Source organism: Triticum urartu, chromosome 5A (assembly GCF_056163025.1).
Source record: "Triticum urartu cultivar PI428250 chromosome 5A, HENAU_Tu73, whole genome shotgun sequence".
Taxonomy (NCBI): domain Eukaryota; kingdom Viridiplantae; phylum Streptophyta; class Magnoliopsida; order Poales; family Poaceae; genus Triticum; species Triticum urartu.
The window spans coordinates 649,232,708-649,304,796 of record NC_141877.1 but is presented as its reverse complement, the minus strand read 5'-3'; the positions used below and the strand labels follow the sequence as shown (position 1 = coordinate 649,304,796).

Sequence of the window (72,089 nt, the reverse complement as noted above, 5' to 3'; positions counted from 1 at the left end):
TTACATCCTCAGATGAATGAGTCAATTGAATCTGCCTGGCAGCACAATCAAGCTTGGCCTTGTGCTTAGAAAGCCAATCCATCCCGTGAATAAGATCAATATCCGAGTTACCAAGAACCATTGGGGAAGCCAGAAACTTGAAATCACCCAACATGATAGAAATATCCGGAATCTCGTGATTAGCAAGCAAACATTTACCCGGAGAGACGACTGCTAACGGTTTATGCATAACTTGGGAAGTCAACTCATGCTTAGATGCAAAAGGTTTCGAGATGAAGCAATGCGATGCACCAGTGTCAAAAAGAACTTTTGCAGGAACATCGTTAACAGGAAGGTTACCCATGATCACATCTGACGAGTCCTCTGCCTGAGCTGCATTCATCAAATTGACCTTGGCATGCTTGGGGTTATGCTTGACCACAGCTGTACTTGCCGATCTGATAGGAGGAGGAGGAGGAAGACGCCTCTGGTTGAAACACTTGTTGGCATAGTGACCGTTCTGTTGGCACTTGTTGCACGTGACCTCTGAAAGCGGACGGTGATACGGAGCACTCGATCTTGGAGGTTGAGACGAAGTCTTGTTCTGAAAGCCTGGGTTGGGTGGGTGGGAAGAACCACTGCCACCTTTGCTCTTCTGCTGAAACGGCTGACGGAACGGAGGAGGAGGAAGCCAAAACTTCTGCTGCTTGGCCACTTGAGTAGAGGAAGAAGAAGTAACATCTCTGACTCGCTTCCTGGAAGCATCACACCTCAACTGAGCAGCCTCTTGCTTCAGTGCCATGTTGTAGAACTCATCGTATCTCAAGGCTCAAAGAGAACAAGAGCGAGCTGAATATCTTCTCTGAGACCACCCCTGAACTGATATATCATGCTCTTCTCATCAGGCACGTCCTGCTTGGCAAAGCGGGCAAGCTTCTGGAACAATTTGTTATAGTCATAGACAGACAAAGAGCCTTGCTTCAGATTGCGGGATTCCTCACGCTTGCTTTCAACCACGCTCTGCGGAATGTGATGAGCTCGGAAATCTCGACGGAAATCATCCCAAGTGATAACACGTCCACCTATGGAATCCTTGTACTGCTGGAACCATTCTGCAGCTTGATCTTTGAGTTGGAAGGAAGCGAACTTCACAAAGTCCTCAGGCCTGACGTTACTGCACTCGAATATGCCCTAGAGGCAATAATAAAAGCATTATTATTATATTTCCTTATTCATGATAATTGTCTTTATTCATGCTATAATTGTGTTATCCGGAAATCGTAATACATGTGTGAATAACAGACACCAACATGTCCCTAGTAAGCCTCTAGTTGACTAGCTCGTTGATCAACAGATAGTCATGGTTTCCTGACTATGGACATTGGATGTCATTGATAACGAGATCACATCATTAGGAGAATGATGTGATGGACAAGACCCAATCCTAAACATAGCACAAGATCGTATAGTTCATTTGCTAGAGTTTTTCCAATGTCAAGTATCTTTTCCTTAGACCATGAGATCGTGTAACTCCCGGATACCGTAGGAGTGCTTTGGGTATACCAAACTTCACAACGTAACTGGGTGACTATAAAGGTAGACTACGGGTATCTCCGAAAGTGTCTGTTGGGTTGACATGGATCAAGACTGGGATTTGTCACTCCGTATGACGGAGAGGTATCACTGGGCCCACTCGGTAATGCATCATCATAATGAGCTCAAAGTGACCAAGTGTCTGGTCACGGGATCATGCATTACGGTACGAGTAAAGTGACTTGCCGGTAACGAGATTGAACGAGGTATTGGGATACCGGCGATCGAATCTCGGGCAAGTAACATATCGATTGACAAAGGGAATTGCATACGGGGTTGATTGAATCCTCGACATCGTGGTTCATCCGATGAGATCATCGTGGAGCATGTGGGAGCCAACATGGGTATCCAGATCCCGCTGTTGGTTATTGACCGGAGAGTCGTCTCGGTCATGTCTGCTTGTCTCCCGAACCCGTAGGGTCTACACACTTAAGGTTCGGTGACGCTAGGGTTGTGAAGATATGTATATGCAGTAACCCGAATGTTGTTCGGAGTCCCGGATGAGATCCCGGACGTCACGAGGAGTTCCGGAATGGTCCGGAGGTAAAGAATTATATATAGGAAGTGCTGTTTCGGCCATCGGGACAAGTTTCGGGGTTATCGGTATTGTACCGGGACCACCGGAGGGGTCCCGGGGGCCCACCGGGTGGGGCCACCTGTCCCGGGGGGCCACATGGGCTGTAGGGGGTGCGCCTTGGCCTAGATGGTCCAAGGGCACCAGCCCCAAAAGCCCATGCGCCTAGGGTTCCACTTAAGGGAAGAGTCCCAATGGTGGAAGGCACCTCTAGGTGCCTTGGGGGGGAGGGAAACCTCCCCTTGGCTGCCGCACCTAGGAGATTGGATCTCCTAGGCTGGCGCACGACCCCCCTTGGCCCTCCTATATATAGTGGGGGAGAGGAGGGACTTGACATACCAGCCCCTGGCGCCTCCCTCTCTCCCCGTTACGTCTCTCTCTCGTAGTATAGGCGAAGCCCTGCTACTGTGACACCCTGCATCCACCACCACGCCGTCGTGCTGCTGGATCCTCATCAACCTCTCCTTCCCCCTTGCTGGATCAAGAAGGAGGAGACGTCTCCCGTCCCGTACGTGTGTTGAACGCGGAGGTGCCGTCCGTTCGGCGCTTGGTCATCGGTGATTTGGATCACGTCGTGTTCGACTACATCATCACCGTTCTTTGAACGCTTCCGCACGCGATCTACAAAGGTATGTAGATGCATCCGATGACTCGTTGCTAGATGAACTCCTAGATGGATCTTGGTGAAACGAGTAGGAAAATTTTTGTTTTCTGCAACGTTCTCCAACAGTGGCATCATGAGCTAGGTCTATGCGTAGTTCTTCTTGCGCGAGTAGAACACAATTTGTTGTGGGCGTAGATTTGTCAACTTTCTTGCCGCTACTAGTCTTTTATTGCTTCAGCGGCATTGTGGGATGAAGCGGCCCGGACCAACCTTACACGTACGCTTACGTGAGACCGGTTCCACCGACTAACATGCACTAGTTGCATAAGGTGGCTGGCGGGTGTCTGTCTCTCCCACTTTAGTTGGAGCGGATTCGATGAACAGGGTCCTTATGAAGGGTAAATAGAAGTTGACAAATCACGTTGTGGCTTTAACGTAGGTAAGAAGACGTTCTTGCTAGAACCCTAATTCAGCCACGTAAAACTTGCAACAACAATTAGAGGACGTCTAACTTGTTTTTGCAGCAAGTGGTTTGTGATATGATATGGCCAAAGTTGTGATGAATGATGAATGATCTATATGTGATGTATGAGATGTTCATGCTATTGTAATAGGAATCACGACTTGCATGTCGATGAGTATGACAACCGGCAGGAGCCATAGGAGTTGTCTTTATTTTTTGTATGACCTGCGTGTCATTGAGAAACGCCATGTAAATTACTTTACTTTATTGCTAAACGCGTTAGCCATAGTAGTTGAAGTAATAGTTGGCGAGCAACTTCATGGAGACACGATGATGGAGATCATGATGATGGAGATCATGGTGTCAAGCCGGTGACAAGATGATCATGGAGCCCCAAGATGGAGATCAAAGGAGCTATGTGATATTGGCCATATCATGTCACGTTTATTATTTGATTGCATGTGATGTTTATCATGTTTTGCATCTTGTTTACTTAGAACGACGGTAGTAAATAAGATGATACCTCATACTAATTTCAAGAAGTGTTCCCCCTAACTGTGCACCGTTGCGACAGTTCGCTGTTTCAAAACACCACGTAATGATCGGGTGTTTTATTCAGACGTTCACATACAACGGGTGTAAGACAGATTTACACATGCAAACACTTAGGTTGACTTGACGAGCCTAGCATGTACAGACATGGCCTCGGAACATAGAAGACCGAAAGGTCGAGCATGAGTCGTATAGAAGATACGATCAACATGAAGATGTTCACCGATGTTGACTAGTCCGTCTCACGTGATGATCGGACACGGCCTAGTTGACTCGGATCATGTTATGCTTAGATGACTAAAAGAGGGATGTCTATCTAAGTGGGAGTTCATTAATAATTTGATTAGATGAACTTAATTATCATGAACTTAGTCTAAAATATTTTACAATATGTCTTGTAGATCAAATGGCCCACGTAGTCCTCAACTTCAACGCGTTCCTAGAGAAAACCAAGCTGAAATACGATGGCAGCAACTATACGGACTGGGTCCGGAACCTGAGGATCATCCTCATAGCTGCCAAGAAAGATTATGTCCTACAAGCACCGCTAGGTGAAGCTCCCGTCCCACAGAACCAAGACGTTATGAACGCTTGGCAGACACGTGTTGACGACTACTCCCTCGTTCAGTGCGGCATGCTTTACAGCTTAGAGCCGGGGCTCCAAAAGCGTTTTGAGAGACATGGAGCATATGAGATGTTCGAAGAGCTAAAAATGGTTTTTCAAGCTCATGCCCGGGTCGAGAGATATGAAGTCTCCGACAAATTCTTTAGCTGTAAGATGGAGGAAAATAGTTCTGTCAGTGAGCACATACTCACTATGTCTGGGTTACATAACCGCTTGACTCAGCTGGGAGTTAATCTCCCGAATGATGCGGTCATTGACAGAATCCTCCAGTCGCTTCCACCAAGCTACAAGAGCTTTGTGATGAACTTCAACATGCAGGGGATGCAAAAGACCATTCCTGAGTTGTTCTCAATGCTGAAATCAGCGGAGGTAGAAGTCAAGAAGGAACACCAAGTGTTGATGGTCAATAAAGCCACTAAGTTCAAGAAAGGCAAGGGTAAAAAGAACTTCAAGAAGGACGGCAAGGAGGTTGCCGCGCCCGGCAAGCAAGCTGCCGGGAAGAAGCCAAAGAATGGACCCAAGCCCGAGACTGAGTGCTTTTATTGCAAGGGAAGCGGTCACTGGAAGCGGAACTGCCCTAAATACTTAGCAGACAAGAAGGCCGGCAAAACAAAAGGTATATGTGATATACATGTAATTGATGTGTACCTTACTAGTGTCCGTAGTAGCTCCTGGGTATTTGATACCGGTGCAGTTGCTCACATTTGTAACTCAAAGCAGGGGCTGCGGAATAAGCGGAAACTGGCAAAGGACGAGGTGACGATGCGCGTCGGGAATGGTTCCAAGGTCAATGTGATCGTCGTCGGCACGCTACCTCTATATCTACCTTCGGGATTAGTTTTAAACCTTAATAATTGTTATTTAGTGCCAGCTTTGAGCATGAACATTGTATCGGGATCTCGTTTAATTCGAGATGGCTACTCATTTAAATCCGAGAATAATGGTTGTTCTATTTATATGAGAGATATGTTTTATGGTCATGCTCCTATGGTGAATGGTTTATTCTTTATGAATCTCGAACGTAATACTACACATGTTCATAATGTGAGTACCAAAAGATGTAAGGTTGATAATGATAGTCCCACATACTTGTGGCACTGCCGCCTTGGTCACATAGGTGTCAAATGCATGAAGAAGCTCCATGCAGATGGACTTTTAGAGTCTCTTGATTATGAATCATTTGACACGTGCGAACCATGCCTCATGGGTAAGATGACCAAGACTCCGTTCTCAGGAACAATGGAGCGAGCAACCAACTTATTGGAAATCATACATACTGATGTGTGCGGTCCAATGAGTGTTGAGGCTCGCGGTGGCTATCGTTATGTTCTCACGCTCACTGATGATTTAAGTAGATATGGGTATATCTACTTAATGAAACACAAGTCTGAAACCTTTGAAAAGTTCAAGGAATTTCAGAGTGAGGTTGAGAATCAACGTGACAGGAAGATCAAGTTTCTACGATCAGATCGTGGAGGAGAATACTTGAGTCACGAATTTGGCACACACTTAAGAAAATGTGGAATAGTTTCACAACTCATGCCGCCTGGAACACCTCAGCGTAACAGTGTGTCCGAATGTCGTAATCGCACTCTATTAGATATGGTGCGATCTATGATGTCTCTTACCGATTTACCGCTATCTTTTTGGGGCTATGCTTTAGAGACTGCCGCATTCACTTTAAATAGGGCTCCGTCGAAATCCGTTGAGACGACACCGTATGAATTATGGTTTGGGAAGAAACCTAAGCTATCGTTTCTAAAAGTTTGGGGATGCGATGCTTATGTCAAGAAACTTCAACCTGAAAAGCTCGAACCCAAGTCGGAAAAATGCGTCTTCATAGGATACCCAAAAGAAGCTATTGGGTACACCTTCTACCTCAGATCCGAAGGCAAGATCTTTGTTGCCAAGAATGGGTCCTTTCTAGAGAAAGAGTTTCTCTCGAAAGAAGTAAGTGGGAGGAAAGTAGAGCTTGATGAAGTATTACCTCTTGAACCGGAAAATGGCGCAACTCAAGAAAATGTTCCTGAGGTGCCTGCACCGACTAGAGAGGAAGTTAATGATAATGATCAAGATACTTATGATCAAGCTCCTACTGAAATTCGAAGGTCCACAAGGACACGTTCCGCACCAGAGTGGTACGGCAACCCTGTCTTGGAAATCATGTTGTTAGACAACGGTGAACCTTCGAACTATGAAGAAGCGATGGCGGGCCCGGATTCCGACAAATGGCTAGAAGCCATGAAATCCGAGATAGGATCCATGTATGAAAATGAAGTATGGACTTTGACTGACTTGCCCGTTGAACGGCGAGCCATAGAAAATAAATGGATCTTTAAGAAGAAGACAGACGCGGATGGTAATGTGACCATCTATAAAGCTTGACTTGTCGCTAAGGGTTATCGACAAGTTCAAGGGGTTGACTACGATGAGACTTTCTCACCGGTAGCGAAGCTGAAGTCCGTCCGAATCATGTTAGCAATTGCCGCATTTTATGATTATGAAATTTGGCAAATGGACGTCAAAACGGCATTCCTTAATGGTTTCCTTAAGGAAGAATTGTATATGATGCAGCCGGAAGGTTTTGTCGATCCTAAGAATGCTGACAAGGTGGGCAAGCTCCAACGCTCGATTTATGGGCTGGTGCAAGCATCTCGGAGTTGGAACATTCGCTTTGATGAGATGATCAAAGCGTTTGGGTTTACGCAGACTTATGGAGAAGCCTGCGTTTACAAGAAAGTGAGTGGGAGCTCTGTAGCATTTCTCATATTATATGTAGATGACATACTATTGATGGGAAATGATATAGAACTCTTGGACAGCATCAAGGCCTACTTGAATAAGAGTTTTTCAATGAAGGACCTTGGAGAAGCTGCTTATATATTAGGCATCAAAATCTATAGAGATAGATCGAGACGCCTCATAGGTCTTTCACAAAGCACATACCTTGATAAGATATTGAAGAAGTTCAATATGGATCAATCTAAGAAGGGGTTCTTGCCTGTGTTACAAGGTATGAAATTGAGCTCAGCTCAATGTCCGACCACGGCAGAAGATATAGAAGAGATGAGCGTCATCCCCTATGCATCAGCCATAGGTTCTATTATGTATGCCATGCTGTGTACCAGACCTGATGTAAACCTTGCCGTAAGTTTGATAGGAAGGTACCAAAGTAATCCCGGCAAGGAACACTGGACAGCGGTCAAGAATATCCTGAAGTACCTGAAAAGGACTAAGGAAATGTTTCTCGTTTATGGAGGTGACGAAGAGCTCGTCGTAAAGGGTTACGTCGACGCTAGCTTCGACACAGATCTGGATGACTCTAAGTCACAAACCGGATACGTGTATATTTTGAATGGTGGGGCAGTAAGCTGGTGCAGTTGCAAGCAAAGCGTCGTGGCGGGATCTACATGTGAAGCGGAGTACATGGCAGCCTCGGAGGCAGCACATGAAGCAATATGGGTGAAGGAGTTCATCACCGACCTAGGAGTCATACCCAATGCGTCAGGGCCAATCAAACTTTTCTATGACAACACTGGAGCTATTGCACTTGCCAAGGAGCCCAGGTTTCACAAGAAAACAAGGCACATCAAGCGTCGCTTCAACTCCATTCGTGAAAATGTTCAAGATGGAGACATAGATATTTGTAAAGTACATACGGACCTGAATGTAGCAGATCCGTTGACTAAACCTCTCCCTAGAGCAAAACATGATCAACACCAGAATTCCATGGGTGTTCGATTCATCACAATGTAACTAGATTATTGACTCTAGTGCAAGTGGGAGACTGTTGGAAATATGCCCTAGAGGCAATAATAAAAGCATTATTATTATATTTCCTTATTCATGATAATTGTCTTTATTCATGCTATAATTGTGTTATCCGGAAATCGTAATACATGTGTGAATAACAGACACCAACATGTCCCTAGTAAGCCTCTAGTTGACTAGCTCGTTGATCAATAGATAGTCATGGTTTCCTGACTATGGACATTGGATGTCATTGATAACGAGATCACATCATTAGGATAATGATGTGATGGACAAGACCCAATCCTAAACATAGCACAAGATCGTATAGTTCGTTTGCTAGAGTTTTTCCAATGTCAAGTATCTTTTCCTTAGACCATGAGATCGTGTAACTCCCGGATACCGTAGGAGTGCTTTGGGTATACCAAACGTCACAACGTAACTGGGTGACTATAAAGGTAGACTACGGGTATCTCCGAAAGTGTCTGTTGGGTTGACATGGATCAAGACTGGGATTTGTCACTCCGTATGACGGAGAGGTATCACTGGGCCCACTCGGTAATGCATCATCATAATGAGCTCAAAGTGACCAAGTGTCTGGTCACGGGATCATGCATTATGGTACGAGTAAAGTGACTTGCCGGTAACGAGATTGAACGAGGTATTGGGATACCGACGATAGAATCTCGGGCAAGTAACATATCGATTGACAAAGGGAATTGCATACGGGGTTGATTGAATCCTCGACATCGTGGTTCATCCGATGAGATCATCGTGGAGCATGTGGGAGCCAACATGGGTATCCAGATCCCGCTGTTGGTTATTGACCGGAGAGTCGTCTCGGTCATGTCTGCTTGTCTCCCGAACCCGTAGGGTCTACACACTTAAGGTTCGGTGATGCTAGGGTTGTGAAGATATGTATATGCAGTAACCCGAATGTTGTTCGGAGTCCCGGATGAGATCCCAGACATCACGAGGAGTTCCGGAATGGTCCGGAGGTAAAGAATTATATATAGGAAGTGTTGTTTCGGCCATCGGGACAAGTTTCGGGGTTATCGGTATTGTACCGGGACCACCGGAGGGGTCCCGGGGGCCCACCGGGTGGGGCCACCTGTCCTAGGGGGCCACATGGGCTGTAGGGGGTGCGCCTTGGCCTAGATGGGCCAAGGGCACCAGCCCCAAAAGCCCATGCGCCTAGGGTTCCACTTAAGGGAAGAGTCCCAATGGTGGAAGGCACCTCTAGGTGCCTTGGGGGGGAGGGAAACCTCCCCTTGGCTGCCGCACCTAGGAGATTGGATCTCCTAGGCTGGCGCACGACCCCCCTTGGCCCTCCTATATATAGTGGGGGAGAGGAGGGACTTCATACACCAGCCCCTGGCGCCTCCCTCTCTCCCCGTTACGTCTCTCTCGTAGTATAGGCGAAGCCCTGCTACTGTGACGCCCTGCATCCACCACCACGCCGTCGTGCTGCTGGATCTTCATCAACCTCTCCTTCCCCCTTGCTAGATCAAGAAGGAGGAGACGTCTCCCGTCCCGTACATGTGTTGAACGCGGAGGTGCCGTCCGTTCGGTGCTTGGTCATCGGTGATTTGGATCACGTCGTGTTCGACTACATCATCACCGTTCTTTGAACGCTTCCGCACGCGATCTACAAAGGTATGTAGATGCATCCGATGACTCGTTGCTAGATGAACTCCTAGATGGATCTTGGTGAAACGAGTAGGAAAATTTTTGTTTTCTGCAACGTTCCCCAACAATTCCTCCTCAAGCCATCAGAAGAATGGGTGTTGGTTTTATCCTACCCATTGAGGAACCCCTTGTGGCCGAAGGAGAAGGACAATGCTCCACTCAAGTGGAGCCATCACCAACCCAAGACCCACACGCTTCCGAAGAACAAAGTGAAGACCCTCAACCTCATGAGCAAGACCAAGGGCAAGATCATGCTCAAGAAGGTGTTGACACACCAAGTGATGCCCAAGGTCAAGCTCTCTTACCCGAGCAAGTACAAGATCAAGAACAAGCTCAAGACGACGCTCAAGATGATCAAGTGACCGCTCCTCACCTCACCACCGAGGAGGAATTAGAGCGTCGTGCCGCCAAGATTGCTTCCAAGCTCTCCACCAAGGGTCATCTCATGAAGAATGTACTTGGAAGCATTCAAAAGGGGGTAAGCACTCGTAGACAATTGGCAAACTATTGTGAACATCACGCGTTTGTCTCTTGTGTTGAGCCCCAAAAGGTATATGAAGCACTCGAAGATCCGGATTGGCTTAATGCCATGCATGAAGAACTCAACAACTTCGAGTACAATAAGGTGTGGAGGTTGGTGCCAAGGCCAACGGGGAACCATAATGTCATTGGGACCAAGTGGATTTTCAAGAACAAGCAAGATGCTCATGGGACCATCATTCGCAACAAGGCAAGATTGGTGGTACAAGGCTACTCCCAAGTCGAGGGTATCGACTACAGTGAAACCTTTGCTCCCGTTGCTCGTCTTGAATCCATTCGTTTGTTGATTGCTTATGCTTCTCATCACAACTTTAAGTTGCAACAAATGGATGTGAAGAGTGCTTTTCTTAATGGTCCCACTAATGAGTTGGTTTACGTCAAACAACCCCCCGGGTTCGAGGATCCCTACTTTCCTGATCATGTGTATCAACTCGATAAGGCACTCTATGGCCTTAAACAAGCCCCACATGCGTGGTATGACCACCTTACCGAGTTGCTACAAGATCGCGGGTTTGAAGTTGGGCTAATCGACCCCACTCTTTTTACTAAGAAGGTCAAAGGGGAGTTGTTTGTGTGCCAACTATATGTTGATGACATTATCTTTGGTTCCCCTAACAAAGCTTTCAATGATGAATTTGCCGCGCTAATGACCTCAAAGTTTAAGATGTCTTCCATGGGAGAGTTGAAGTTCTTTCTAGGTTTCGAATTGAAGCAAAGAAAAGAAGGTACCTTCATCAACCAAGCCAAATACACTCAAGACATGCTCAAGAGATTCAAGCTAAGCGATGTCAAGCTGGCTTCCACTCCAATGCCTACCAAGTGCCAACTTGACATTGATCCCAATGGTAAAGCGGTGGATCAAAAGGTATATCGCTCCATGATTGGATCCTTGCTTTACCTTTGTGCATCTAGACCGGATATCATGTTGAGTGTGGGAATTTGTGCACGGTTTCAAGCCGCACCTAAGGAAAGCCACTTTGTGGCGGTCAAGCGAATCTTTCGATATTTTTCTCATACCCCAAACTTTGGCTTATGGTACCCAAGAGGAGCAAACTTCAAGCTTGTAGGTTTTTTGGATTCCGATTGGGCGGGAGACAAAGTGGATAGGAAGTCCACTTCCGGAGGGTGCCAATTCCTTGGTTTCTCTTTCGTAAGTTGGTCTTCCAGAAATCAAAGTTGTGTGTCTCTCTCGTCCACCGAAGCGGAGTATGTAGCGGCCGGTAGTTGTTGTGCACAACTCTTATGGATGAGGCAAACTTTAAAGGATTACGGTGTCATTTGTGACAAAGTTCCTCTTTGGTGTGACAATGAAAGTGCCATCAATATTTCCCTCAACCCGGTGCAACACTTCAAGACGAAGCATATTGAGATTCGATATCACTTCATCCGGGATCACATTAGGCGAGGGGAGATCGAGCTCAACTACGTCAACACTCATGATAACCTTGCATATATCTTCACGAAGCCCTTGGATGAAGCAAGATTTCACGAGTTAAGGCATGAGCTAAATATCATTGATTCGAGCAATGTTGCTTGAACCCTTGCACACCCCACCATACTCAACTTGTTGTCTTGTTTAGGTGTAGGCATGGACATAGGGGGGTGTTGTTCTCTCAATGAACTCTCCCTCCCCCCATTATGCATAAATTGATCAAGTCTTTCACATTAGCCATTGTTGATGGTACTTGTGCTTCAAAGACGAGTTTTGGTCATGGGCCCAAGGATAATTCTTCGCGGTGCCATATCAATTGACTCAAACATAGGTGGCCTCAGCCACCGCCCTCTCTTAGAGAGGTGTGTTTGTCTTGTTCTCTTTGTTGTCTTTTGGGTGTGTGTTTTGGTCTCGTTTCCTTTTTTGCCTTCTTCTTGAGCTTAGTCGTGTCGTTTAGTTGCCTTGGCATGCTGGGCGGTACTACCGCTGGTGGTATGCGGTACTACCGCTTAAGCGGTACTACCGCCCCCAGCGCGGTACTACCGCTGCAGGGCGGGACCAGGGGGTTATATCGGGTCAGGGGGAGGTTTGTTCTCCCCCATACCCATTCGCTTCGCCCCCTCGTTCCTCTTCCTCTCTCCAGCAACGCATCACCGCGGGAGGGCTCCGGCGGATCTTCTTCTCCAGGGCGTCCCTCTCCATTTCCTTCGGTGGAGTCGATCCCCACCTCGTTCTCTTGCCATGGATGCCGGTATTGCCCCCGTTCCTTCTCTCCTTTTGTCTCTTTTTCAAATCTTGTGTTTTAGGGGCAATAGTAGTTGCATCCCTAGATTTTTGGCTAAATATAGGCTTGAGTAGGTTGGAGAAGGCAACTAGACTTTCTAGATTAGAGTTTGGTAGGAATATTTTTGAATTTGACAGGCCGGTAGTGTCGGATCTGACCACCGGAGTAGGGAACTGTTGTTTCCCCGCCTCGAGCGGTACTACCGCTCCCTTTGGAGCAGTACTACCGCTTGGGCGGTACTACCGCTTACAGGTCGCGGTACTACCAAGGCCTGCCAAGTTCCATCATATCCCTACCATACCTTGATCCCTTTGTTGTGTTTGTTGGCTTATGCTCGTTCTTTCTGGTTGTTCTATGTGTTCTTGTGTTTGGTTCCAGGTGATGAACATCCTGAGCCTCAAGCTCGCCGTATCAACCCCAATCGTGCAACGTCGAAGCGCTATCGCACTTCTGAGTCAGCAATTGGTTCCTCTAGTGCTCCACCACCGCTTGTGGGTGCTTCCTCAAGTGCGGCTCCTCCGCCTCAACTCCAGAAGAGGCCCGCCAACAGGCAGAAGCCAAAGGGCAAGACTGTGACTGAGATGACTGCCAAGGAGTTTTGGGCTAAGCGTCGCCATAACCCCTATGAGGATGCCCAAGAACTCAATTTGGTCAACCGCCCTTTCTGGAACTGCTTTCAGTTTGCCATCTTCCTTGATGTGATCAAGGCCAAGAAGAACCTCTTTGTTAATGTTCGCTCCATCAACATCGATGCCATGGAAAAGGATCCAGGGTACTTTGGTGAAGCGCTTCAGATGTGTACCCAGATGAACATCCTCAGGATCATGCAGTTCAACAAGGATTTTGATGCTGATTTGGTGGCTCAATTTTATGCCACTGTCCATCTTGGGACTGATGCAGAGAGGACTCTGACATGGATGACCTATGGCAAGCTGCTTTCTGTCAAGTGGAAGGCCTTTATGGAGTTACTTCATGTGGAAGATTAAGGGCTTGATACTCCAGTTGGTTTCTGTCCTCACCGCAAAGACAACTCGACTCACAAGCAAGCTCTGTGGCCCTACTGCACTGTGAAGGTCAACCCTGTGACTGAGAAGGAAACCTATGAGCTGCCTCCCTATCTTGACATCCTTCATCGTGTCTTTCGAGAGACTCTTTTCCCTCACATCGGGAATCTGGATATGGTCCACTCCTATCTTGTGGATATGCTACTCTTCTGCCAGCGTGAGAAGGAAGCAAACACTGGCGAGTCCCTAGACATCTCTCATGTTATGTGGTCTGAGCTTCTTTCTGTCATTTCTGAGCGCAAGTGCCCGATCTATGGCCTGTTCATCATGCTGCTCATTGAGAAGGCTTGGGCACATGTCTATCCCAAGGTTGGTTTGGAAACTGGAGATTTGGTGTCTCACGAGATCAGAGTCTGAGGAAGAAGGACGCTTGGGGCGCCCCCGCTCCCAAAGCTGGGGGTCCATCCACTGCAGCTGCCACGGAGACCGAGGGCGAGGCCGAGGCTGATGATGACGATGAGGACTATGAGCCGTCTGGGACAGAGCCCTCTTGGGCAAAGAAGCTCAAGCTCAAGATGAAGAAGCTTTTTTGCATGGAGTCACATGGCCAGTACATGACTCATGTGGCGGAGAAGAAGGCCAGGAAGCGTCACAAGGAACTCATGCGTCAGTTGGGTGCGACCGTGGTCAGTGGTTCAGAGGATCAGATCTCTGAGGAAGAAGAGTGGATCCAGCAGCATTGCCCGTGGACAGATTCAGACGCCGAGCAGTTCCCGACCGATGACGGAGGTGCAGACGATACCGCAGGGATGTGATGCTCGTGATCCTCAGCTTGTTTTCACCTAGAGCCGTCGCCTCGCTCTTTGCCCTTTTGGTGTCTCGATGCCAAAGGGGGAGAGAGGTTTAGGGATTTGTGGAGTTGTCGTTGCCGTGCTTTGTGTGTGGCGTGTTTTGTGTGTTCGTGTTCGCCGTTTGCTTTGCTTTGTTTGGTGTATGCCTGTGAGATCTAAGTCCTAGTCATATGGTGTGAGACATATGCTACCTTATTACCTTATCTATGTCTATCTAGCACTCTGGTATCTTATGAGTTGCATGTCTACCCTGTTATACTTTCCTTGCTCTCATATATCCTTTCCTTAGGTTGTTGGACTATAACATATAGGGGGAGTGTTGATCCTAATGTCTGCGTCTTGCTTTCCTTGCCTCTCCTTTCTAGGTGCACACATTCAGGGGGAGCCCGTCTATATGTTGTAGTCCTAAGTATCTCTTCTTTCCTGTTTTCTTTTCCTTCATGCAAATCCCTGGTTGTCATCAATCCACCAAAAAGGGGGAGATTGTTGAGGCATGTCTCTCTCGATGTGGTTTTGGTGATTGATGACAACGTGCTTGCGGACTAATCGTGTGCTTTGAGCTTTGTAGAGATTCATCCCTGGCACGAGACGATTTCTTCCCCTCGGAGTGTCATTCAAGACGATGTAGCTCGTCGTTTCTTTTTCGGTGGACTAGTTGCATATAGGGCACCGTACTATCAAGAGGGGGTCCGCTTTGGTATTGCTTGGGTGGAATCAACACGTACACATCCGCTTTTCACCCTCCGAGCCCTTCCGCTTCTTTGGAGAGTTTTTTCTCCCTCCCTGTGGGCTCTATATGGTACCCAGCGGCAGTACTGCGGTACCCAGCGGTAGTACCGCTTGGGGGTCACAAGTGGTAGTACCGCTCCGCAGCGGTAGTACCGCCGGTGGCCCCTCAACAGTACTACCACTGGCTTGCCAAGACCCTGCCGTGTCGATTCGAGGAGCTTTCTCTCGTGTCGGGTTTTGCGGTACTTGCTGCGGAAGTAGTGGCGGTAGTACCGCTTCCCAGCGGTAGTACCGCCCTTCTTCCACGGTAGTACCGGTCTGGGTCCTTGCCCTTGGCTCATCTCCCTTGCGCGGTAGTACCGCTAGCGTGGAACAGCAGTACCGCTAGCTCAGCGGTAGTACCGCTCTCTGCAGGGCTGAGTGGGGGGTAACGGTTGGATTGTTCCCCCCACTATATAAAGGTGTCTTATTCCCCTTTGTTGACTACCTCTTCCCCCAAAAAACTCCATTGTTTCTCCAAGCTCCATTTTCGCCCGATCTCTTTCCCTAGCCAATCAAACATGTTGATTTGCTCGGGATTGGTTGAGAAGGCCCCTATCTACACTTCCACCAAGAGAAATTTGATTCCCCCACTAATCCCTAACGGATCTTGTTACTCTGGGGTGTTTGAGCACCCTAGACGGTTGAGGTCACCGTGGAGCCATATTCCATTGTGGTGAAGCTCCGTGGTGTCATTGGGAGCCTCCAATTAAGTTGTGGAGATTGCCCCAACCTTGTTTGTAAAGCTCCGGTTGCCGCCTCCAAGGGAACCAATAGTGGATTCACGGCATCTCGCATTGTGTGAGGGCGTGAGGAGAATACGGTGGCCCTAGTGGCTTCTTGGGGAGCATTGTGCCTCCACACCGCTCCAACGGAGACGTACTTCCCCTCAAAGGGAAGGAACTTCGGTAACACATCCTCGTCTCCACCGGCTCCACTCTTGGTTATCTCGCTCCTTTACTTGTGCAAGCTTATTTGTGTTGTTCCCCTTGCTTGCTTGTGTTCTTATTGTTGTTGCATCATATAGGTTGCTCACCTAGTTGCATATCTAGACAACCTATTTTGATGCAAAGTTTAAATTGTTAAAGAAAAGCTAAAAAACTTTAGTTGCCTATTCACCCCCCCCCTAGTCAACCATATCGATCCTTTCAATTGTAGACATGGAAGTTTGCAAAATACATACGGATCTGAATTTGGCAGACCCATTGACTAAACTTCTCTCACATGCAAAACATGATCACACCTTAGTACTCTTTGGGTGTTAATCACATAGCGATGTGAACTAGATTATTGACTCTAGTAAACCCTTTGGGTGTTGGTCACATGACGATGTGAACTATGGGTGTTAATCACATGGTGATATGAACTATTGGTGTTGAATCACATGACGATGTGAACTATATTATTGACTCCAGTGCAAGTGGGAGACTGAAGGAAATATGCCCTAGAGGCAATAATAAAGTTACTCCCTCCGTTCCTTGATATAAGGTGTATAGATTTTTAAGAAGATGTCCAAAATATAAGGTGTATCGCATTGCACCACTCGTTTGGATAATTTTTGAAGGGATTTGATTACATTTCCTTATATTAGGTAATCTCCTCTATTTTCTCATGTCAAATAGTCAGGAGTAATATCGCCCAAAACTTGTGAAATTTTCCCTCCACTTGCGTTCTTTAATTTTCGTGCCAAAAACTATACACCCTATATTTAGAAACGGAGGGAGTATTATTTATTTCCTTACTTCATGATAAATGTTTATTATTCATGCTAGAATTGTATTAACCGGAAACTTGATACATGTGTGAATACATAGATAAACAGAGTGTCACTAGTATGCCTCTACTTGACTAGCTCGTTGAATCAAAGATGGTTAAGTTTCCTAGCCATAGACATGAGTTGTCATTTGATTAACGGGATCACATCATTAAAGAATGATGTGATTGACTTGACCCATTCCGTTAGCTTAGCACTTGATCATTTAGTATGTTGCTATTGCTTTCTTCATGACTTATACATGTTCCTATGACTATGAGATTATGCAACTCCTGAATACCGGAGGAACACTTTGTGTGCTACCAAACATCACAACGTAACTGGCTGATTATAAAGGTGCTCTACAGGTGTCTCCGATGGTACTTGTTGAGTTGGCATAGATCGAGATTAGGATTTGTCACTCCGATTGTCAGAGAGGTATCTCTGGGCCCTCTCGGTAATGCACATCACTATAAGCCTTGCAAGCATTGTAACTAATGAGTTAGTTGCGAGATGATGTATTACGGAATGAGTAAAGAGACTTGCCAGTAACGAGATTGAACTAGGTATTGAGATACCGACGATCGAATCTCGGGCAAGTAATATACCGATGACAAAGGGAACAACGTATGTTGTTATGCAGTTTGATCGATAAAGATCTTCGTAGAATATGTGGGATCCAATATGAGCATCCAGGTTCCGCTATTGGTTATTGACCGGAGATGTGTCTCGGTCATGTCTACATAGTTCTCGAACCCGTAGGGTCCGCGTGCTTAAAGTTCGGTGACGATTGGTATTATGAGTTTATGTGTTTTGATGTACTGAAGGTAGTTCGGAGTCCCGGATGAAATCGGGGACATGACGAGGAGTCTCGAAATGGTCAAGAAGTAAAGATCGATATATTGGACGACTGTATTCGTACATCGGAAAGGTTCCGAGTGATTCGGGTATTTTTGGGAGTACCGGGGAGTTATGGGAATACGGGGAAGAAGTATTGGGCCTCATGAGCCAAGTGGTGGAAGAGAGGAGGCAGGACAAGGCAAGGCGCGCGGCCCCCCTAGCCCAAACCGAATTGGACTAGGGGGCGGCCCCCCTTTCCTCCTTTCCTCCCTCTCCTTCCTTCTCCCTCCCTTCCTCTTGGTGGACTCCTACTAGGACATGGAGTCCTAGTAGGACTCCACACTTGGGCGCGCCTCTAGGGCCGGCCGGCCTCCCCTCCTCTCCTCCTTTATATACTGAGGCAAGGGGCACCCCATAGACACAAGTTGATCAGTTGATCTTTTAGCCGTGTGCGGTGCCCCTCTCCACCATAATCCACCTCGGTCATATCGTAGTGGTGCTTAGGCGAAGCCCTGCGTCGGTAGCATCATCATCACCGTCATTACGCCGTCATGCTGATGGAACTCTCCCTCGAAGCTCTGCTGGATCGGAGTTCGTGGGACGTCACCGAGCTGAACGTGTGCTGAACTCGGAGGTGTCGTGCGTTCGGTACTTGGATCGGTCGGATCGTGAAGATGTATGACTACATCAACCGCGTTCTCATAACGCTTCCGCTTACAGTCTACGAGGGTATGTGGACAACACTCTCCCCTCTCGTTGCTATGCATCACCATGATCTTGCGTGTGCGTAGGAATTTTTTGAAATTACTACGTTCCCCAACACCACGGCCTTGTAACATTACCCTTGTACCCCTGGGGGGTTGACCTATAAAACCCCCCAGGAGCCCTCATGCACAGGCGATCAGATCATCAGTAGCACACACACGCCACAAGGAGGAGCAGCCCAAGCCCCGGCCTGTCTTCCTCCTTCCTCCATACAGCTCAAGGAGCAACTCTATACTGATACATATCAACTACGCTCGGCAGGACTAGGGATGTTATCTCTTCGGAGAGCCCCGAACCTGGGAATGTCTGGCGTCCCGCGCTCGCTCATGCCGACCTCGCCTCTAGAGCCCACCAGTGCCCTCGAGCCTCCTCCTATCTTTAGCCATCCCTTGGCATCTGCTGTGCACCCACCACGACAAAGCTTGCTACCACATCACCACCACCATCATCATCTTCCCCACCAAAGGAGACTTGAGTACACAGGTATGGGCACTCACCTTGGCTTGTGCCAAGCTTGGGGGAGGTGCCCCTGTATCGTATCACCATCACCTTTATTTACCTTTACCTATCTTAGTTCGATCATTAGTTACTTCGTGATTTAGTTGAATAAAAGTTTAGTATGATCTATTTTCGAGTGTTAGTTATCTGTCTATGTAATCAAGTGAGAGTTATATAATAAAGTTCAGTTTGAGTTTTTTGCTTCTTTACTTTTATGTTTCAATGAAAATAAGAAGGAAATAATGAAAACCATCTCATATGCTAATCTTATGGTAAGTAATGACATCACATAAGGAAAAGTATAAGTGATAAAACTTATTGAAGGATGATAAACATATCATTGATCAATGATGCAATTCATGAAAGAATTAACAAGGGAAGAGAAGATTCACATGAAAATACACTATCTTGGACATCTTTTATGATTGTAAGCCCCCATTAAATATTATATGCCAAAACTGTTGATGCTGGACAAGGAGGACAACGTAATGATTTATGTTCGCTCATATTCACACAGAAGTTATATTGTCATAGACCCTTCAACATGTGTTGCTTTCCCAATATCTTTGCTAGCCAAAAATCCACACTAAGTAGAGATACTACTTGTGCATCCAAAAATCCTTAAACCCAAATCTATATTTGAGAGCCACCATACCTACTTATGGATTGAGTAAGATCCTTCAAGTAAGTTATCATCGGTGTAATAAGGCAATAAAAATTGCTTCTAAATGTGTTTGATCATTTAGTGTAAGAGAAATTAAGCATTGTACAAACTTGTGATGGCAAAGTAATAAAAGCGACGAACTGCATAATAAATGTTGCTATCATAAGGGGCAATATAACATGACGTTCTTTTACATTAAGAGATTGTGCATACAAACCAAAAAGCGCATGACAACCTCTGCTTCCCTCTGGGAATGGCCTATCTTTTACTTTTATGTATTTACTTTTTATGAAAGAGTCAAAGTATTTTTCGCTCTATTCCCTTTATTTTTCTCTTTGGCAAGCATCATGTGGTGGGGAAAGAGCTAGGCACATATGCCCAGTTGGATGTGAGTGAGCATGAGTTATTATTATTGACATCACCCTTGAGGTGAATAAGTTGGGAGGCGAAACTATAAGCCCCTATCTTTCTATGTGCCCGGTTGAGAATTTTAGCTCATATGTATGCTATGAGTGTTAGCAATTGTAGAAGATTAAATGATGGTTGAGTATGTGGACTTGCCAAAAGGGTCCTATACGAGACCCTTCCTGAAAATATGATGAATTATAGTTGCAAAGTTGACTGTGAACATAGTTTGTTGCTTTTCAATAAGGTTTATGCTTTTTTACTTCGATGTTGTGATGAATTATTACTTGTTCATGAGAAGCTATATGATGAAGTTTTATGATAAGTTTGTTGCTGTTATATGAATATGCATGATCCTACTTGATACGTCTCCATCGTATCTACTTTTCCTAACGCTTTTCCTCTTATTTTGAACTTTAATGTGCATGATTTGAATGAAACTAACCCAGACTGACACTGCTTTCAGCAGAACTACCATGGTGTTGTCTTTGTAGAAATAAAAATTCTCGGAATGAAACGTAACTTTTTGGAGATTTATTTCAGAATAAAAGAAAAATACTGGAGCCAAGAACCACCGGAGGGGGGGCCTGGGTGAGCACAACCCACCAGGGCGCCCCCCTCCAGGCGCGCCCAGGTGGGTTGTGCCCACCTGGTGGCCCAGCAGACCCTGACGCCAACTCCTTAAATACCTAAATTTGGAGAAAAATCAAGGAGGAAGAATTATCGCGTTTCACGATATGGAGCCGCCGCCACCTCCTGTTCTTCATCGGGAGGCTAGATCTGGAGTCCGTTTGGGGCTCTGGAGAGGGGGATCTTTGATCTTCGTCATCACCAACCCTCCTTCATCACCAATTCCATGATGCTCCCCGCCAAGAGTGAGTAATTCCTTCGTAGGCTCGTTGGTCGGTGAGGAGTTGGATGAGATTCATCATGTAATCGAGTTAGTTTTGTTAGGGCTTTATCCCTAGTATCCATTATGTTCTGAGATTGATGTTGTTATGACTTTACCATGCTTAATGCTTGTCACTTTGGGTTCGGGCCATGAACTTAGATCTGAACCGTTTATGTTTTCGCCATTATATATATGTTCTAGATCCGATCTTGCAAGTCATATTCACCCATTACATGTTATGATCCGTAAACCGCGGGGTGACAATAGTCGGTATACTTTCCGGTGATGACCGTAGTTTGAGGAGTCCATGTATTCACTATCTGTTAATGCTTTGTTCCGGTTCTCTATTAGAAGGAGGCCTTAATATCCCTTAGTTTCCTTATGGACCCCGCTGTCACGGGAGGGTAGGACAAAAGATGTCATGCAAGTTCTTTCCATAAGCACTATGACTATTTACGGAATACATGCCTACATTATATTTATCAATTGGAGCTAGTTTTGTATCGCCCTAGGTTATGACTGTTATACGATGAATATCATCCAACGAATCTACCGATCCAACGCCTACGAATTTCCTGCATATTGTTCTTGCTAAGTTACTACTGTTGATGCTACTGTTACAACTGCTACAAAATTATTGCTATCATTGTTACCGTTACTACTGCTGTTACCACTACTATCAAAACTATCCTATTATTGTGCTACTGATCACTTTGCTACAGATATTTAATCTCCAGCTGTGGCTGAATTGACAACTCAGTTGCTAATACTTGTAAATATTTTTGGCTCCTCTTGTGTCGAATCTATAAATTTTGGCTGAATACTCATTGTTATTGAGCTGAATGAAAATTTGGCGCTTCATGCGCCTTAAGTTGTTCAAAAAAATACAAGTAGGTTTAGCTTTAGGCTGCGCGCGCACCCGGTCCTGAGTTCTATATCGTGGAGAAAACAGAAAATAAATAAAGAGGAGAAGAATAAGGCACGTGCCACGGCATGTGCTTTTGGCCAAAAGTTCTTTGTGCGCGTGTTTGTCCTGTGTTGGTGTGATCGATTCGTGGGCGATTTCCAACACAACTTACCAGTATCATCCCGGGATGTTCATGTCATAGATAAACTTCTATGGTTCTGGCAACATGGTATGCTCGACACATCAAAGTGTAAGCTGCGAAACCAAAATCTGACAAATCACTGTCGCATCCGCACTTTTCTGATCCGATCTGAAGTTGTCTAATTTCTTGTCCAGCCCAACTGGGGCCGACGCGGTATACGTGCGGCCATAATCCTCGTCCTATGATACAGATCAATAATGGCTCAGTTGATTTCTACAAGAACAGCCTCAAGGCCATGCGTCATGATGATACAATGGAGGTCTATGGCTTGATTGCTGTCATGGACCCCTTGGATTTCTCCCGAAACTACAATTTCCGTCGTTCTAATTTGGTTCTTAGATAAAAAGTTCATGGTCAAGCATACGTTGCCTTTGTTTCTAGTTAGAATTGTTTCTACACTACAATACAACTCGAAAACTCATAGTTTCACTGCATACTCATATGCCAAAATATATAGATAGGAGAAAATCATAATCAAAAGGTGCGATAGAAACTCCTTGATTTTTCATCATTTATTGAGAGGGCTCCCATAATTTACCTCGTGAATAAAAATAAATCCCATAATTCCAATTCGTCCATTCCTTAATAATAAAGTAAATTCTATATTATGCTACTCCCTCCGATCCATATTACTTGTAAGTTGTACTAAGGCTGCGACAAGTAATCTGGATCGGCGGGAGTACATTAATTCTTAGATTAATATGATTCCTTCTTACTTCATATCAAAAAAGTGATCTTTACGTTTGGTGACCCCATCACGGGGAATATCTGCAATGGGGTGCTTGATCGAAATCAATGCAAGGATCAAGGCGGCAGGGGTTGAGGAGGATTTATCAATTGTCGATGGTTCTCTACAAGCCTTCGAGAAGTTTAACCCACGGAGTATGAACCCTGTTGATGGCTTCAACGGCAAAACGACATTTGAGTTGTATGTTATTAATAAAGGCGTGGAGGTAACTATAGAGTTGGATCTCATGAAAGTGCCAGCAGGTGCCTTTACGGTGAGGATGCGTGGTAGCACTACCCGCTCCAAGGATTTCTACTCCTTCATTGATGAAAGTTGTCGTGACACTGAGGGCTAGTTTGGTTGTTGAGGATGAAAAATCCTGGGTAGTAAACCCCTGAAGTGGGATTTCCCTGCCCATATGGGATCCCCTCCACTATGTGAAAATACACTTTGCCATTCGGACACCAAGGGGGAGGGAAGAGAAATCCCCGCAGGCAATACCAGAAGGGGACATGCCCATCCAATAGGACAGAATGTGTAAAAGAAAAATATCATTACAATAAAAAATCACCACAAATAACTTCATGTTTTCTCACAATATTGTCATATAATTACCAGAATAATGTTTGTCCCTCTTTTCTGAAAAAAGTTCAGGAAATTTAGGACTAAAATTTAATACAGAAATTTGAATAAAAAAACCAAATACACAGTTCGCAAAAGATACAAATATTCAACTTGCATCAATACATGCATAACCTTACATGTCAAAGTCCGACAAATAGTGCAACACCAATGATAAATATAGTTGGCTAACTATGTCTCAAAAGAGAAAATGATAACTATGGTTACACGTTCAGCAAGAAACAATACTTTGTTCCACTAAAAACATCACAAGTATGTGAACTATATCCATACTGAACTAGGAATAACTTCCACCGTCAACCTTTTGAACATTTCCATCGAGTTGTGGTAAGGAACCTGCATCACAAATAAGTATTGAATTTTGAAGCATCAGTATAAGCACGAACTTTTCTGTCCTAGTGGTTACACAAATATGACATCTGACCCCTTCTCTACTGAATAGAAAGAAAGCCACACATACCAACCCAAGAGGGTTATTCGAGCATGGAAAAATGCTGCTGATCCACCTGCGAGTTCGCTTATCTTTTTCAGATAAGAACTGTGAATAAACTCATGTAACTTAGCAAATAAAACATCTTTGGACAGGCATTTTCGCACTATAGGCATGGTAGTTTTTCTTCATTGCAGAATGTAAAAGATATATACTTTATGAAAATAAAAAGTATAACAGCCAGCTATAAGAAAAATGCAAAGCTTGAAATTAGTTTCAACCGGGAATCCACTCGGATCATTATCCAACAATGTTATTTTTAATCTGGACAAGCATTCCATATTTTGTATCGTATACCAAATCATGTATGCTTGCTGGCATAGGGGAATTGGACTGCCATCCTTGGTTGGCATGTTTCATCGAGCAAGACGACACAATAAGAAACTCAAAAAAGAAATGGGAAAGTAGTGGCTGCACCCACCTTTGGTGCACCCATGAAATGAACAGTAAATTCGAAAGAAATAGTAAAAAAATAAAAAAAAAATCTGAAACTTGGTGGATGTGATTATGAGCTAATGTTTTAGGTGCTTGCAAAGTTTGGTCACCAAAAAACATCAAATGATTTCCATACAAAACGAAATACAAATGATGTTGTGCACCCACGTTACTGTTCACATGTTTTCAGCACAAACTTTGTTTTTTTTGTATAGATTTCCTCGGATGTTATTTCGCCACCAAATTTTGCAAGCGCCTAAAACATTTGCACATAATCACATCCACCAAGTTTCAGAATTTTTTGAAATGTTTTGCTAAGTTTTTTATCGTGGGTGCACCGGGGGTGCAATGTGCGTGGGTGTAGAACAACCACACTCAAAAGAAATTGGGTATAGCTCATCTTTGTTGATGTTTTCTCCTTCTGAAATTTATTCTCTAGTAGAATGCTGAGTTTACTGATGTATGATCTTGATGAACACTTGATCAAGATATTGGTAAAAATACTGATGCAAGCTATGCTATACAACAAGTGCAGAGCAGCTACAGAAGAAAAATACATGCTCCTATGAAATTGGTGGTTCAAGATCAGGGACGGTGAAGGCATGAACTGAAGAAAAATGCATTGGGGAGGGTGGAGGGGGGGAGGGGGCTAACCCTTGATCAGATGAGATGAATACGTCCGCGAAACCATCGTTGTCGCCGTCGCCGGAGGCGATCAGAGCTTGGAGGCGGAGGGGAGATCCGGGGAAGGAGAACAGTGACGGCCGTGGTCCGTCGCTGGAGGGGCGGAGCTTGGATCCTCACCGGAGGGAGGGGGTTGGGGGCGTCACTTATGTCGCCGGCGGAGGAGCTCGGAGGCGGTCGGGGGTGCTGGATCTTGGTCGACGGCGCTGCCGTTTTCTTGTCTCGCTCGAGCCGTGGGTTTCCTCCCCGAGATCTGGGGTCGTGGGTTTCCTCCCCGTGGAAAGGACGTTTTTTTTAGGGAACGTGGAAAGGACTTTTTTTTTTAGGTGTAAAACCAAACTTTATTCTGCAAATTCCACAAAAAGTGGGATACATGATTGGTCATGGGGTTCAGTAAGCCACAGGTGACGACCCCTAGCTAGAAAAAGTGAAAATTTAGCTAAGCTATGTGCCTCCCTATTGGCGGCTCTACCTTCAAAGATGAAGTTACACGTAATGTTTCCCACCCTCTCCTTGATCTCTGAGAGAATTTGTGCATAACGTCCTCTGCTGCTATTAATGATATCATGGATCACTTGCTTAGCATCACATGCGATAATACATCTCTGAAGACCTAGATCTTCAGCTAGACAAATCCCCTCACGGCATGCAATTGCTTCCAGCGCTGCTGAGTCATGTAGGCCTTCAATCACAAGTGATGAACTGCCTAGGTAGTTGCCGTATTGGTCTCTAGCCACCGCAGCAGCCGAGCCCCGACGATTTCCATTCGATACCCCCGCATCAACATGCACTTTGGCATAGCCCACGGGTGGAGCACTTGGTCTAGTGACCCGCGCCGCAGCTACTGGTTGTATTGCCCCTCTATTCGCAGTCGGACACTCCTTTATGATTTCCAGGTCAGCCATGAATCGCTTAATGAACTCATGTGTGGCATGTGAGAGTCTATTGGTCAGCCATCGTGAACGGTTGGCCGTTGGGTATGTAAACAATGGATGAGAGGATGGGATATGCCAGAGTCATGGGTGGATTCAGGCCCAGGCAGAAGGGGCGGTGGTCTGGGGCGTAAGCCCATCTCCTTTGTATATTTTAACATTATAGCTACAATAAAACGCTACAGTCAACTAAGCTGCCTGGACCTTGGCCCAGCCTGGGGCCTGGCCCATTCCTAGGTCCGTCACTGGCCAGCGTTATTATTAATTCTAATCATTGATAGTACTCCCTCTGTTCACAAATATAAGATGTTTTAACTTTTCTTTGAATCAGATTTATATAGACATGGTTTAGTGTGATTGTTCACTCATTTCATTTTCTGTATGCAGTTTATATTAAAATATTCAAAACACAACGACGGTGTTGTTAAACCAAGAGCAAACCCTTTTTTCATTTTAGTCCGTATGTAATTTACATTAAAATATCAAAAACATAACAACGGTGTTGTTAAACCGAAAACAAATACAACCTCCGGCGGCCCTCTTGACAAAAAAAAATGGTGATGGAGAAAAACATAGGATTTGATCCACGGGCTTTGGAGGAAGGGGCGGCGCTCTTGACGTTTAGGGAGGCGCGGGGTGCGCCGCCCACGGAGGGCATGATAACATGTCATCTCTGCCCCGATAGGGCGCCGGAGAAGGACGAGAAGAAGGCGGCGAGGTCCGTTGCGGAGAGCGCCAAAGTCGACGCAGCCCCGCTCCGGCGGCTCAAGGAGCGCGCGGGCGGTGCTCAAGGGCAAGGCCCGCGCTGCCGGCGAGTACGCGGCGGCCGTGACCCGCCAGGGCATCTCCATGTTCGGGGAGCCCAAGCTCGGCTCCATGGTCAAGACAGGAGCGGACGGGGGCGGAGGCAGCGCTATGCGATCGGGAAGTGTGATTAGCAACAAGATACGGGCAGCCGCCGGCGAGTACTACGCGGCGATCACAGCCCACCGGGGCAACGGGCCTGAGACCGGCTCCAAGGCCGAGGGAGGAGGCCCCAAGTTCCAAGGATGATCAGTGAACCCAACGAGATGAGTCTTCCGTTGAGTAGTTTCAGTTTCAGATCGAGTCAAGGGAAAGCTAGTGCACGATGTACCCATCGTTTCAGTTTCAGTTTCAGTTTCAGTTTCAGTTTCAGTTGCTCGATTGATCATTTTTTTTCTTTTCATCTTTCATGACAAGTTTCACGAGAAATCAGCCAATTTGGCGCTCAAGCAATTTGGTTCTACTTCAAGTTTTGAAATTCATCCCTGTGCTAGACTAAACCATGTGCCCAGGGCGGTCTGTCACGCCACGTAGACCTGGTGACGTCACTAAGACCACAATGATGTGCCACATAGGCGTGCAAATGAGTCTGTTGTGAAATGCAAGCTTTACCTTTGTTTTGTTTCTCTAATATGCACATTATTGTTGTGACCGCTTTATATAAACTAGCAAACATGCCCGTGCGTTGCAACGAGAGAAAACAACTCTCGCACGCCCTTTACCGACTGAGCATCGCTAAACACATCACCTAATGCCCATAACATAATAAACATGAGTAATACCCCATCCTCGGGCCACAACCTCCATTTCAATATAACACCAGATACATGTTTCCGCTTGCCGTCTTTGCCGTCCTCGTCGTCGGATGTCACGGTACCAGTTGTCACTAACCAAGGTTGGCCAGGTCCAATAGCTGGATTGTTGAGTCGTCTTCGTGTCCGGCAAAGATCAAGAACGTTAAACAAAGTTTTTTTAAATCATCTGGCTAATATAATAGGGAAAAGCACCGCACATAATATATGTCCGTGTCATCATGTAAATTGAGTAGTTTGTGTCAGATAGACCGTGAAACCTTAGTTGGACTCCTCATGCATTTTGACCGGAGTCACTGCGCCGAGTGAGACTGGTCGTACGTGAAGACGTGACAGAGAAAAAGATTCCTTCTATATCCCTAGTTTAATAAATTGAACTAAAACAATGCATCAGGTGGGCATATTTCAAAAGTCGCAAAGTTTTAGTAATAGGCATAGATTAAAGCAATTTAGCTACAATACATCCTTTTTTTAAGAAACATGTTTTAACAAAATGTTTGCCTTTTCAAATTTAAAGTTCAAAACATATTTGTGTTTTTAAAATGTTTGCAAATTCGAAAAATAATCACAGCAGTACCTCCTAGTTTTAAAAATAGTTTGTGTTTTAAATAATTCTCAGGTTTAAAAAAATTAAAAGATAAAACTGTTCTTTTTTTAAAATGTTTGAGTTTCAGTTTTTTATTAACAACTTTGCAAAAATTTCGCGTTCTAAAATATATTTACCTTTGAAAAAAAAATATTTTTTCTCCCAGTATCTCATGCGACTTCTAGCTAAATTTAAAATTTCGCGCTGCTAAGTAAACACCATTGCTTGCCTAATCTAGTGGTTAGCACTCCTTTTCAAATTTAATGTACAAAACATATTTGTGTTTTTAAAATATTTGCAAATTCGAAAAATAATCACAACAGTTCCTCCTAGTTTTTAAAAATTGTTTCTGTTTCAAAAAATACTCAGGTTTAAAAAAAAGAGAAATATTGTCCTTTTTTAAAATGTTCGAGTTTCAGTTTTTTTATTAACAACTTTGCATTTTTTTGCGTTCTAAGATATATTTACTTTTGAAAAAAAAACTTTTTCTATCAATATCTCGTGCGACTGCTAGCTACTCTCTCTGTCCCATAATATAAGAACGTTTTTGGCGCTACATTAGTGTCAAAAACATTCTTATATTATGGGACGGAGGGAGTAAATTTAAAATTTCACGCTGCCAATGAAACACCATTGTTTGCCTAGTGTAGTGGTTAACACTCTGAGCTGCATGAGTTCTACCAAAAGCAGCTAGACTATCACTGGCCTTATTTTGCGACCGCGAGACGTGAGTAATACAAGATTGACGAAGACTAAGAAGATATCTAATCTCCTTTACCAGAAAAGCATAAGTAGACCGATCACAACCGTCACATGTGATCATAGATACCGCCACAGTAGAGTCCAACTCGATTGCAATGGGCAGATCTGATCGCTACAAAGCATAGGAGACGCCCTCCATACAGGCACACAGTTCAGCCTCCAAAGCATCTTTACAGGAGTATAGAGCCCTGCACGCCGAGAAAATGATCTTGCCATCCGAGTCTCTCAGTATCATTCCTGCTCCAGCTATTTCACTCGAGACAAAAGACCCATCCGTATTAAGTTTTACCCATCCATTCACCGGTCTAGACCACGTCGGCGAAACATCCACCGCTGCACTTGTGCGCTTGGTAGCACCGTCCAGAACGACTGCCATCTTCCCTCTAGCAGGATCAAAACGTGAGTTGGACTTTACTGCCATCAAGGATTCCATATAGCTTTGCAAGAACCTGATTGATACATCCATTGGCGGAGCAGGCTTAGAGTGTACTAGCTCATTCCTTACGTACCAGCATCTCCAGAAAATCATCAACATCATGCATCGTTCCAAATCACTCAACTTGGCTAGGACATGCAGCAGCCATTCCTTTCCAGTAGGGATGAAAGTTTCTATATTGGGCAGTCTCTAAATTTTTGCCATTGACCTGTACAGATCCCGGCCATATTGACACTTCACAAAGGGATGATAGTTATCTTTTGCTGCAACTCCACAAACTGGGCATGTGCTAGTAGTCTCAAGGCCGATCCTGCATTTATTTTTCCAGGTCGGTAAACTGTCCGTTGCCACTCGCCATGCAAAATTTGCAATCATAGGTGTAGCGCCGCAATTCCAGATGAACTTCCAGCATTCCCTGGCTCCCGTCGGCGCTGAACTAGAGGAGGCCACAGACCCTTAGTGTAGTTCATCAAACGCGAGGCGATAGGCGCTTCTAACTGTGAAGACTCCATGCTTTTCAGGTGCCCATGCAAGGAAATCGTCGTCTAGTCTCGGAGACGCCCTGATCTTCATGATCTCTTCAACATCCGCAACAACGAAATAGCGAGAGAGCAGCTCAACCTTCCAAGAACCATTAGCATTTAACAAGTCAGAGACAAAACGCGTACGGCACACACCTTGCCGTGAGATGGGTTTGAATGAAAAAGGTCGGGGGATCCAGTTGTCCCGCCACACTCTTATGCTTCTGCCGTTCCCAACGCGCCAAATTAACCCTTTCTTTAGTAAGTCGAGACCATGGCTGATTGCTTGCCATGAAGAGGAGGCATTACCCGTGAAAACAGTATCCTCAAGTTTGCCGTGTGGGTAGTAACGTGCTTTAAGAACTTGTGCACATAGGTTTTCCGGTCTGGATATTAATCGCCATGCTTGGCGAGCCAATAGCGCTTGATTGAACAAACGGAAATCCCAAAAACCCATACCACCCCTATCCTTGGGTTGTAGCAACTGATCCCAACCCTTCCAATGAACTTTCCTCTTGCCTTTTTCCGAACCCAATAGAAATTCCATACCATCCTTGTGAGATCATCGCACACCGAGTATGGTAGCTTGAACACGCCCATAATGTACGTTGGTAATGCCTGGGCTACTGACTTTATCAAAGCTTCTCTTCCTGGCTGAGCTAGGTGTCCATCGCCCCACTGAACGAGTCGTTTAGTCAGACTAGTTTGAAGATTTTGAAACTTACCCTTGGACATGCGGCCCTCAGGTGTGGGGAGGCCTAGGTATTTTTCCTCAAAGACCAAGCTGGTTACATTCAACACATCTCCGACTTCCTCTTGAGCTGCCGCTGGACAAGCCTCCCCAAAGAAAATTGAGCATTTGTTATAATTAAGGCTTTGACCTGTAGCTGAACCATACATATCTAGTGCCCCTTTTACACTCTCTGCTTGGTCTCTAGAAGCCTCAAAAAACAGCATGGTATCATCAGCAAATAACAAGTGGGATATACCTGGCGCCCTTCTGCAAACCCGAACTGGTGATAGAGCTCCAGCTTGCACTTTATTTCTCAAAATTGCCGAGAGTCCATCAGCCACAAACAAGAATAGATATGGTGAAAGAGGGTCCCCCTGCCGGAGCCCTTGAGCCGGTGCAAATGAATCCAAGAGAGTTCCATTAAGTTTGACAGAATACCTCACCGATGTGACACACGTCATTATCCAGTCAATCCATCGCTGAGAGAAACCCAACTTTTGCATCACCTGCTTCAGGTAAACCCAGTCCACCCTATCGTAAGCTTTAGATAGATCGAGCTTGTAGGCGCAGAAACTTTTCGTAGGGTCCTTCTCTTTCTTAATGTAGTGGAGGCACTCAAAGGCGACCAACGCGTTATCAGTTATCATCCTGCCAGGGATAAACGCACTCTGTTCCACTGATATTAAATCATCCAGGAGTGGACGCAACCGGTTCACTAGGCACTTGGAGATGACCTTGTAAACCACGTTGCATAAGCTAATGGGCCTGTATTCAGACAACTTTGTAGGGTTAGCAATTTTTGGAATAAGAACAATGGAAGTAGAGTTTACTCCCTCCGGCATGATACCCGTACAAAAGAAGTCTTTTACTGCTGCAATCACACTATCTTTCACGGTGCTCCAATTCCGCTGAAAGAATCTGGCAGGAAACCCGTCCGGTCCCGGTGCCTTCAAGGGCCCAATCTGGAACATAGCGTCTGAAATTTCCTTATCGGAAAACGGTGCACAAAGCTTAATATTATCCTCTTCCGCCACCAGAGGTTGCACTAAGTCAATCACGGGGGCTGCATCTAATGATGTGTTTGCCGAAAACAAATTACAGAAATAATCCGTTGTAAGTTTTCCCATGGCAGCAAAGTCGGAGTGCACTACCCCAATACTATCTGTCAATTCTCGGATCTTGTTCTTTCTTGCCCTCCAAATGGCCTTGCTCTGAAAGAACCTTGTGTTTCGGTTGCCCTCCTTAAGCCAGGATATTCTTGATCTTTGGAGCCACATCATCTCTTCCTGGTACAATAAATCGTTCATCTTATCTGTTACTGCTCTTATATCTTGTCTATCCGCATTCATATTCATAAGCTCCTCTAACTGAGTTCGAGACTTGGCAAGCTCCCTCTTAATGTTGCCAAATTTTCTACTCCATGAACCAAGGCATATCATGGTTTTTGATAGAGCATCTCTCAACTGTCCCAAATTCTGCACCCCTCCTACCGCAGCCCATGCATCCTTTATGACTTCAGGAAGTGTAGGATCTGTTTCCCAAAAAACTTCATACCTTCTACTTTTTGCACATGCAGGGCCTGGATCAACCTCTCCCTTTAAAAGTAGCATAACATGATCCGAACATGGTGAAACAACATGATCAACAGAAGCATAAGCAAACATATTTCTCCACGAACTTGTAGCTACTGCCCGATCCAACCGAACTCTCACATTACCCATACCACTTCGCCTGTTATCATACGTGAACGGAACTCCAGAGAAGCCAAGGTCCACCAGCTCGCAGGTTTCAAGTACATCGCGGAAAGCTAGCATCTGAGCCGCAGCCCCAGGAGTGGCCGAAAAATGCTCGAAATCCCACATCGCTTCATTGAAATCACCGATTACAAGCCAAGGCAAGTCACTTACAGTTTTCAGGTTCTGTAGCTTAGCCCACATGAGGTGCCTATTTTCAACACGGGGTTCACCATAGACGAAAGTAACACGCCATTGATTTGCACCCTCCTGGAGCCGAACCAGAGCATCAATATGACGCTCATCTTTGTCAACTATCTCAACAACACAATTCTCATGCCAATAAACAGCCAGCCCTCCACTCAGTCCATCGCTGTCAACGCCACAAAAACCCTTTAATCCCAGGCGATTACGTATCCTCCTCATCTTAGCTTCCTTTTGCATAGTCTCACATAAGAACACAAACATGGGGGAACACGACTGACATACCATCGCTAATTCTCGAACTGTCCGGGAGTTCCCCCCTCCCCGGCAGTTCCAACTTAGGCAATTCATTGGGACCGACGGTCCTCCGTCTCGGAGGCCGCCTCATAAGTAGTGTCCATGTCGGTTTGCTCTACCTCTCCATCCACTCCATCCCCCTGCCTTCTTCTCTTCACAATCGGCACTTTCCCTGGTGTGGAGTTTGGGTTCACAACTGCAGCTGTCGCCTCCGGTGCCGAGCTTCCCTCAATCAAAAGAACAGTATCTGCTACCTTCCCAGCCAGATTAGGGACTGGTTGGCCACGAACATTTATAGTACCATCGTCACTTACTAGCCTTTTCCTAGCTGATCGATCCTGTTCACGTAGCATAGTTTTATACTGGACTAGATCCATACCCACAACTTCATCTACACGCACTTCCACTCCCCCCGACCTCCTGTACTAGTCGTCCTTCCTCCTCGCTCACCTCCTCCTCTCCCACTTCTACCTCCTCCTCGACCTCCACCCCTAGAACCTCCTCCACCCCTGCCTGCGTTCGTCCAACTCCCTCTTCCCGCCATAGTATTGCCACTAATCGGTTCTCCCGACCAGTGAAGCCAGTCCCCCCATTCACATAAACTCAGGTCGTGCGTTCCATCCCCGCATTCCTCCACAACATGCCCCATACGACCACAAAAGAAACAAAAGTCCGGCAACTTCTCATAGAACACTGGATATTTTTTCCTTTCCTTCAACGTGATCGGGACAAACCTGACGAGAGGTTTTGTAACATTCACAAAGACTCGCACCCTCAGGCAACTCGCCGGATTGATCTTTCCTTCATTTACTACCACTGTAAACGGTGGATCTCCGACCTTCTTTGCCACCCTCTCCGCCAACTCCTTCTTCCTAGTCAACCCATCAGGTAATCCTTTGATTCTTGCCCATAGAGGAAACATATTAAGAGCGTAGTCTGAAACATTGGTGAATCCGTCATATTCTACCAGCACCACCGGATCTCTCCGAAACTGCCACGGCCCCCCTTCCATCACGCACATCCAATCGCCCAAACAATGGCACTGAGCCAAGAAGAGGTTAGGCCCCTTAATGTTGAAAGTTACCCCCTGTGCACAGGCCCAAGCATTGCGCATCGAGTTCAGCAGGGCAGCATGACTAAACGGGCGCATGGTATGAACCCTAAACAGCGCTAGCCATCGAACATCTTTGATCAGTTCTTCCACCTCCCCTGACAGATCCAAATCCTCCTCTTCTTCACCGTGCAAATTGAGTCCTTCAAACGCATCCTCCAGGCTCGGATCCGGGCCATAATGATCCCAGTAGCTCTGATCCTCGTCTTCCACATCCGCTTCCGTGGTTTTTGTCTTCTCCGCTCCCTCCGCAGAGTCCGCCAAGGCCGGATCTCGCGGATCTTCAATACCCAAGTCATCCGCCCTTTGCACCACTTCCTCCCGTCTAGCGCCGTTCAACCCTACTCCTCCCTTCGCACCCCCCGAAACCTCCATGCGGCCGTAGGAGCAGCTTCGTTGCTCGCCTCCTGGGGCGTCGAACGCCCACGCGTGGTAGCCCTCGTCGGTGATCTGATGTAGGAACCCTAGACTTCAGCGTCGCCGCCGAAGGAAGAGGTGGACTCTAAGAAACCCTAGAGGAAACTAATGGGGCATGTACATCGGTCGCTCCCCTTTCCAGTTTACGCGCATTTTTTTTCTCAAATGAGGGCTCAACATGTAGATTTGTCGTGTACGCCGGGCGTGAGTGTGTCGTGCCCGATATGATTGTCCTATACTTTTAACTAGTCGGTGCATTATATTGAGATGTTTTTTTAAAGAAAACTCAAATATATGGTTGCTCATTTCTCTTGAACTAAAGCATCTTGAATTGGCAACATTCTTGCCTTGCATTATTATTTTTAAACTTGCCTTTCGTCACATTTTACATCGGTGAGACGGTTACCGGGAACAATGGATTTGATCTAGACGAGTTGGCGAAAGGGGCGACACGCAAGCATTGATTTGCTAATATGCACATTTGTATTGTAGCCACACTATAATGATTTTCCAGATTTCTTAATACCACCCACATCACAGACGTTCTTAAATGAGTGCTCAACATGTACAATTTTTATGTCTGCATTGCTTGCATGATAGCTAACATGATATTTGTATGGTTCGTCCATTTTTTGATATCTCCACTACGCTAGATCATTACACGTACTGGTACAGTACTAAAGGCATTCATTAGATGTGTTTCTACATCATGTTTATTTTTGAGTTATAAGTACATAGGCCAAGAAAAAGAGAAAAGGGAGATAGGGGCATCATCACTGGACGCAGCGATTCGGTGCTCGCTGCTCCCGAAATCGCTAGCGTTGGTCGCTGTATGGGGATTCGCAAAATTCGGTCTGATACTTCTGAACGGATTCAGCGGAAAAACAAGATACACGCTCGTATACATGGCGAACAGTGCGTCCAATGCGAATCAACCTGTGGTTGAGATGGTTAGGTGGACAGTGGTATCCCCAACCCATCAGGGTTCAAATCCTGGTGCTCGCATTATTCCTGAATTTATTTCAGGATTTCCGGCGATGCGCTTTCAGTGGGAGGAGACGTTCCCGTCGACGACGAGGCGCCTACGGTGACTTCGTAAATCTCAAGATGATATGACGGCTCAGTCTTTCGGAGGTGCTCATAGGGGTAGGATGTGCGTGTGTGCGTTCATAGAGGTGAGTGTATGCGCGCGTATATGAGCGCTTGTGTCTGTACTGATGCTAAAAAAAAAAAGAACAGTGCGTCCAATCGGGCCCAGACCGTATGGGTCAGGCGCCGTCCGCGCGTGGTTCGCCCTGGTCCGTGGACCGGCACGTTTGCTTTTTTTCTGAGCCGTGGAACAGTAGCTCTCGGTACATCCGCCGCTGACGGCGATCCCCCATCCCCCACCACCCCCCCCTGCGTCTGCTCGGGCTAGCCGGCGATGGAAGATGCCGGTCTAGTTCCTGCTCGACGCCGTCGACCGGTAAACCTTGCTCACCTGGAGATCTACAGTTTTTATTCATGTCCCCCCCTCCCCCCTCTGACGGAGCCGCCGGCTGACTGTGGCCCCGCCGCCCCCCTTGTGGTTTGCATCTCTTGTGCCATTTAGTTAAACAAATCATATTCTTTGTATGCGTTTTTCCATTCTAGAGTACAGCGGTATTGCTTCAACTCTATTTAAGATAGTGTGTGCTCTATTATTTTCTTGTCTTAAATATTTGATTTGTATATAATATTAACTCTTTGTTTGAACAGTTTGGTCGGCTACTGATTAAAGGGACGGCTTACAATGTTACAGAAGTTGAGAAGATGAGGAAAACAATGCAGCCAAGAGGGAGAAATGGAGCAGGGTCATGTACTAGGTGACCGTCAAGGCCGCTGGTTTAGAGTTGTAGTGTGAGTGCGGGCAATTCGAGCACATGGGCATGCTGTGCTCTCATGTCTGAATGGTAAGAAATCATGAAGCATATCGTTTGTTCTCCCCCGTTAAGCAAAAAGCATTTGAGTTCATCTCTATTTGGCAGTTCCATTAGTTGTAGAGATGACATTGTTTGTCATAATGCAGGTGATGGACGTGCTTCACCTGGAGGAGATTCCTGCAAAACCCATCGTGAAGCGGTGAACGAAGGATGCAAGGAATATCCTCTGTCCAGACACCTTGTGCAGTACCAGAAAGACCAGTCGGTTAATAAGTCCTTTTGGTACTCTGTATGTGCAAGATATGGACGTTGTCAGGAGGGGCGACGCGAGCACGGAAGGTTTGAAACACATGTCGGCTGGCCTCAAGGCATTGCTCGCCAGCGGGCCGCCATTCGTTGAGCAGACGAATGGTTTAGGTTTTGTGGACCGTCAGGGAAATACGCTTGCAGGAGTGCTGCGTGGGAAAGGAGAAACTGAATTTATTGCAAATTGGGGGGTTCAGATCATGCAATTGGAGGTCAAAGTGCCCCGAAGAAGCGAAGAGGAGTTGGCAGACCGACGGACAGCCAAGAGAAAGCACCGTACGAGGGATGAGTAAACGGACAAGGTTTTGCAGTATCTGTCGCGGCGACGGCCACAAAAGATGAACTTGCCTTGGGCGGGGTGATGCCCCTAAGCAATCGCGAAAACCAGGAAAATTCAACAACGGTGTAATGGAAGCACACCGCCGGAACACATGCACATCATAACTGCTTCGTTGTCCGCAGAATCAAATGTGAAAACTAGATTTTAATTGATGTATGTTGTGCTATGAGGACTTCTGGTGTGTTGAGCTTTGCTCCATGCTTGTTCCTCCACATCTGAACGTGGGACTAAAGTGTGACATTGAGTGAACTTGTTTGACGTTGATCAGTATCTTCCTCTGTGTGTGTGCTTGTTTTGAGTTGTTATGTGTGACTGGAAATGAATGTTTGGTAGAATATCTGTTTGTTGTGCACCGTGTACAGTTTACTTGTGCCTGATGAGTACACGTGGCACTACAGATGTTAATCATACCATGCGTCTGTTCACCCGCGCGTTTCTGCTTTCAATCGCTGACTGAGTAAATGCAATTTGTGTAGAGGCTGGTGCAGGGTTACCCATCGGCTCGGCGCTTGGCAACCAGCTGGAACCTTGGTAGGCAGCAGTAGAGAATTCAGACAGCTGCCTTGCACAAGCAAGTGACTGAGCCGTTCCATGAGTACCTGTTCCGCCCCCACCTTACCGCTGCCATTGCAATTAATGCGCCCATGTGCTGGCTTTATTTGCGTGCGATACATATGCTATACAGACCGAAATACATGGACATGCACAGATCCACATGCTTGCCGACGGCTATGATTTCAGGATCAGCTGAGCCTGGGCTCAGAATTGAATATCCGCATCACATCATCACTATCCTTTTTGCATACTTCAAAGTAGCGCATTGCATTTCTTATAGAGAATTTTCGTATGCTTCATGTTTATATAGATACTAGTTGGGAAATTTTTACACTATAGAACCTAGGTGTTGAACATCGATTCGAACGTCTCTTCTTGCCTAATGATCAAATGTGTTGATGCAAGACTCTCTTTCACTTTTGTCCTTTTTTAAACCTCTATCATTTTTGTTCAATTTTAGTGCAAAGATCAAGGCTCGTCCTCAAGTATTGCATAAATTATTCATTGGTTGAAAGGAGGTTATGTAATTTATTCATTTGATCGACAATTTGAATGGGTAGATTGTCTCTTGATACAGTGAAGACATAGTGTACTATGCTTTCATGATAAAATTTGGCATTCTCTTCCCATACCTAAAAGCTTGACATGAAAGAAGTGAGCCATGAACAACGAGAATGATTTTACTTATTCATTTTGATGTTGCTTGCTTTGTATCAACTATAGACTATTGCATTGCATCACTATTCTTGTAGTCATGCCTAATTACATCAGATTGATTATAGTTCATGCTAGTGGCATTTACAATAAGATGCTGATATGTCGCAAACGTAACTATATATTTTTTTATTTTTTCATGTCATGTTTATATCATTTTGGCATCAATTTTTTTTTATCATTTTTCTCGGCTAACCTATTAGCTCAGTGCCCAGTGTCAGGTGATTTTTTTCGTGTTTTTGGACTTTGAAGAAAATCAATTTTACTGTGCTCCAAAAACCCCCCGAAAAAATCAGAAATTATTTTGCATCAGGAAGCTTCCAGAGGTTAGTGACCCTGGATGGGGGTGGACCATAGACCCCATGCGCCCCCACTAAACTACTAGGGGCTGCGTGGACCCCTAGTGCTTCGATCCATTATCGCTCAAAGCCTATATTTATCTTCCGCCGAGAAAACGCTAAATATCGGGCAGTTCTTCTGCTTCCGCCGCCGCACCTCTCTGTTTCATGCCTATTCAGTTTGGAGTCATTTTTCGGTACTCTATCAGAGGGGGGAAATCCTATATACCTAAGAGATTCATCCCCACTAACCTATCTATCTAAACATGCAGCCTATCCAAGTCAGCATCAATCCACGTCATCAGTTCTCCACTCACACAATTCTAAACATTTTGTTTTGAGCAGTCAACCGACGACTCCTTTCTTCCTCTTCTTCAGTTTCGCTTCTTTATGGCTTTCAACGAAACGATAGAAGTGAGCAAGTCGATTCAGTTCCCTACCTCTTCAGTTTTCCACTTCTCCTCCTTCAACTGATAAAGGTGCAGATGTCGATCCAGTTCCCTGCTCGAGGCCTCATTTACTTAGGCTACTGTGAATGCATGGGTGCTTAGATGAGGTGCTAAGCACATTAAATAGCTTAGCAACTATACTCCCCAATGCATAGGTGCTTAGCTTATGGTTGCTAAGCTTACTTCATTTAATGATTTAGTAACTAAAACTCTTCATGTATTGGTGGGTTTCCTTCCTTTAAATGTTTTGCCTAGGTTCACGCGCTTAGCATTGTTCCTTTTGGGGGTCACTACACTCGTCTCTCTCCTCTTAAATAACTCGCCACATCAGATTTTTTACCTACGTGGAAGACTTAGCACATGTACAAGGTGGAGCATTGGGAGGGACCTTAACACGCAACACGCTCCCTATTGCGCCACCGCCGAACAAGCCGTCGATGGTTGTCGCCTCACCACTATAGACCTGTGCGCTGACGTTGGCCCAGAGCCCCGTGATTGCCTCCAGCAGGGGCTATGCTGACCCAAGCCATATGCCCACGGGTCGACCTGGCCTCTCGGCGAACTGAGTGTGCCACTCCGCCTCCTCCTTCAACCTCACACTAGATTAGGATCGCGCCTTGGCGCGAGGGTGCCGGTCCAAACGCCAGGTTTAGCATATGCATTCACACTGTATACATCATACAAAGAATAATGGCCAAGGTAACAATATTTACAATCCACTCAGTATATACCGTAAAGGAAAATCAAAGGAGAATCTATGTACAGTTGTACTCAGCCATCAACCGTAGTATCTTGAACTTTAACAATAGGCTTATCAAAATTAAAATGGCCTAAGTAAGCACTGGCCCTAATCCAATACATAAAATCCATAGCATAGAAATCATCACAAGCATAGAAAGCATATCTTTGTCAGCCAAGCAACCAGATTTAAGCAAAGTAATTTTTGCACTCATTATTCTGTCAACCATGATAAAAATAAAAAACTAACAAATAATCATTCAGAATAAGGTTTGTTGGTATGCACACAATAAGGAGCCACCTAACAATGTACGAACATAGAAAGCACGTAGCACAATAGGTTTAGTAGCAAATATCACAAGCATAGGACGTACAAAAGCACATGGTAGCTTGCAGACGATCCACAACTTTGCATGTCTTGGGCATAATGTAGACCAGGAGGAATGACGACACGACGCGTTCATAATGATTGGTCCTCCAAGATCCAATGTAGAGGTGTTGAAAAAGATGGTCACACAGATCTTGCCGTCGTCATATACAACACGATCATACTGAGCCAATGATTAGCCTAAGGTGTGCTAGGAGCATGTCAAGAAATTCCCGGTGTGGGATCCTAAACACTCGCTTGGTATCCTGCAGTGCCTGAGAACATAGAACATAAGGCCACGAGGAGCTGCTTACAGTAATTGCATCACAGCACGGGAGAGATATCAGAGAAATCAGTCGCGGATAAAAGCAGACATATTGTTAAAAAAGGATACGTTAAGTCTATCGGTTAGTCAGATTGTCTTGAGCATGTGATGAGCATTTTTAAGAACAACGGGGCTATTAATCAGTTGAAAATACAACTTGTTTTTGTAAGAGCAGTCGATAAGGTAAGATCAATATGATCACCTTCAAAGACAGAAATCTAATTAGCACGTAGAATGCTTGCGCTTTATAAACAAAATACGTCTACATAGAAGGCTAGACAACATCTAATCAATCGAGGAAACACCTACAGAGCTATTAACTACACGAAGAGCACGTCAAAGAAATAGAGTTAAAATCATCACACTGCCTGGATCTAAATATCACTATCTCTTTATTACTATCTGCGAGCATCAATAATCCCTAGTTCAGATGCGTGTTTCTTTGTAGAGTTAGCAATGTTTACATCTATGAGTACTTCTTTTGATTATAAAAATTCCAGCGTCACACACTCATCATATTTTTGCAACCGTCCAGTAAAATCAGAGAGGGGACAGGATGGATTTCACCTGACCTGTGCAAGCACCCATAGACGGCTGTTAGTGGAGCCAGCGGAACCTGACGAGCCATGGACATCAAGCTCTTCGTCAGCCATCGCCATCTGAACAGAACACATGGATCCAAGAAATTACTCAGAGGCGGGCACACATTTAGAGTTCAAAAGGAAAACAAACCATGTAACCGTCCATTAATGAGGACTGACCTGGTCGGTGGAGCTGAGCTGCGAAGGGAGAATCGAGATAGACGGCTTGTCCGGGCACCAAGAGCTCTAACAATGGGGAAACTCCGTAGTTCGGTCTTTTTCCTCTGGTGAGTTCTGCGCCATCCTTACATGATTCATTAGCAGCCACCAAGAAATGATCTGCAGAAAACAAAATCAAAGTGAAATCAAATGGAATCACATGCAGGAAGCAGTGAAGTACTATACATGCAAAAAAAGACACGAGGAACGAAGGGAGCCCAATGGATTATCATTTTATTCCAATAATTAATTAAATAACATCATCTGCCCCATCATAGGAGCACAAGATGTGTACAGGGCAACAAGAATGCCTCTCATCAGACGGCACTAAGGAAAGCTAATCAGATAGAATACATAGACGCTAAATGATGGTATGTGTTGGATGAATGGCAACTGCATTCTCAGGAGGGCCAGAGGCCAATACATGTACATGTGTGGTAAAGTGCAAGAGACCCCTTATACAATGGGGATAAACCGAAAAGGGCTATACACATCTAACACCCCCCCTCAAACTCATGGTGGATCAACAACACTGAGTTTGGAGAGAAGAAAACTATGCTGTGCTCGAGTCTATGCCTTCGTGAAGAAATCTGCCAACTGTAACTCAGAGGGCACATAGTGAAGAGCGAGAGTCTGATCCTGCACAGCAGCACGCACAAAGTGGGCATCCACACCGATGTGCTTGGTGAGCTCATGCTTCACCGGGTCACACGCAATACTGATAGCACCAGTACTGTCTGACAATAAGGGAATCGAGGTAGCAGCAGACACACCAAAATCCTCAAGTAGCCAACGTAACCAGATCACCTCAGCCGTCAGCATAGCCATGGCTCGCAACTCAGCCTCTGTACTCGAGCGAGAAACTGCAGTCTGTTTATTGGTCTTCCAGGCAATAAGAGAGCCACCAAGAAAGACACAGTAAGCAGACAGTGAGCGTCGATCAGAGGGATCACTAGCCCAGGTAGCATCAGAGTAGGCCTGGAGCTCAAGAGAGCTGGAGTGGGGAAAGAAAAGGCGCTGAGAGATCGTGCCACGAAGATATCGTAGAACACGGAGGAGATGACTATAGTGGACAGAGGTGGGGGCTGAAACGAACTGACTCAGAATGTGGACAGGATAGGAGATATCAGGACGTGTAACAGCAAGATAGACAAGACTGCCAACAAGGTGACGATAGCGAGTGGGATTAGGGAGAGGGTCACCATCAGAGGCATGAAGCTGAACGTTGAGCTCCATGGGAGTGACAACAGTGCGCTCATCACCAAGAGCAGCGCGAGCAAGAAGACCCTGAATATATTTTTCTTGGGAGATGTAAAAGCCATCAGAGGTCGAGGAGATCTCAATCCCAAGAAAATAGCAAAGGGGACCAAGATCAGTCATGAGAAACTGGTCGCGAAGGCGAGCCTTAACAAAGGCAATGTATTCAGAGTCGTCGCCAGTGATGATCATGCCATCAACATAGAGAAGGAGAAGAGTCCGACCACGAGGAGACGTGTGAACAAACAATGCGGGATCATGATCACTGGGCAAGAACCCAGCGGCAGTCACCACAGAGGCGAAGCGCTCAAACCAGGCGCGAGGGGCCTGTTTGAGACCATAGAGGGAGCGGCGAAGTCTACAGACCATACCATCAGGAGTATAGTACGCCGGGGGTGGTTGCATATAAACCTCCTCACGCAACTCGCCATTGAGAAAAGCGTTCTGAACATCAAGTTGAGAGATAAACCAGTGACGAACAGAAGCCACAGCAAGAAGTGTGCGGACAGTGGTCATGTGGGCCACAGGAGTGAATGTCTCATCATAATCGCGCCCCTGCTCCTGCTGAAAACCACGAGCCACAAGGCAAGCTTTGTAGCGCTCAAGAGAACCATCGGAGCGAGTCTTAATGTTGTAGACCCACTTGCAGGTGATGGGGCAGACACCAGAAGGAAGGGGAACCAGATCCCAGGTGCCAGAGCGCTCCAGAGCAGCAAGCTCTTCGGCCATCGCAAGCTGCCATTCAGGCTGAGTCATGGCAGTCCGATAGGAAGTGGGCTCAGCAATAACAGAGAGACCATACCGATCAGGGGAGTAGCGATCAGGCGGGGGGCGAGGCCGAGCACGGAGGTTGTGAACCGGGGGAGGCGTGAGAGGTGAACCTGAGGTGGAAGGCTCGTCAGAGGAGACACCCTCAGTACGAGAGCGATGAGTATAGTGAAGAGGAAACGGTGAGAGAGGGCGACGGACGGGAGATGATGGCGGAGAGGTGGAGGAGGAGGATGGAGAGGATGGTGTCGGAGAAGGAATGAGAGGTGCCAGAGGAGGAGGTGACACATGAGGCACATAGCAGGGTGTATTGGGAAGAAGAAGGAAAGAAATGTCGTCCATAGAGAAACTCGAGGAGGAAGGACGTGGGTAGTAAGAACGAGACTCATCAAATGTCACATCACGCGAGATGCGCAAGCGACGACCCACTGGATCCCAACATCGATAGCCCTTGTGCTCATCACTGTAGCCAAGGAAAACACACTCAACCGACTGAGCAGTCAGTTTGGTGCGTTCTCGGGGGGCAAGAAGAACATAGCACACACAGCCAAACATACGAAGAGCCGAGTAGTCAGGAGAGCGACCAGTGAGACACGCCAGAGGAATACCACCCTGCAGAGCAGTCGATGGCCGAATATTGATAAGATAGGTGGATGCGGAAACAGCCTCAGCCCAAAAATGGGGTGGAAGGGAAGCAGCAATCATCAGCGCACGAGCCGTCTCAAGCAAATGACGATGCTTTTGTTCGGCAACGCCATTTTGAGCATGAGCGCCAGGACATGAGAACTGGGCAAGAGTGCCCTGTTCCGCGAGAAAACCACGCAACAGCTGAGAGATATACTCTCCAGCGGAGTCAGCACAAAAAATACGAATGTGCGCAGCAAATTAGGTGTGAACCATGGCAGCAAAACGTTTGTATATAGGGAGAACCTCGCTACGAGATTTTATGAAATAGATCCAAGTGTAGCGAGAGAAATCATCAATAAACAAAACATAGCAGCGATGACCACCCTTCGAATCAAAGGGAGCAGGACCCCAGACATCAGAATGAACTAAGTCAAAAGGACGCTGAGATACAGACTCACTAGTAGGGTAAGGTAACTGAGTCTGTTTGCCAAGTCTGCAACCATTACAATGTAAGGAGACATCTCCAGATACAGACCCTAAGAGGCCCTGACGAACTAAAGAAGACAAGCGAGAGCCACATATGTGACCAAGGCGATGATGCCACTGCTGGAAGGACGCAGACGAAGAGGCAGCAAGAGCATGGGAGCTGGCGGAAGTAGTGGCAGCGGAAGGAACACAAAGCCAGTCAACCTCCCAAAGGCCCTCGGACTCACGGCGCCGGGGGCCAGCACCAACCAAAGTCTTGGTGCGACGATCCTGAATGGAGCAAGAGTCGGTATCAAGAATGACACGACAACCAGAATCAGTAAGTTGAGCAGCAGAACAAAGATTCATGGTAAGGCGAGGGACATGTGAAACACTAGGAACAGAAAAAGATGGAGTGGAAAGAAGACCACGACTAGTAACAGGAAGAGGTGTGCCGTCGGCAGTAAGAACATTAACAGGTGAATCAAGAGGTCGAAGGGAAGGCAGCACAGAAGAATCAGAAGACATATGAAAGGAGGCTCTAGAATCTAGAACCCACGAAGATGTACCTGACTGAGTAGATGCCTGCGGTGATGGAGAGGTGGATGCCGTTACAGCAGCAATGGAACCAGTCGACGAAGAGCCTGAAGAAGCCAAGAGACGCTTGAGCCTCACAATGTCCTGGTCGGTGAGTGACGGAGTTGAGGAAGATTCAGAAGTCCCACTGGAAGAGGAGCGCCTCTGGTCTCGCTTCTTCTCACGACAATCAGACTCGGGATGTCCTGGCCGAGAGCAGTAGCCACAGAAGGTGTCACGTCGCGACCGACCCTTCTCAGCATAAGCAGGGCGACCCACTCCCCTGAAGGCGTGGGTAGGAGCGGTGGAGCAGTGAGCCGAGCGGACGACACGGGAGCCCGAGCAGCCAATACAGACGGGACCACCAGCAAACCGGCAGAGCGAAGGCGGGTCTCCTCAGCACGAAGCTCGGTAAGCACCTCCGAGATTGGAACACGACCACGAGCAAGCAAGTGAGCACGTCTGGGCTCAAACTCAGAGCGGAGACGAGATAAAAACTCATGGACCCGTTGAAACTCCAAGTCAGACCGTGTAGTCTGACAGCAACGGCAGGTTCCACAAAGAACTATCCTCAGTGAGTCAAGCTGACGCCAGATGGCAGAACACTGTGAGTAGAACTCATCCACAGACGAATCACCCTGCTGGAGAGCATGCTCCTGGCGCACCACAGAGAGGTATAGGGCATCACCAGAGGGCTGATAGCGCTGACAGAGGTAGGACCACATCGCTGCAACAGTACCGAGGCCCATGAACTCTGAAGCAAACTGAGGAAGAACACTCGCAGTGAGAACGGCAGCAGCACGAGCATCATCATTGCACCACTGAGTGTAAGCAGACAGATCATCCCGATAGACAGAAAGAGCATCAGAATATGCAGAGACCTGTTGATCATAAGCATCAATTGCAGCATCATCAAGGGCCTTGGCTGCATCACGATCAGCCTGAGAAGCATCAGTAGCAAGCACCGGCGGAACAGGAGCGACCGGAGCAACGGGACAGGGCGGACAAGCTACCTCGCCAGAGAGCACGCCCCACAGCAGAAGACCGCGCATATGGATACGCATGAAGCCCACAAACTCAGCATAGTTGGTGCCATCAAAGATCACCGAGCAGCGAGGAACAGCCACATAGCCTGAAGATGACATACTGAGATATCTCGCTGTCTCTCTGATTTTTTTTGCAGTCAACAGATCTGGATCGGGGGATCGATCTCGGACTGAGTCAGGAGCGAGGGGCCCGGACGGAGTCCGGATCGAGAGAACGCGAGGCGAGAGGGCTCTGGATCGAGAGGGCTCCTGGTAGTCTCGCGTTGACTCGAGGAGACTAGCGGGCCGGACGGAGAAGAGGCCCGCGGGAACGCGAGGCAAGCAGGGGCCGAGCGAGCGCTCACGCGCGGAGAGAAGCCGCCGCGGGAGGCTGCCGCGGGGACCGACGCGTAGGGAAGCCGCTGCTGCGGCAGCGAAAGCAGCAGAGCCGAGCGAGGAGAGCTCGAGCCGGGCAGCGGAGCAGGCGAGAGGGGCCGGAGCCGCAGCAAGGAGGGCTGGGGCGTCCGGATCCGCGGCGAGGAGAGCCGGGACGGACGAATCGGACCTGGGGCATCCGGATCCGTGGCGAGGAGAGCCGGGACAGCAGCCGGACGGAGCGGCGGCCGGACACGAGCAGGCTAGGAACAAGGCGCACGGAGTTGCATCGTGCGGGAGAGGGGCTAGCCTGGCATCTGATACCATGTTGGATGAATGGCAACTGCATTCTCAGGAGGGCCAGAGGCCAATACATGTACATGTGTGGTAAAGTGCAAGAGACCCCTTATACAATGGGGATAAACCGAAAAGGGCTATACACATCTAACAGTATGAAGCATCTCGCTGCATATCGTTATACAGTTCTTGCAATAATAGATCCATAGAGCAGTAGGATATTCAGAACTACATCTCTTGGGAAGGCCATCATGACATTCAGTATGATTTAATAGATCCATATTCAGTATGCTATTCTTGAAATTGGAGGATCAGTTCAATCCGGATTTTGCTACATGTGAACTTATCAATGCAGTTCATTTGTGCTGCTCTCTCTTCCTAAGCTAACCACGGCCATAACCAGGCAAAAAGGGAGGAAACTGGATGGCATAACTGAAAGACCAAGTATACTGGTGGGGCGTAGATGCATACGGAAATGCAACTGTAGAACTGCATGTCATAGGAGAAGAAATAAATCTAATATATAAATAAGACATAAAACTCTAATAGAAAGAGGAACCGAAATTCTGTGAGGGGAATACATTGTAGAATTGGTACTGAAAATTTAACTTGACTAATTTAATGCAGAGACAAATGCAATGAGAAGATAGGAGCATCAATATATATTCATGGTCAGTATTCAGTCCCAATCTCTCCAATTCATGCAACATCCTTGCAAGCAAGCATGAGAATTGCAACAGTCATCCATGAACTCATGGTACAACCTACCCAATCTCAACCAGCGCCAAAAATTGGTGATCCCATGAATGCATTAAGTTTGGACCAACTCTCAAAAGCTGTCCCTGAAAAAATTGGACAAAGTGAAACTACTAATACTTTCCACTTACACAAAACAGAAAGCTATGCATGACTCGACACATACTTAAAATTGCAAGGTTCGACTGAGTTCACTAAAGAAACTGAATTTTCCATACACTTGTCTCGCTGCCGAGGATCGTCGTCAGCTTATTTCAAAATGTCAATTTAATACAAAATACAAAATAGTGGCAACTAAAAAAATGGAAGTATAAAAAGGAATCATACTTGGACAAAGGAAATTCACTAAACCAAATGATTTTTAAATTTTCACAAGCTATATATTGAAGTCTATACTTGGACAAGCACGTAGATATAACTATGTAAAATCCAGTTCTACTTCATATGCCATGCTTTCAAAAAGATCTACAATAAAAGTTGGTTCTTAAGAAAAGAGGATCCATGTTGGAAGAAAAACATCTAGTAAGTTGTCGGCATGGCCGCAAGGGACATACAAAGATCTTCGTAGCAGCATCTCTTCTGAAAGACCATCGTATGATTCGTATCTCTCTTATCTATCCCAGGTTGTTGCCCATGAAATTTTTCTACTTACACATTTATATAAACAATCGAGGCACGCATCTGCAACCTCAAATTCAGAACACAAATTGAGAAAACAAAGTGCAGCCACCTAATGAGAATAACCATGAAAGAACACATACATCTCACCAAACAAAGAACTGGTTGTGAACTTGAGGCCAAGACATAAAACGACATCATAAGAGACACTAAGCTCACCTGCGTCAGCTTGTCGTTCCTGTCGCCGATGGTGTTATTACTTGAGTAAATGATGAGAGTGGTCAGGGCCTTCTTTCCTTCAGTTTCACATCCCTATCTCATGGTGTTTGCACTCTGGGAGCTTGAAGGGCTACCAGAAGAATATCGTTAGAAGCTATTTTCAGGAGTAAAACATAAGGATAGGAAAATCCAATGATCTCTTCTGACATATGGCCAAAACACCCTACAGATAAATTCATCATGCATTTTACCTCGAAAACACGCACTCCTCCCCCCAAGCCGCTGCAGGAAGAACACGACCGTGAGACTAAATAATGGAACTATTCTCATAAATCAGTTAACTTTTAACAATATCATTACCTAATTATGCTACTAAAACAACTATAAGTTGTTTATCGTCACAAGAAACAACAATATTTTTTATTGTTTAGCACTAAATGGAGACACCAAATTATGATGTAGATCTTTTCCAAGATGAACACTGAACCCATAACGTTGAAATCAAATAAGCCAATGCAAAAGGAAATACAAAAGTGAAACTGATTCGTCACCAGCTCATCCATATGCACTCACCTTGGTCGTGCAAGCATCCACAAAGCACTTTCGCTTGCCGATGATCAACCTTACTAACAGTCCTACAAATCAAAAGAACATATTGATTTAAGGAGGATAAACAAACACAAAAAACTTTCAGATATTGACATAGGCTACCTTACACTAATTTACGAAATGAGATAAAAATGGGAGCCACCAGCTATTTGTTCTTACACTGAGCAGACCGCCTCCACACATCATCAAGGCTACTTTACACCAAGTTAGCATAGAGATAAATGCTTATTGACAGAAAGTGAAATGTTCTGCAAGTAATAGAAATGGCAGGCTGGTTATGTTAGAAAAGACCAACATGCCTATTTAAGAATAGACCAGAGAGTAGACAGCTTGTCCATCCAAAAGCGGAACTGTGTAACGGGAAGTTCTCAGACATACAAAATATGAAGAGAAATATTTGGTGAGCTTAAGAAATAACCATGACGCTTCCGATGACATCTGTGAGTAAGCAATACAAAGTGAAAACACAATTAGTACATGATATTTGAATACTGAGAAAGGGCATGCCCCTATGCAACCCGACACCGTAGTGTGCACTGCCACAACACAACAATCTCTACCTCAACCACCTCCCGGAAAGCAAAATTTGGAGCAAGAGTTATCATTGAAAAACAATTGGGGGCATTGTAGTGTAACTGTCCACATATGCTAATTACAATGTTGGTCGTTCCAGACTCTTGGATGGCCTAAAAGGAGCAGTTTTGGTTTATCTACACCAAGAACAGGAGCAAAGGAGCTCCAGGACAAATATTTTAAACAACATTACACCTAAGGAGCTAGCAATATGTGAAAAGAAATATTCCAATAGAGAGCAAATAAGTCATATTTACTGCAAGAGGATCATGGTCAAATTCAGTATCAGACATGGCTCGAGGCAATGAACAATGCCAAGAAATCAAGTACCACTTAGATCAAAACAACCTAGAACTAAATACACGAAGTAGACTATAATCTAGTGAATGTACATGTGTCAAATCAATCAAATGAGGGAAATCATGGATAACAAAGCGAGGCTACGTAATAGAATGGATTGAACTAAGATCAATACTGCAATCTCCACATCTCAGTTTTCATAGTAACCACGGCTCTAAAAATTAAACATACAAAACTGAGAAGGGAATGTCAAGTGGAAGGATACTCCCCTGCCTAGCTATGCCAGTGCAGGTTGGGGCCTCATGTCCATCTTCTCCAAAGCACTGAGAAAACAAAAGTGAATGTTAAACAGTGTTGTATTCCCGATCCAAATTGTGTGAGTAATAGCAGCACCAGAGAAGAGTAAACACGGGAGCGATGCACGGCTAAGGTTAGCTAATCTAGTTCTCTAATTATTGCCAGGTACAATAAGAAGAGCATACTAATGCCTTGGACCTGATGGTGCCAGGTAAACAGGCTAAATATCAAGTTATCAACACTGGACCGGAGTGGCACTAATATTGCTGCTTATTGTGAGCCTCATGTGACTCTGGTAGTTCACATCGACACCGTACACAGTATGACAAAGACTTTAGCTGAAAAGAAACGGTGGACGTAGTAATTAAACAGCCTATGTATAAGAATCCATGTGGATTATTAAGTCATATACCATCAAAGGTTTTTTTGCTTCCTGCAATGGACACGAATATTTACAATATTGAAGGAAATAATTTGGCATACCTACATAACTGGTTTTCTACCCGACTGTGAGCTACAACCACGATGCCCAAATGCTGGAACCGGCACATGCCAATCAGGACACCTCACAAAATATTCTCAGAATGCATTGACCAATATTTATGCAAACCAACCACTGTTGCGTCACCTTCTCACCTGCAGCTTGGGAGCATGCCACCATCGTTGACCGCCACTCTGCCTCTTGTCGGCTGGATCCACCCCTGCTGTGGTTGTCGGTGTTGATGGAAAGCAGAGTGGCTTGGAGCGGCACGCCACTGTCGACCATAAAGAGCACTAAAACTTCTGCTAACAATATCATAAGACCAGTAACATATATGCATACATCCTAAATAGTAAATATCAATAATCCTTCATATCATCTAAGAATAAAATTCAGCTGGTAGGCTTCTCACTATTAATTCAGTAGGAGATGGCTACCTCATCTTTTACTATTTTTTACACCTAAAAGTAAAATATATGGCTTCTCACTATTAATTCAGGAGGTAGGCTGCTCACTGAGAGTTTTTACAATGTCAATCATAGGATTCATACCTTAGTATCGATGGAAAATGCATCGTAAACATGATCCTAGTCTTGTTCAGCTACTACATCTTTAAATTTAAGCTGCCGAAGAGTAGGATCTATCACATTTGGGTAGCTTCCTTTGTATTCTTGAGTACAGTGTGATGAACATTATTCAATGAGAAACCAATTTTGGCTAGCAAGAACAGAGGGTAAGCCTCAAACTCACCATGGCTAAGAAAACGTCGCCGCTCGCATGAGAGCCAATTTCAATTTCCAAGAACAGAGGGTAAACTCCAAACTCACCATGGAATCCTGCCTTTGCTTCGCTCCTGCTTCTTCTGACAAAATTAACAAAGTTCAGAAAAGATTAGTAGGAGCACAAGATCCTGGAGGCACAAACTCCAGACATCAGAAATTACTTTTTGAAAGAAGAAGCAATTTGACCTTTGCTAGGCTAAACCAAAAAAGAAAGATCGTGATAATATTTAGATGACAATCGAGGTGGTTTGCACAATCTGACATATAAGTTCTAACTACACATGGATAAAGACAGATGGCCAATTACCTGATAGACCTATTGTTGTGGTTATGTTGTTGTCCATCCAATAGAAAAGCAAATGTATCCTTTCTTCTGTAGGAATCTGAGAGGGACACACAAGTTGTTCCAAGTTGTCCTGACCAAAGACAGTCAGTATAAGACCAAAAGAAGTAGACCAACAATCTTGAGACATCTCATATTCAAATGCATATTCAGAAAGACCTACCCTGGCTACCCTGCAACCAATTTGTCTCCTAGTATCAGATAGGAACAAAAAATTCCTTGAGAAAGGACACAGCCTCAGGACAAATCGGTCCTCCTAAACAGAAAATAAACAGGTACCCAACAAGCTAAGGAAGGCAACAAAAACTACTGTGCAGATACCTAGGACACATCTAGTTCTACCCACCCCCTCAATTCTAACCTATTCACACAATGCAAAACTGAAGAACACAACATCATGAGAAAAAAAATGCAAAGATGGATCTGCCTCTCTATGAACACCACACCAAATTGCTAGGGTTTTCTATTCCACGTTGAGCAGTCTGAACTCTCTAGGTCCAGATTCTCTGGGGAGGGAGAGGGGGAGGGGGGAGAGATGCACCTGGAGGTCTAGCAGGCGCAGCAGGAAGGAGTGGTGAGCTCGTTTTTTCCGCTGCTCTCACGACGAGCTTGCAGCCGCGTCCGCATCAGCCTGACCGCCGCCGCTACTGATGGCGTCGGCACGGAGAAGGCAGTGGACGGAGGAAGCATCCCTCCATCCAGGGAACCATGCTGGGGAGCTCCTGGTCGCCAGGCTGTGCGGCGGCTGCCGCGGCCCCTTCCTACCGTCGGATCAGGCGCGCGAGCTCGTAGGAGGGGCTACAGCGCAAGCGGCAGCTGCACCCCTCCGGGTGACGCAGGAGAAGGAGGACACGCGGAGGAGGGGCAAGAAGGAGCCAACAGGGAGGAGATGCCGGAGGAGAAGGAAGGAAGAGGCGAGGCCGGGAGGAGGTTTGGAAGGAGAGAGAGGTGAGGCGAGAGGAAGAGGAAGGGAGCGGTGCGAGTGCGGCTGTGCGGGAGGAGCGACGGCTAGGTGCAGCTGGGGGCGGAGGACGGGGCGGCGGCGGCGGATGGGGAAGAACGCAGGCGGCGGTGGCTCGCGCAAGCGAGAGAGATGTGCAGGAGAGAGAGAGAGAGATCGATTGGGGAGGAGGCAGCGAATCTGAGATGAGCACGTGTTGACCTAAGAATTGAAATGATGAAAATACCCTCACGGGGGCACCCTAATATCGGCGGTGGCATGAGATCTTTACAGTGGGGTGAAACTGTTCATTCCTACAGTGTCAACTCTTCGATCCGACGGGGCAGGTCATCTGGGAGCTCGATCCGACAGCCCACATCCGATCAAGCACGCAGATCCAACGGCCAGGGATCCAAACGGCTGAGGAGCCGGGAGGATCCCTATCAATCTTATTTCTCGATGCGCCAGGGTGGGAGCTCTCCTTCTGTCGGAGCCGGAGTAGCTGGGAAGGGCGAAGAGCACCGGCCCCCAGCTATAGTTTGGCGGCGCTGATGGAGCCATGCCGATGTGGAGTATGAGCGATCTCAATCGAACGAGCGCCTCTGCTGGCAAGGTAGGAGCAGGAAGATTAGGTCCCTCCCGTCGTTTATGTCATTTATTTATCTGTTCAGATCTCCACGTCTGCAATTTTTTCCCCGCCTCTGTGTTGTTCCCCTGGAGATACATGCTCTCTTCTTCAGTTCAAGAGGTGCATCTGGGCTTTTATGTGTTACTATATGCACGTTCTTTTGTCTCCTTTTTGGCGATAGGTATGAGGCTCGTGGTCATGTAGAAATTCTAGGATGTATGGGTGCGTTGCTGAGATATTTGTATATGTTTTGTGCTTTCACTTTTGAAGGACGGATATATCAACAAGCATTCGCCTTTGTGGATTTACAGGCCTCGAGCTTGGATTCAGACTACCCGGCTTTTGTGTTGAGACTTGCTTGGGCTTTGATTTCAGTGAAATATAATATTAGGTTTGGACCGGGCTTGGGTAAGTTTTCTAAAAAAAAATCAAAGTATATGTTCAATTTTTAATGATACTAATGTATAAAATTTCTCCTCATAAAAACTGAGACATTACTTTTTTTAGATGAAAAAAGGAACACATACTAATTATGCAAATCTGGAAATAGTCTAAAATATACTAATTTTCATCTTCTGTTTAAATAAACAATATACTAATTTTCATCTTTTGTGACCAAACCTTTATATTTATTTCCACGGTTTACTACTTTTACTCCACAATCCTCCTCCTATATGGTGCTACAAATTCCCGTAGCAACGCGCGGGGTATTGTCTAGTTATCACAGTGACCATCTCCATCAACTTGAAGGCCATCATGATCGTCAGTGAATAGTTTCCTTTGAACTATGTGTTGGGAAACGTAGCATGCAATTTAAAAAAATTCCTACGCTCACGCAAGATCTATTTAGGAGATGCATAGCAACGAGAGAGGGAGAGTGTGTCCAATGTCCATGTACCCTCGTATACCGAAAGCGAAAGCGTTTGACAACGCAGTTGATGTAGTCGAACTTCTTCTCGTTCCGACCGATCAAGCACCGAACGTACTACACCTCCGAGTTCTGCACACATTCAGCTCGATGACGTCCCTTAAACTCTTGATCCAGTAAAGTGTCGAGGGAGTAGATGAGTTCCGTCGGCACGAGGACGTGGTGACGGTGATGGTGAAGAGATCCACGCATGACTTCGCCTAAGCACCACGAAGATATGACCAGAGGCGTAAACTATGAAGGGGGGCGCCGCACACGGCTAACAATTGTTGGTGTGTGTTCTAGGGGCACCCCCACCATATATATAGGTGGGGGGAGAGGGGAGGCAGCCAAGGGGTGCCCTAGGGTTGTCCACCGCCTCCTAGGGGCCCTGCCTTGCCCTGTGCCCCCCCTTCCATGTATGGATGAAGGGGAAGGAAAGAGGGGGGTGAGGGAAGGAAGTGGAATCCTAATCCACACTTTCATTTCCCTTTCCCCCTTTCCTTCTCCTCCTCCTATAGCTTTATAGGGCGCACCAGCCCCTTGTGGGTTGGTGTGTTCCTTCACAAGGCCCATATGGCCCATAGGATTGCCGGGGGTACCCGAAACACCTTCTGGTGACCCGATAAGAACCCGATACCCTCCGGAACACTTCCGGTGTCCGAATACCATCTTCCTATATATCAATCTTTACCTGTCGACCATTTCGAGACTCCTCATCATGTCTGTGATCTCATCCGGGACTCCGAACAACATTCAGTCACCAAATCACATAACTCATATAATACAAAATCGTCATCGAACGTTAAGCGTGCGAACCCTACGGGTTCAAGAACTATGTAGACATGACCGAGACACCTCTCTGGTCAATAACCAATAGCGGAACCTGGATGCTCATATTGGCTCCTACATATTCTACGAAAATCTTTATCGGTCGAACCGTTATGACAACATACGTTATTCCCTTTGTCATCGGTATGTTACTTGCCCGAGATTCGATCATCGGTATCTTCATACCTAGTTCAATCTCGTTATCGACAAGTCTCTTTACTCGTTCTGTACTACATCATCATGTAATTAACTCATTAGTCACTGCTACCTCTTGAGCATGCGTTGGTTTTTCCTTGAAGAGGAAAGGGTGATGCAGCAAAGTAGCATAAGTATTTCCCTCAGTTTTTGAGAACCAAGGCATCAATCCAGTAGGAGACAACGCACAAGTCACCTAGTACCTGCAAAAACAATCAAGAACCTTGCAACCAACGTGGTAAAGGGGTTTTCAATACCTTCATGGTCACTCGCAAAAGTGAGATCTAATAAAGATAGTAAGATAAATATTTTTGGTATTTTTGTTGTATAGATTGGAAAGTAAAGATTGCAAAATAAAATAAATAGGAAACTAGAATTGTAGATCAGAAACTTATATGATGTAAAATAGACCCCGGGGCCATAGGTTTCACTAGTGGCTTCTCTCATGATAGCATGTATTACGATGGGTGAACAAATTACTACCGAGCAATTGATAGAAAAGCGCATTGTTATGAGAACATCTAGGCAATGAGCATGAATATAGGCATCACGTCCGTGCCAAGTAGACCGAAACGATTCTGCATCTACTACTATTACTCCACACATCGACCGCTATCCAGCATGCATCTAGAGTATTAAGTTCATAAGAACAGAGTAACGCATTAGGCAAGATGACATGATGTAGAGGGATAAACTCAAGCAATATGATATAAACCCCATCTTTTTATCCTCGATGGCAACAATACAATACATGCCTTGTTACCCCTACTGTCACTAGGAAAGGACACCGCAAGATTGAACCCAAAGCTAAGCACTTCTCCCATTGCAAGAAATATCAATCTAGTAGGCCAAACTAAACCGATAATTCGAAGAGACTTGCGAAGATATCAAATTATGCATATAAGAATTCAGAGAAGAACCAAATAATATTCATAGATAAACTTGATCATAAATCCAAAATTCATCGGATCTCGGCAAACACACCGTAAAAGAGTATTACATCGAATAGATCTCCAAGAACATCGAGGAGAACTTTGTATTGAGAATCAAAGAGAGAGAAGAAGCCATCTAGATAATAACTACAGACCCGAAGGTCCGTGGTAAACTACTCACACATCATTGGAGAGGCTATGGTGTTGATGTAGAAGCCCTCCGTGATCGATTCCCCCTCCGGCAGAGCGCCAGAAAAGGCCCCAAGATGGGATCTCACGGGTACAGAAGGTTGCGGCGGTGGAAAAGTGGTTTCGCGGCTTCCCCTGATGTTTTTAGGGTATAAGAGTATATATAGGCGAAAGAAGTACGTCGGCAGAGCTCCGTGGGGCCCACGAGGGTGGGGGGCGCGCCTGCCCCCTAGGCACGACCTCCTGCCTCGTGGCCGCCTCGTGGAGTTCCAGACTTCAACTCCAAGTCTTCTAGACTGCTTTCGTTCCAAGAAAGACCATCGCGAAGGTTTCATTCCGTTTGGTATTCCTTTTCTGCAAAACACCGCAATAGGCAAAAAAACAGGAACTGGCACTGGGCCTTCGGTTAATAGGTAGTCCCAAAAATAATATAAAAGAGCATATTAAAGCCCATTAAACATCCAAAACAGATAATATAATAGCATGGTACAATAAAAAATTATAGATACGTTGGAGACGTATCAGTCACTTTGCTTGCAAGGCTTCTTATGATGTGCATTACCGAGAGGGCCCAGAGATACCTCTCTGATACTCGGAGTGACAAATCCTAATATCGATCTATGCCAACCCAACAAACACCTTCAGAGAGACCTGTAGAGCATCTTTATAATCACCTAGTTACGTTGTGATGTTTGATAGCACACAAGGTATTCCTCCGGTATCCGGGAGTTGCATAATCTCATAGTCGAAGGAATATGTATTTGACACGAAGAAAGCAATAGCAATAAAACTGAACGATCAATATGCTAAGCTAACGGATGGGTCTTGTCCATCACATCATTCTCCTAATGTTGTGATCTCGTTATCAAATGACAACTCATGTTCATGGTTAGGAAACCTTAACCATCTTTGATCAACGAGATAGTCAAGTAGAGGCTCACTAGGGACACTGTGTTTTGTCTATGTATCCACACATGTATCAAGTTTCCGGTTAATACAATTTTAGCATGAATAATAAACATTTATCATGATATAAGGAAATATAAAATAACAACTTTATTATTGCCGCTAGGGCATATTTCCTTCAGTCTCCCACTTGCACTAGAGTCAATAATCTAGTTCACATCGCCATGTGATTTAACATCAATAGTTCACATCATCATGTGATTAACACCCATAATTCACATCGCCATGTGACCAACACCCAAAGGGTTTACTAGAGTCAATAATCTAGTTCACATCGCCATGTGATTAACACACAAAGAGTACTTAAGGTGTGATCATGTTTTGCTTGTGAGAGAATTTTAGTCAATGGGTCCGCCACATTCAGATCCGTATGTATTTCACAAATTTCTATGTATACAATGCTCTGCATGGAGCTACTCTAGCTAATTGATGCCACTTTCAATATGTATCCAGATTGAGACTCGGAGTCACCTGGATTAGTGTTAAAACTTGCATCGACGTAACCCTTTACGATGAACTCTTTATCACCTCCATAACCGAGAAACATTTCCTTAGTCCTCTTGAAGGAAATATGCCCTAAAGGCAATAATAAAGTTATTATTTATTTCCTTATATCATGATAGATGTTTATTATTCATGCTAGAATTGTATTAACCGGAAACATAATACATGTGTGAATACATAGACAAACAGAGTGTCACTAGTATGCCTCTACTTGACTAGCTCGTTGATCAAAGATGGTTAAGTTTCCTAACCATTGACTTGGGTTGTCATTTGATTAACGGGATACATCATTAGGAGAATGATGTGATTGACTTGACCCATTCCGTTAGCTTAGCACTCGATCATTTAGTATGTTGCTATTGCTTTCTTCATGACTTATATATGTTCCTATGACTATGAGATTATGCAACTCCCGTTTACCGGAGGAACACTTTGTGTGCTACTAAACGTCACAACGTAACTGGGTGATTATAAAGGTGCTCTACAGGTGTCTCCGAAGGTACTTGCTGGGTTGGCGTATTTCGAGATTAGGATTTGTCACTCCGATTGTCGGAGAGGTATCTCTGGGCCCTCTCGGTAATGCACATCACTTAAACCTTGCAAGAATTGCAACTAATGAGTTAGTTGCGGGATGATGTATTACGGAACGAGTAAAGATACTTGCCGGTAACGAGATTGAACTAGGTATTGAGATACCGACGATCGAATCTCGGGCAAGTAACATACCGATGACAAAGGGAACAACGTATGTTGTTATGCGGTCTGACCGATAAAGATCTTCGTAGAATATGTGGGAGCCAATATGAGCATCTAGGTTCCTATTGGTTATTGACCAGAGACATGTCTCGGTCATGTCTACATAGTTCTCGAACCCGTAGGGTCCGCACGCTTAACGTATCGATGACAGTTATATTATGAGTTTATATGTTTTGATGTACTGAAGGTTGTTCCACTAGTGCAGAACCGGGCAATAGTGCCGGTTCCATAACCGGCACTAAAGTGTGGTCACTAAAGGCCCCCCCTTTAGTACCGGTTCAGCACGAACCGGTGCTAAAGGGAAACCACGTGGCACGAGCCAGCTCCGGGGGCCGGGAGCCCTTTAGTACCGGTTGGTAACACCAACCGGTACTAAATGTTTGTGGGTTTTTGTTTTATTTTGTATTTTTCAATTAAATTTGTGTTATCAATTTGATTTAGGATTGTTTTACGTTATAATGAGTTGTAGTCGTCGTCATCATCATCATCATCGCATATTAATAAATAAATAAACTCTAGCTAGCTAAAAATCATCGTAGTCGTTTAATTACCACTATTTAATCATCATAGTCATTACCACTAGCTATCTAATCATCACCAACACTGGCTAGCTTAAAGAGGAAACATTCACTTTCTAATAGAAGCAAAGATATCATCGAGTTCAACATAATCATCACCAACATCGAAGTTCAGGACACGGACATGAGACACTAATTAAGAGCATGAACTAGTGCTGCTCCCTCTCAGGTAGAATAGCATAGAACATGTATAGCTCTCCTGATTCATCATACTGGAGCATGCAGATGAATCTGTCTCCTAATCTTGGGTTGCGCTTCTCCTTGCTGCCCCCTAGTACTTCTCTGCGATCGTTAACAATTTTGCTCCAATCTTTCACTATTAAGCATTCTTCGCTTTCAGAAATCCTGAATGCACTCATGTGCAATGTAGGATATCTTGGCCGTAAGCTAACCATTGACATGTCACCTTTAGTCTCGATCCACTGAGGCACAACTATCATCGGAAGTCCCTGTTGAAGAACATCGTATAGTAATTAATATACTAAGCAATGAAAGTTTAGCTTCAAAAATAATATATGCAAAAGATGCACTAATTAAGGACAAATAGTTAAAATCTTACCATCTTTCGATTATAGATGTGACCGTAGTTCAATACGATCACCATCGGTCGCACGTTTTGAGTACTAACATTTCTAAGTTCAGGAAATTTTTTTGTCTTGACAGTATTAAGATCCTCAAGCCATGAAACATAATGACTTATCTCCTCGCAGTTTAGTTGAGCCCCGGGGCAGTAGTAGGTCCTGTCTACCAAGCGCCGGACATGTTTGCTTGAACCGAAATAAGCTGACAATACAAATTAGTTGTCAACTATTTTTGAATAAACTGTATCAAAGACATAAACATATGCATGCATGGTTGAGAAAAACTCACATAATGGTAGAACTGGAGGTGTTTGCACGTCGACCCAGATGTCTATATTACCTTCAATATCATCTTCCGGACGAATATCAAAGGTGACAACCATACCAGGCTCAAATGCATAAGCCTTGCATAGTGCTTGCCAAGTTTTGCATTCAAAATGGGTGTATGTGTCTCCATTATATAATTTGACGTTGAAAGTATACCCATGCTCCGTCTTCAAGTAAACTCTCTTTACCTCCATATCATCTATAGCACTAAAACCTATCTTATCCAAGACAAAAATTCTTGGATGGCAGGGGATGCGCTAGTAGAATAGTGAAAATTTAAATTTATAAGTTGAAGCAAATGAAGCATAAGTTTTGCATTCAAATAATAATTGGCAAAGTGACTTACTGTATCAACTTCGAATGTCTCATCCAGCTTGATGCTGAAGCGCCTACCATCAACAAGGAAATTTCTGTCGCACAGGCCGCGCTGGTCTTCACAGTGTTCGCACACAATGAAATCTTTTTCGTCGTCAGATGACATTTCCTATGTTCATATAGGTGAAACATTAAACACCTATTACTATCTAACATTAATTAATATCTAGCCAAATATATATTCATCTAACATTTGACATTAATATATCTAACTATATTCATCTCTAACAATTGACATTATTATATATTTAACTTTTCTATCTAATTCATCTAACATTCGACATTAATCTAACATTTATATAAACTCAATATATATAAAAAATTAAATAAACAGAAAACTCATTAACAAATAATATTTTAATTAGATCATCAAATCTCAGATACCTAAATTTTCTTACTAAAAATAAACTAGTTATATTAATTATTGAACTATTTCAAATCTCATATACCTAAATAAACTAGTTCGACAATTTTCTTACTAAAAATAAACTAGTTATATTAATTATTGAACTAGTTCAAATCTCATATACCTAAATAAACTAGTTCGATAATTTTCTTACTAAAAATAAACTAGTTATATTAATTATTCAACTAGTTCAAATCTCTAGTTTGACAATTTTCTATCTAGCTAATTCATCTAACATTCGACATTAATCAAACATTCGATCATCTAATTAAATTTTCTAAAAAACAGAAAATAAGTAAAAAAAATGTGTGTGTATGTGTGTGTGTATGTATATATGCATGTGTGTGTATGTGTGTGGCCCCGTACGCCGCCGCCCCGTACGTACGAGCGGGGGCGCCGGCGTACGGGGCGGGGGCGCCGCCATACGGGCCGGGTGCGACGACGACGGACGGCGGCGCGGCGGGTATACGCGAGAGCGAGAGACGTACGGGACCGCGACGGGATGACGACGGACGGCGGCGCGCGGCGTTCTGGGCGGCGGCGCGAGACGGTGACGACGACGGGCGGTGGCGGGGACAGCGACGACGACGACGGACGACGGGCGACGGGCGGCGAGGACGGGTTCGAGCGGCGCGCGAGAGGTTGGAGACAAAAGAAGTGGGGAGATCTAACTGAATTTTTGTAAGTGTTGTATATATAGGAGAGGCCTTTAGTACCGGTTGGAGCCACCAACCGGTACTAAAGGCCAACTTTGGCTAGGCCAAGAGGCGGGAAGAGCAGGCCTTTAGTACCGGTTGGTGGTTCCAACCGGTACTAAAGGGTGGTCTTTAGTACGGGTTGGTGCCACCAACCGGTACTAAAGGCCTCGCGCTGCCACCCCAAAGTTTAGTCCCACCTCGCCGGGCGAAGGGCAGCCGCACTGGTTTATAAACCCAGCCGCGGCTACCTCTTCCAACTCCTCTATATAGCAGGCTTCTGGGCCTAATTAATTAGGGCGCACTGCCCTGTGAGCCTGCTGGCTCTTCTGGGCCTGCATTTGCACACCCTAGGTCTGGCAGGCCTACAGGGCAGCGCGCCAACAAATTTTTTATATAGTTTTTTCTTTTCTGCATTATTTATTTTATTCTATTTATTTTTGAGTAGTTTTTATATAGTTTTTTCTTTTCTGCATTATTTATTTTCTTCTATTTATTTTTGAGTAATTTTTTGTTTAGTTTTTTTATTTTCTGCATTATTTCTTTTCTTCTATTTATTTTCTTCTGGAAATTGAATGCTGCATACTGAACAATTAGGTAAATGACCGAAAAACAACAAATGATGTCAGAACATGTTGGAAATTGATGACATCACTTTTAATGCTGCATACTGAACACAAAAGAAGTCCGGAGTTCAAATAAGTTTAAAAAACATTGAAGTTGGCCGTGTAACAGATGAGTTCTCGTCCGAAACCCTGATACTCCGAAAGAGTTTGTCCAGTTTGTACACGAAGTGCATCTAGTTTTTGCCGTGACCCTCTCTACTCTTTCGCGCATGCTATGCGGGTGATATGATGATACCATGCCAAGTTTCAACATTTTCAGGATTCATTTTGTAGTGATTTTCAATTTCACGGTCATTTATCTCTCTAAAACAATTAGGTAAATGACCGAAAACAACAAATGATGTCAGAACATGTTGGAAATTGATGACGTCGCTTTGAATGCTGCATACTAAACACAAAAGAAGTCCGGAGTTCAAATAAGTTTAAAAAACATTGAAGTGGCCATGTAACAGATGAGTTCTCGTCCGAAACCCTGATACTCTGAAAGAGTTTGTCTAGTTTGTACACGAAGTGCGTCCAGTTTTTGCCGTGACCCTCTCTACTCTTTCGCGCATGCTATGCGGGTGATATGATGATACCATGCCAAGTTTCAACATTTTCAAGATTCATTTTGTAGTGATTTTCAATTTCACGGCCATTTAGCTCTCTAAACAATTAGGTAAATGACCGAAAAACAACAAATGATGTCAGAACATGTTGGAAATTGATGACGTCGCTTTGAATGCTGCATACTAAACACAAAAGAAGTCCGGAGTTCAAATAAGTTATTAAAAATAAAAAAGAAGTGCAATGCTGGTTAATTTGCTTCAAGCCATTCAGAATAGTGTAGACTGCACTGCACATAGCTCAGTGCAATCTATGCTATTCCGCAAGGCTTGAAGCTAATCAACATGTAGGTGAGCATTGCAACTCTTTGTCATTGTCTGTGCACTCACGGCTTATAAACCGCTCATACTGCCTCTCTCTTGGCGAGGTGGGACTAAAAATCAGCTTACAAAGAAACTCTAGTACCGGTTCATGGCATGAACCAGTACTAAAGGTCTTCGTGGGGGCCCCAGACTGACCATAGCCTGACACAGCCTCATTAGTACCGGTTCGTGGCATGAACCGGTACTAAAGGTTACCCACGAACCGGTACTAATGATGCCCGCCCGCCTAGCCGTTGGAACCGGCACTAATGGTCACATTAGTGCCGGCTCAAATTCAAACCGGCACTAATGTGCTTCACATTTGACCCTTTTTCTACTAGTGTTCGGAGTCCCGGATGTGATCACGGACATGACGAGGAGTCTCGAAATGGTCGAGACATGAAGATTGATATATTGGAAGCCTATGTTTGGATATCGGAAGTGTTCCGGGTGAAATCGGGATTTTACCGGAGTACCGAGGGGTTACCGGAACCCCCGGGGGGCTTAATGGGCCATAGTGGGCCTTAGTGGAGAAGAGGAGAGGCGGCCAGGGCAGGGCCGTGTGCCCCTCCCCCCTAGTCCGAATAGGACAAGGAGAGCGGGGCGGCGCCCCCCCTTTCCTTCCTCTCTCCCTCTTCCTCCCCCCTCCACTCCTAGTCCAACAAGGAAAAGGGAGGGAGTCCTACTCTCGGTAGGAGTAGGACTCCTCCTGGCGCGCCCCCTCTTGGCCGGCTGCACCTCCCCCCTTGCTCCTTTATATACGGGGACAGGGGGCACCCTAGAGACAACAATTGATCGTTTGATCTTTTAGCCTTGTGTGGTGCCCCCCTCCACCATAGTCCACCTCGATAATACTGTAGCGGTGCTTAGGCGAAGCCCTGCGTCGGTAGAACATCATCATCGTCACTACGCCGTTGTGCTGACGAAACTCTCCCTCAACACTCGGCTAGATCGGAGTTCGAGGGCCGTCACCGGGCTGAACGTGTGCTGAACTCGGAGGTGCCGTACGTTCGGTACTTGATCGGTCGGATCATGAAGACATACGACTACATCAACCGCGTTGTGCTAACGCTTCCGCTTTCGGTCTACGAGGGTACGTGGACAACGCTCTCCCCTCTCGTTGCTATGCATCAGCATGATCTTGCATGTGCATAGGAAAATTTTGAAATTACTACGTTCCCCAATAGTGGTATCAGAGCCAGGTTTTATGCGTAGATGTCATATGCACGAGTAGAACACAAGTGAGTTGTAGGCGATATAATTCATACTGCTTACCAGCATGTCATACTTTGGTTCGGCGGTATTGTTGGATGAAGCGGCCCAGACCGACATTACGCGTATGCTTACGCGAGACTGGTTCTACCGACGTGCTTTGCACACAGGTGGCTGGCGGGTGTCAGTTTCTCCAACTTTAGTTGAACCGAGTGTGGCTACGCCCGGTCCTTGCGAAGGTTAAAACAAAGCCAACTTGACAAACTATCGTTGATGTTTTGATGCGTAGGTAAGAACGGTTCTTGCTAAGCCCGTAGCAGCCACACAAAATTTGCAACAACAAAGTAGAGGACGTCTAACTTGTTTTTGCAGGGCATGTTGTGATGTGATATGGTCAAGACATGATGCTAAATTTTATTGTATGAGATGATCATGTTTTGTAACCGAGTTATCGGCAACTGGCAGGAGCCATATGGTTGTCGCTTTATTGTATGCAATGCAATCGCCCTGTAATGCTTTACTTTATCACTAAGCGGTAGCGATAGTCGTAGAAGCATAAGATTGGCGAGACGACAATGATGCTACGATGGAGATCAAGGTGTCGCGCCGGTGACAATGGTGATCATGACGGTGCTTCAGAGATGGAGATCACAAGCACAAGATGATGATGGCCATATCATATCACTTATATTGATTGCATGTGATGTTTATCTTTTATGCATCTTATCTTGCTTTGATTGATGGTAGCATTATAATATGATCCCTCACTAAATTATCAAAGTATAAGTGTTCTCCCTAAGTATACACCGTTGCGAAAGTTCTTCGTGCTGAGACACCACATGATGATCGGGTGTGATAGGCTCTACGTTCAAATACAACGGGTGCAAAACAGTTGCACACGCGGAATACTCAGGTTAAACTTGATGAGCCTAGCATATAACAGATATGGCCTCGGAACACGGAGACCGAAAGGTCGAGCGTGAATCATATAGTAGATATGATCAACATAGTGATGTTCACCATTGAAACTACTCCATCTCAAGTGATGATCGGACATGGTTTAGTTGATATGGATCACGTGATCACTTAGAGGATTAGAGGGATGTCTATCTAAGTGGGAGTTCTTAAGTAATATGATTAATTGAACTTAAATTTATCATGAACTTAGTACCTAATAGTATCTTGCTTGTCTATGTTGATTGTAGATAGATGGCCCGTGCTGTTGTTCCGTTGAATTTTAATGTGTTCCTTGAGAAAGCAAAGTTGAAAGATGATGGTAGCAATTATACGGACTGGGTCCGTAACTTGAGGATTATCCTCATTGCTGCACAAAAGAATTACGTCCTGGAAGCACCGCTGGGTGCCAGGCCTGCTGCTGATGCAACTGACGACGTTAAGAACGTCTGGCAGAGCAAAGTTGATGACTACTCGATAGTTCAATGTACCATGCTTTACAGCTTAGAACTGGGACTTCAATGATGTTTTGAACGTCATGGAGCATATGAGATGTTCCAGGAGTTGAAGTTAATATTTCAAGCAAATGCCCCGATTGAGAGATATGAAGTCTCCAATAAGTTCTACAGCTGCAAGATGGAGGAGAATAGTTCTGTCAGTGAGCATATACTCAAAATGTCCGGGTATAATAATCACTTGATTCAACTGGGAGTTAATCTTCCGGATGATAGCGTCATTGACAGAATTCTCCAATCACTTCCACCAAGCTACAAGAGCTTCACGATGAACTATAACATGCAAGGGATGGATAAGACGATTCCCGAGCTCTTTGCAATGCTAAAGGCTGCGGAGGTAGAAATCAAAAAGGAGCATCCAGTGTTGATGGTCAATAAGACCACCAGTTTCAAGAAAAAGGGCAAAGTGAAGAAGAAGGGGAACTTCAGGAAGAACAGCAAGCAAGTTGATGCTCAGGAGAAGAAACCCAAGTCTGGACCTAAGCCTGAGACTGAGTGCTTCTACTGCAAGCAAACTGGTCACTGGAAGCGGAACTGCCCCAAGTATTTGGCGGATAAGAAGGATGGCAAGGTGAACAAAGGTATATGTTATATACATGTTATTGATGTGTACCTTACTAATGCTCGCAGTAGCACCTGGGTATTTGATATTGGTTCTGTTGCTAATATTTGCAACTCAAAACAGGGGTTATGGATTAAGCGAAGATTGGCTAAGGACGAGGTGACGATGCGTGTGGGAAATGGTTCCAAAGTCGATGTGATCGCGGTCGGCATGCTACCTCTACATCTACCATCGGGATTAGTATTAGACCTAAATAATTGTTATTTGGTGCCAGCGTTGAGCATGAACATTATATCTGGATCTTGTTTGATGCGAAACGATTATTCATTTAAATCAGAGAATAATGGTTGTTCTATTTATATGAGTAATATCTTTTATGGTCATGCACCCTTGAAGAGTGGTCTATTTTTTTTGAATCTCGATAGTAGTGATACACATATTCATAATATTGAAGCCAAAAGATGCAGAGTTAATAATGATAGTGCAACTTATTTGTGGCACTGCCGTTTAGGTCATATCGGTGTAAAGCGCATGAAGAAACTCCATACTGATGGACTTTTGGAACCACTTGATTATGAATCACTTGGTACTTGCGAACCGTGCCTCATGGGCAAGATGACTAAAACGCCGTTCTCCAGAACTATGGAGAGAGCAACAGATTTGTTGGAAATCATACACACAGATGTATGTGGTCCGATGAATATTGAGGCTCGAGGCGGATATCGTTATTTTCTCACCTTCACAGATGATTTAAGCAGATATGGGTATATCTACTTAATGAAACATAAGTCTGAAACGTTTGAAAAGTTCAAAGAATTTCAGAGTGAAGTTGAAAATCATCGTAACAAGAAAATAAAGTTTCTACAATCACATCATGGAAGCGAATTTCTGAGTTATGAGTTTGGTCTTCATTTGAAACAATGCGGAATAGTTTCGCAACTCACGCCACCCGGAACACCACAGCGTAATGGTGTGCCCGAACGTCGTAATCGTACTTTACTAGATATGGTGCGATCTATGATGTCTCTTACTGATTTACCGCTATCGTTTTGGGGTTATGCTTTAGAGACGGCCGCATTCACGTTAAATAGGGCACCATTGAACTCCGTTGAGATGACGCCTTATGAATTGTGGTTTGGCAAGAAACCAAAGTTGTCGTTTCTTAAAGTTTGGGGCTGCGATGCTTATGTGAAAAGCTTCAACCTGATAAGCTCGAACCCAAATCGGAGAAATGTGTCTTCATAGGATACCCAAAGGAGACTAAATTCGGAATCTTTCTGGAGAAGAAGTTTCTCTCAAAAGAAGTGAGTGGGAGGAAAGTAGAACTTGATGAGGTAACTATACCTGCTCCCCTATTGGAAGTAGTTCATCGCAGAAACCGGTTTCTGCGACACCTACACCAATTAATGGGGAAGTTAATGATGATGATCATGAAACTTCAGATCAAGTTGTTACTGAACCTCGTAGGTCAACCAGAGTAAGATCCGCACCAGAGTGCTACGGTAATCCTGTTCTGGAAGTTATGTTACTAGACCATAACAAACCTACGAACTATGAATAAGCGATGGTTAGCCCAGATTCCGCAAAATGGCTTGAGGCCATGAAATCTGAGATGGGATCCATGTATGAGAACAAAGTGTGGACTTTGGTTGTCTTGCCCGATGATCGGCAAGCAATTGAGAATAAATGGATCTTCAATAAGAAGACTGACGTTGACAGTGATGTTACTATCTATAAAGCTCGACTTGTTGCAAAAGGTTTTCGAAAAGTTCAAGGGATTGACTACGATGAGACCTTCTCACCCGTAGCGATACTTAAGTCTGTCCGAATCTAGTTAGAAATTGCCGCATTTTATGATTATGAAATTTGGCAAATGGATGTCAATACTGCATTCCTGAATGTATTTCTGGAAGAAGAGTTGTATATGATGCAACCAGAAGGTTTTGTCGATTCAAAGGGAGCTAAAAAGTGTGCAAGCTCCAGCGATCCATTTATGGACTGGTGCAAGCCTCTCGGAGTTGGAATAAACGCTTTGATAGTGCGATCAAAGCATTTGGTTTTGTACAGACTTTTGGAGAAGCCTGTATTTACAAGAAAGTAAGTGGGAGCTCTGTAGCATTTCTGATATTATATGTGGATGACATATTGCTGATTGGAAATGATATAGAATTTCTGGATAGCATAAAGGGATACTTGAATAAGAGTTTTTCGATGAAAGACCTCGGTGAAGCTGCTTATATATTGGGCATCAAGATCTATAGAGATAGATCAAGACGCTTAATTGGACTTTCACAAAGCACATACCTTGACAAAGTTTTGAAGAAGTTCAAAATGGATCAAGCAAAGAAAGGGTTCTTTCCTGTGTTACAAGGTGTGAAGTTGAGTAAGACTCAATGCCCGACCACTGCAGAAGATAGAGAGAAGATGAAAGATGTTCCCTATGCTTCAGCCATAGGCTCTACCATGTATGCAATGTTGTGTACCAGACCTGATGTGTGCCTTGCTATAAGTTTAGCAGGGAGGTACCAAAGTAATCCAGGAGTGGATCACTGGACAGCGGTCAAGAACATCCTGAAATACCTGAAAAGGACTAAGGATATGTTTCTCGTTTATGGAGGTGACAAAGAGCTCATCGTAAATGGTTACATTGATGCAAGCTTTGACACTGATCCGGATGATTCTAAATCGCAAACCGGATATGTGTTTACATTGAATGGTGGAGCTGTTAGTTGGCGCAGTTCTAAACAAATCGTCGTGGCGGGATCTGCGTGTGAAGCAGAGTACATAGCTGCTTCGGAAGAAGCAATGCAGGAGTATGGATGAAGGAGTTCATATCCTATCTAGGTGTCATACCTAGTGCATCGGGTCCAATGAAAATCTTTTGTGACAATACTGGTGGAATTGCCTTGGCGAAGGAATCCAGATTTCATAAGAGAACCAAGCACATCAAGAGACGCTTCAATTCCATCCGGGATTTAGTCCAGGTGGGAGACATAGAAATTTGCAAGATACATACGGATCTGAATGTTGCAGACCCGTTGACTAAGCCTCTTCCACGAGCAAAACATGATCAGCACCAAGGCTCCATGGGTGTTAGAATCATTACTGTGTAATCTAGATTATTGACTCTAGTGCAAGTGGGAGACTGAAGGAAATATGCCCTAGAGGCAATAATAAAGTTATTATTTATTTCCTTATATCATGATAAAATTTTATTATTCATGATAGAATTGTATTAACCGGAAACATAATACATGTGTGAATACATAGACAAATAGAGTGTCACTAGTATGCCTCTACTTGACACTACAAAAAAATACACTTCCGTGATGATACGTGTTTGTCACAATAGGTCGCGTTTTTTGTCATGCATGTACATCCATGACAAATTTATGACAGAATCAAGATAGTCATACCTGTGCTGTCGTAGAAGTGTTCCATGACATTACCAAAATTATCATCACGGAAGTGTCCACTTCCATGACGATAAATCACGCGTCATAGAAGTGCTTTCGTCAAGGGTGACCGACACGTGGCATCCACCGTAACGGAACGCCATTAAGCTATCGGGTCAGGTTTTGGATCCGATAACCCGTTAACAGCCCCGACCAATGGGGATTTTCCACGTGTAAAATCATCATTGGCTAGAGGAAACACGTGTCGGCTCGTCGTTGGGACAGATGTCATCCACTCATTGGACAGAAGGCGCCTATCATACGTCGACACGTGGCATGGCCCAACAAGTTTAAATGGGCTGGCCCAACTAAAGGCCCACAAGATTTTGCGTGTTAGGAAATATGCAACTTGTATTCCCATGAGGCCATAGGCCGATATAAATATACATGTACAGGTGTGGAACATATGCAGGAAACCCCTTATACAACGGGATAAATACAAAGGGGTACATGACTTATCTAACACCCCCCCTCAAACTCATGGTGGATGAACAACACTGAGTTTGGAGAGATAAAAGCCATGTTGTGCTCTAGTCTGAGCCTTCGTCAGGAAATCCTCCAACTGTAACTCGGAAGGCACATACTGAAGAGCAATAACCTGATCCTGCACAGCAGCGCGCACATAGAACGCATCAACACCAATATGCTTGGTGAGCTCATGCTTCACAGGATCGCGTGCAATGCTGATAGCACCTGTACTGTCAGATAAAAGCAGAGTCGGTGTAGTGACAGAAACACCAAAATCCTGAAGTAACCACCGTAACCAAGTCACCTCTGCCGTCAAAAGAGCCATTGCTCGCAACTCAGCCTCGGCACTCGAACGGGAAACTGCAAGCTGTTTTTTCGTCTTCCAGGCAATGAGAGAACCACCAAGAAAAACACAGTAAGCAGAAAGTGAATGGCGATCGGAAGGATCACTAGCCCACGTAGCATCCAAATAGGCCTGGAGCTGTAAAGAACTGGAGCGAGGAAAGAATAGACGGTGAGAGATCGTGCCTCGAAGATATCGAAGAACACGAAGGAGATGACTATAGTGAACCGAGGTGGGGGCAGAAACAAACTGACTCAGAATATGAACCGGATAAGAGATGTCCGGACGAGTGACAGCTAGATAGACAAGACTGCCAACAAGATGACGATAACGCGTCGGATCAGGGAGAGGATCACCATCAGTAGCACGGAGGTGAACATTGAGCTCCATAGGAGTCTCAACAACGCGCTCATCAGTAAGAGCAGCACGAGCAAGAAGATCCTGGATATACTTTTCCTGGGAGATAAAAAAGCCATCAGAGGTAGAAGAGACTTCAATTCCAAGAAAGTAGCGAAGAGGTCCAAGATCAGACATAAGAAACTGCTCACTAAGACGGGCCTTTACAAAGGCAATATACTCGGGGTCATCCCCCGTGATGATCATGTCATCAACATAAAGAAGAAGAAGAGTCCGTCCATGAGGAGAAAGGTGAATAAACAATGCTGGATCATGAGCACTGGCTAAAAAACCAGCAGCAGTGATCACAGAGGCAAAGCGCTCAAACCAGGCACGGGGGGCTTGCTTAAGGCCATAGAGAGAGCGACGAAGACGACATACCATGCCATCAGGAATAGAATACCCAGGTGGTGGCTGCATGTACACCTCCTCACGCAGCTCACCATTAAGAAAGGCATTCATAACATCAAGCTGAGATATAGACCAGTGGCGTGCAGAGGCAACGGCAAGAAGTGTACGGACAGTGGTCATATGAGCCACAGGAGCAAAAGTCTCGTCATAATCACGACCATGCTCCTGCTGAAAACCACGAGCCACAAGACGAGCTTTGTGACGCTCAAGAGAACCATCAGAGCGAGTCTTAACCTTGTAGACCCACTTACAAGTGATCGGACGGACTCCGGGAGGAAGAGAAACAAGATCCCAGGTACCAGTGCGTTCAAGAGCAGAAATCTCCTCTGCCATCGCAAACTGCCATTCAGGATGAACAACAGCCTGACGGTAAGAAGTCGGCTCAAGAATAGTAGCACCAGCAGTGGGAAATCCAAAGCGATCAACAGGCGGACGAGGACGCGAACGCAAGCCATAAGTAGGCTGAGAGGAAGATGACGACACATCCACAGAGGCATCAACTGGTCATGGACGACGAGTGTAATGCTGAGGAAAAGATGGAATAATAGAAGGAGGAATCGGCAAGGTAGAATCAGGGGGTGGCGACGAAGAAGTCACCGGAGATGAAGGTGTAGAATCTGGTGACAGGCTGGGAGAGGAGACCGGGGAGGAAGTCACCGGAGATGAAGGTGGAGAACCCGGTGACATGCGAGGCGAGGAGACCGAGGAGGATGGTGGCTGCAAATCAACTAGATGTGGAGAAGGAGAGGAAGTGGAACGGAGAGGTAC

General features: G+C 45.3%; 3 long non-coding RNA genes and 1 pseudogene across 3 annotated transcripts; 1 reads left to right on the top strand and 3 right to left on the bottom strand.

Moving 5' to 3' along the window:
• The first annotated feature begins 36,027 nt into the window (after window positions 1-36,027).
• Window positions 36,028-37,357, top strand: LOC125511385 (uncharacterized). The gene is made up of 2 exons (XR_015603684.1): window positions 36,028-36,391; window positions 36,508-37,357. It is a non-coding gene; the product is annotated as an uncharacterized LOC125511385 (long non-coding RNA).
• A 7,570-nt stretch (window positions 37,358-44,927) lies between these two features.
• On the bottom strand, window positions 44,928-46,131 carry LOC147973765 (uncharacterized; annotated as a pseudogene).
• Window positions 46,132-47,241: 1,110 nt separating this feature from the next.
• On the bottom strand, window positions 47,242-50,877 carry LOC125511383 (uncharacterized). The gene is made up of 6 exons (XR_015603683.1): window positions 50,692-50,877; window positions 49,045-50,081; window positions 48,850-48,911; window positions 48,528-48,558; window positions 48,277-48,406; window positions 47,242-47,525 (listed from the first exon to the last, which is right to left on the bottom strand). It is a non-coding gene; the product is annotated as an uncharacterized LOC125511383 (long non-coding RNA).
• Window positions 50,878-51,222: 345 nt separating this feature from the next.
• Window positions 51,223-52,744, bottom strand: LOC125511384 (uncharacterized). Its single transcript, XR_007284976.2, has 3 exons — window positions 52,203-52,744; window positions 51,626-51,734; window positions 51,223-51,398 (listed from the first exon to the last, which is right to left on the bottom strand). It is a non-coding gene; the product is annotated as an uncharacterized LOC125511384 (long non-coding RNA).
• Between the last annotated feature and the right edge of the window lie 19,345 nt (window positions 52,745-72,089).